The sequence below is a fragment of the Zea mays genome, chromosome 1 (assembly GCF_902167145.1).
Source record: "Zea mays cultivar B73 chromosome 1, Zm-B73-REFERENCE-NAM-5.0, whole genome shotgun sequence".
NCBI classification, from domain to species: Eukaryota; Viridiplantae; Streptophyta; class Magnoliopsida; order Poales; family Poaceae; genus Zea; species Zea mays.
The window spans coordinates 278,090,663-278,162,751 of record NC_050096.1 but is presented as its reverse complement, the minus strand read 5'-3'; the positions used below and the strand labels follow the sequence as shown (position 1 = coordinate 278,162,751).

The 72,089-nt window shown below is 45.8% G+C and overlaps 1 protein-coding gene across 1 annotated transcript; it reads left to right on the top strand.

Moving 5' to 3' along the window:
* Window positions 1-28,581: 28,581 nt before the first annotated feature.
* Window positions 28,582-50,554, top strand: LOC100283504 (KNOX1 domain containing protein). Its single transcript, NM_001156404.2, has 5 exons — window positions 28,582-29,142; window positions 29,273-29,398; window positions 29,561-29,717; window positions 49,697-49,953; window positions 50,058-50,554. The coding sequence occupies exons 1-5, from the start codon at window positions 28,852-28,854 to the stop codon at window positions 50,307-50,309; spliced, it is 1,083 nt and encodes a 360-aa protein (NP_001149876.2). The 5' UTR covers window positions 28,582-28,851; the 3' UTR covers window positions 50,310-50,554.
* The last annotated feature ends 21,535 nt before the right edge of the window (window positions 50,555-72,089 follow it).

Sequence of the window (72,089 nt, the reverse complement as noted above, 5' to 3'; positions counted from 1 at the left end):
ATGGGCTTGTGAATTGGGATCTCATGACATCGAGTTCCGACCTCGCACTGCCATCAAAACTCAAGCACTGGTTGATTTCGTATCAGAGTGGACTGAACAGCAAGTACCAGATAACCCAGAGACTGCAGAAGTGTGGCGAATGTATTTTGATGGCTCGCTGAGGTTGCAGGGAGCAGGAGCAGGAATTCTCTTCACTGCACCTGGAGGCGAGCACCTCAAATATGCCCTCCAGCTGCTATTTCCGGCCTCCAATAATGCAGCCGAGTATGAAGCTTTGATCCATGGATTGAACATCGCCATATAATTGGGCATCAAGAGATTGATGGTATACGGAGACTCTCTGGTAGTCATTAGCCAGATAAACAAAGAGTGGGATTATTCAAGCGATTCAATGGGAAAATACTGTACTGTCGTCCGAAAGTTGGAAGACAAATTTGAGGGTCTGGAATTTCATCATGTAGAAAGAGATCGGAACACAGCAGCTGATGTACTATCCAAGTTAGGATCCAGTCGAACTCAGGTCCCACCCGGAGTCTTTGTGCAAGAAATACTACAGCCGAGTATCTCAATGGATCAAACAGAAGAGTGCAACATTATAGATCAACCCGAGTCAGACTCTGATGACTGGAGAAGGTCGATCATTAAGTATATAAAGAATGAGGAAGAACCAGACGACAAGAACTCGGCAGAGCGCATTGCCAGACAGTCGGCTCACTATACACTCATTGGGGAGACCTTGTACAGAAGGGGTGCATCAGGCGTCCTCATGAAGTGCATTCTCCCATCCACTGGGAAGCAACTTCTGGAGGAGGTCCATGCTGGGCAATGTGGAATACATGCAGCTTCCAGAACACTAGTCGGGAAGGTCTTCAGATCAGGATTCTATTGGCCAACAGCAAAGAATGATGCAGCCGAGTTAGTTCAGAGGTGCGAAGCTTGCCAATACTTGTCAAAACAACAACATCTGCCAGCACAGCAACTGCAGACCATACGAGTAACTTGGCCTTTCGCATGCTGGGGACTGGATATGATTGGACCTTTCAAGAAAGCTCAAGGGGGATACACTCATGTATTGGTAGCAATCGACAAATTCACTAAATGGATAGAATTCAAGCCCATTGCTTCTTTAACCTCTGCTAAGGCCGTGGAGTTCATACAAGACATAATATTCAGATTCGGGATACCAAACAGCATCATAACTGACCTAGGATCCAACTTCACAAGTTCAGAGTTCTTCGACTTCTGCGAGCAAAAAAGCATTCAGATCAAGTATGCTTCTGTAGCACATCCAAGGGCCAACGGGCAGGTTGAGCGAGCCAACGGGATGATACTGGAGGCACTTAGGAAAAAGGTCTTTGACAAGATTGAAAAGTTCGCAGGAAAGTGGATAAGGGAATTGCCCTATGTCGTTTGGAGCCTAAGAACCCAGCCCAACCGAGCTCTGCATGGAAACACTCCTTTCTTCATGGTCTATGGGTCAGAGGCAGTATTACCAGCCGACCTCAAGTTCGGAGCGCCAAGGTTGATCTTCGAAAGCATAGCAGAAGTCGAAGCCACCAGGCTAGAGGACATTGATGTACTCGAGGAAGAACGGCTGAACGCAGTAATCCAATCAGCACGATACCAGCAGACTCTAAGGTGCTATCACGACAAGGCCGTGCGGCAACGATCCTTCTCAATAGGAGATATCGTCCTCCACCGAATTCTAACGGGGGAGGGACGGCACAAATTATCGCCCTTATGGGAAGGACCTTTCATGGTAGCAGAAGTCACTCGGCCCGGATCGTATCGTCTCACTCAGATGGATAGCACAGAAGTCGGGAACTCATGGAACATAGAACACCTCAGGAAGTTTTATCCCTAGTTGTATTTCAAAAACTGTTGGGACGACGATGTACTCTGTAAAGTGGAAATATGTCGTCAATAAAAAAGAGGTTTCAAAGATACTCAGTTCGTTTACGAGTGACTTGCATTCTTACTTAACTCGGGGTGACCACTATGCCCTACTAACGGAGCAATCGACTTAAGTCGTCAGCGACTTAAGGCGGTGCAACATGCTCATGCTTACTTAACTCGGGGTGACCACTATGCCCTACTAACGGAGCAATCGACTTAAGTCGGCAGCGACTTAAGGCGGTGCAACATGCTCATGCTTACTTAAACTTGGGATTACCACTATGCCCTACTAACGGAGCAATCGACTTAAGTCAGCAGCGACTTAAGGTGGTGCAACATGCTCACGCTTACTTAACTCGGGGTGACCACTATGCCCTACTAACGGAGCAATCGACTTAAGTCGGCAGCAACTTAAGGCGGTGCAACATGCTCACACTTACTTAACTCGGGGTGACAACTATGCCCTACTAACGGAGCAATCGACTTAAGTCGACAGCGACTTAAGGCGGTGCAACATGCTCATGCTTACTTAAACTCGGGATAACCACTATGCCCTACTAACGGAGCGATCGACTTAAGTTGGCAGCGACTTAAGGCGGTGCAACATGCTCACGCTTACTCAGCTCGGGGTGACCACTATGCCCTACTAATGGAGCAATCGGCTAAAGTCAGTGGCGACTTAAGCCGGTGCAACATGCTCATGCCTATGCAATTCAGGGGATGACTTCTATATCCCGCAAACAAATTTCATAATCATCGCGCGTCATTTCACCACTGCAAATCTACGAACTGATGAATTCTGAGACAATAAGAGAGTAATTATATCATTCGAATACTGAACTGATGTCCTCTAACAAATACTCAATCATGCTAACCGCGCGCTCAAAGCACGCAAAATGTTTCTCTATTTCGCAATGTCTTTCTCAGGAGCGACCGACGAAGAAGGGCGACTCGAGGAATCAGGGGCAGCATTCACATCAGCCCTTATGTCTTCAGGAACAACCACGCCGGGTCTCCTCATCAAGATTTGTCCCGCCCGAATAGCCTTGTCCATGGCTCTGTCACGCTGAGCTTTGAGAGTAACAGAAGTTTCTTCAGCAACTTTAGCAGCCAGTCGAGCAGTTTTTAACTCCTGGACAATGGATTTTTTGGAAGCTCGGAGTTCTTTGATGGTAGCATCCTTTGCTGATATCAACTGCTTGAGGCGGGTCACTTCGTCCGCAGATTCCTGCAGCTTACAGCGTTGATTGTCCAATTCCTCCATTGTAAAGCAGTGACTCCTCTCCAAGATGGTCAGCGAGTTGCTAGAATCACGATACAATCTGTCAAGACTGTCACGAGAGGCAGCGAGGATACGTTTTTCTTCCCGCGAGCAAAAATCAACTCCTTCAAAAACCAAGCAAGTAATAGGAACACAGCAAGGCAAAGCACAGTTTTGTAAATTACCTTTTCAGAATCGAGCTGAGCATGAAGAGAAGAACTCAGTGCATTGGCGTCATCCAAAGCAGCAGAGACTTGACCCAGTTCAGTTTGGCTCTGAGAGTACTTCTCCTCGAAGTCAGCACACCGCTGGACCAATTCAGCCTGATCTCGGGAATGTTTTTCCTCAAGAGTTGAAATCCGCCGAGTCATTCCTAGCAAGAGATAATCAAACAAAACGGGGTCAGAAGGTAAAGTAGTCCACAATGAAGGCAAAGAGAAGCAAAAAGGCACTAACCAGCGTTGGTTGCCTCCAATTCAGAGACACGATGTTGAAGTGACATTGGATTCCAACATGCAAGAGATGAAGCTACTTCTGGGACGGAAGCACCCTGTAGCCTCAGCTGGCTAGGCATCCCGTCCACCAAAGCCTGATGAGGAAAACAGATGAGTGTAATGACAGCAGTTCATACAATGTGAAAATCAAGCTAAAATACATCACAGTACCTGGAGGTTGGAAAAGAACGAAGGGATCCCCAAATCAGGAGAGATCAGTTGATAATCAGGCGTGAGGCCACCACCCGAAGCAGCTTGCAACGAACCAGTAGGAATCAGCTCGGTGCCTTCAACAGAGCCAAACACTCGATCAGCGGGGATGCTGCCCTCTAAAGCGACTCCCTGGTCCACGGTTTGGGCTACCACCATACAGCCAGAGTGTGGAGGAGATCCCGCATGAACATCCATGGAAGTACAGGAAGGAGACCCTGCCCGGGCACCCTCGGGGGCTGGGTCATAGTTTGCACTGCCCACTTGAGCCGGATCATCCCCGGTAGCGCCCTCGGGGGCTGGGCAGTGGCTTACACTCTTCACCTGAGCCAAGTCATCCCCGGCGACATCCTCGGGGGCTGGGCATGTGTCAGCACCATTCTTGAGGTCCAAGCTCCCTGCAGTAACCACCTCTAAGGTTGACGGGCCCTCAGTTACTTCCATAGGACCAGGACGATCCAAGTCAGTCTCCCGACCCTCGAGATCGCGCTCTAAGGTCGACGAGGCACGGGATAACCTCAACCCAGCATCAGGCACGTCAGCGCAGGCTTCCATTGCACCATCATCTACTGGCTCCGATAACAAATCCTCTGGGACCATATCCTCAAGAGTCTGATCAAAGTTGGCCAGTGACAGTTCTTGCAGACCAATGAGGGCAGACAAAGCAGGAGAGGGAACTCCACTACTTTCACCGCTGGCAATGAACTGCCGACTGTTTTTCCGAGTCAAAGGAATCTCATTTTCTTCCTCCTCGTCATCCACATTGGCAACACAAGCAGCACCCCCATTGGGGTCAGCAACAGATGGGGCACACCCATTGGGATCAGCAGCGGATTGGGCACACCCATTGGGGTCAGCATCGGTAAGTCCAGTCGCGGGCACTTCTTCAGTAGCAGGAACCGAGGTACCAGCGTCTTGATCAAAACTGGATACTCGCCGGAGGCGTCTTCTTTTCTTCTTCTGCTCATCAGCAGAAGGATCAGGCTGATTGGCTCGGCAAGGGCGCCTCGGGCGAGTACTGACAGGCTTCTGAACATCCAAAGTCGTATCAGCCTCTGGGAGGGGCACCACTACCAACGCCCCAGCAGGGACAGCGTTGGATGAATCCTCAGCTAGCAAATCAAGCATAGCGCTTATTTCTGCATCACTAGGGTTCAGGGGCACCTCAAAATGGACCTGCCGTTCGTCATCAGAAATCTCCTCAAGCGAGGCAACCAAAGCACTAACTTCTTCAGCAGAGGGTCGCACTCTAAGGCCCAAACTGCCATCAGTAATAGGTGGATTCGACACAAAAAGGGTGAAGGCTTTGGGAGGAGGTAGGTTCCAGGTCGAGTACGCCACTGGAGCACCAACATTTGACACTTTATCCCTAAGGATCATCTCTAGTCGACTCACCAAGTCTGCAGAAGGAATTCTTCTGTTAGTAACCCGAGTTGAGTCGGCTAGCCCTCGATACAGATAAGCTGGGTAGGCCCTGTCTTTCAATGGCTGAATATTCTTGAAAACAAAATCAGTAACCACAGCTTCAGCAATTAGACCCCTCTCTTTCAGCAGTCCAACTTCAGCTAGCAACACACCTGCCTCAGCTACCTCCTGATCTGTGGGAGACTCGGTCCAGCTTGGGGTGCGAACGTCCGGCTGTCTTCCCGACCGGGAGGGGAGAGAATTCCCATAATTCTCAACTATGAACCACTCCAAGTGCCATCCCTTAATACTGTCCTTGAGAGGGATCTCGAGATATTCAGTTTTCCTCCCGCGGCGCATCTCCAAGCTGGCACCCCCGACCAACTGATGTTGTCCCCCGGCCATCACAGGGCGACAATGGTACAAGTATTTCCACAGACCGAAATGCGGCAGCACGCCAAGAAAGGCCTCACATAAATGAACGAAAATGGAGATTTGCATAATTGAATTGGGATTCAAATGGGTCAAGTTAATATGGTAGAAATCAAGGAGGCCGCGGAAAAAAGGGAGATATGGGAAGGCCAAGGCCGCGGAGAAGGAAAGGGGCGTAAACAACGGACTCATGGGTATCCTCTGTCGGAACAGTAAACCCATGGCAAATCCGCCAAGAACAGAGTTCTCGCGGAGGAAGAACCCCGATGGATACGAGGTGGAGAAGTTCAGTTTCAGAAATGACGGACATGTGGTTACCTGCGAAAGGCAACTGGCTGTTGGGGTCGATTGGAGGAATCACTGCAGCAGACGAGCTCGAGGTCTTCCTCTTGGGTGCCATCTCGATTCTACCAGCGAGCAAGGTGGGAGGCGAATGGCAGAGAGGATTTGGAAGCGGGAAAGCAAGAACTAGGGCACGGAAAGCAAAGGCGGCTAAAAGCGCAGCACTTATGGGATATTCTCGAGCCAGATACCGTTTCAAAAAGTGCCCAGTCATCACCCGGCGGTTATTTCCAAAACCCCAGCGTGCCACGTGGTCACCCGGCGGTTATCTCCAGAACACCGGCGCGCCACCTCATCACTCGGCCATCATCCTCGAAGTGGCTCGCGCGGCCTGCTATCACTCGGTGTTGCCTCCAAAACGCCGACTTCGTGTTCAGTCGCTCAGCATTGCCTCTAAAATGCCGACGTCGCCCCCCAGTCACTCGGCGTTGCCTCTAAAACGCTGATATAGTGTTCAAGTCGCTCGGCATTACCTCTAAAATGCCGACGTTGCCCTCCAATCAGTCGGCGCTGCCTCCAAAACGTCGATTTCGTGTTCAGTCGCTCGGCATTACCTCTAAAACACCGACATCACCCTCCAGTCACTCGGCGTTACCTCTAAAACGCTGCTATCGTATTCAATCACTCGGCGTTGCCTCTAAAAAGCTGATATTGTATTCAGTCGCTCGACAGTTATCTCTAAAACTTCGATATTGTGTTCAATCACTCAGCAGTTACTCTAAAAAGCGCCGACACCATCTACAAAGTTACTCGGCGGCTATTCCTAAAAGCATCAGTTTGATGCCCGAGTTATTCATTTACTGTCTCAAAGGAATCAGCTTCACAAACGAGCAAGACAAGTCATAAAGGAGAAGCCAACATCATTCTTTCATTAGAAGGGAAGATAACGCACTTACAAATCAACTCTTTACGAGCTGATACTTCCCTACTACTACTACATTACATTACTACTACTACTGCTACACTACGCTATACTATTCTACATTACTACTACATTATTCTAACTATACTATACTAATATCTAAAAAACCAGTGGCATCTAGCCACTGGCCCTGTTGCTGCCGCCGCCGCTGCCACCCCTGGTGCTGCCCCTGCTGCTGCCGCCCCGGTTGCTGCCCCTGCTGCCGCCGCCATCACCGTCCTTGCTGCCGCCGCCGCTGCCCCTGCCGCTGCCACTGCCGCCACCGTCACCGTCGCCATCGTCGTCGTCGTCGTCGTCGTCGTCGTCCTCGCCGCCGCCGTCCGAGTCCTCCTCATCCGAGGAGTACTCCGACTCATCCGAGCCCTCGAGCCCGGAGTGCTCGACGGCCCGGATGTACGTCCAGACCTCCGCCGCGAGCCCCTGGGAGTCGTCTGAGTCATCAGACGACTCACGCAGGGGGACGGGAGCCGAAGACCCCTCCGACTCAGAGGAGAACTCCTCCTCTGAGTACTCCGAGTCACCAAACTCCTTCGATGGAGGAGTTGGCTCACGCTTGCGCTTGTTGTTCTTGCCCATGGTGGAAGCAGAAGGGAGAGAAGAGAGGGAAGCAGCAGAGAACAGCGAAGAGATGTGAAAAAGCCAGAGAGACAACGGCGTTATTTATAGAAGGAGAAGGCAACCGCTCACCTCCAACCACGGTCACTGAACAGTCGCAAAGCATTCAATAAGCACTTCAACCCGTCTGAAGACACGTCAGGCGGCTGACGCCGTTTCACGCAACACAACACCCATTAGGACTCCAGTCAACAGCGCGGAAGATATGATTACACCCGCCGTCACATCACATTACTACTCAGAAGCAGCCGGCTAAAACACTCAGCGTACCAAGCCGTCCCTTGCCCACACCCATTGGGGGGACGCCCAGGAATTATCAGTATATTTTTCAAAACGGTCACATCTGTGCAGGGCACGCAGTGAATACCTCAAGACAAAAATGAGTTATCAGTAAGGATCAGAGGAAAGCCAAATATAGCCAGTGAAGTACAAAATATGGCCGACAGAAGCGATGTGAAGACTAGACAGAGAACGTCCATCAAACGTCCAATCAGTCGCAGAGCAAATAAATTGCACTACCTAGCAAGATATGGATGGATTGCGAACTCGGCTGCTAAAGACAAAATATATGCTGACCTCTGAAGCAAAATATTGATGACATAATGCTGACCTCCAAAGCATAATGCGAATAGCTTCATGCCAATTTCTACAAACAGAAAGGATAATTTCTAGCAAAGAGACACAAAAAGAAGACCTTCGAATGGATTATCCTCAAAAATCCATTTGAAGGTCGGGGGCTACACCCATTGGGTGCACCTCCGGTGCACCCCATGGATTATCATTCCAAGCCAAGATAGTGCTGACTTCTAAGGCGTGGGACAAGATTAAAAGGCCAGCCCTCAACCAAAACGCAGGAGCACAAATGGAAATAATTTCTGGGGAAGACCTTCGAGTAGATTATTTTCTAAAATCTACTCGAAGCTCAGGGGCTACACCCATTGGGTGCACCTCCGGTGCACCCAATGAAGTTTAGAATCCCACGAATTGAAATGCCGACCTCTAAGGCACAAGCACGAAACTAGGCCTTGGTCTACGAGTGATCAAAGCAGGAGAAGACAACAGGAAGTCATTTTCTTCAAATCACCTACAAGCTGGACCTGGGATCTTTGGGCTGATTACCTCTAAATTAACCCAAAGATCGGGGGCTTGTGGGGGATAGATATCCCCCGGGTCCACTAAAAGAGTAAAAGACCTCACAAAAGGCCCAAGGGCCCAATAAATCGCAAGGTCATTCTTTCGTGGGCCTGGGGAGAAACAACCAGCAAAGCAGAGCGACATGAGGCCGGATTGGAGCAAACCCGGACGGCCCACAACGTCGAGCGAGTGACCGCAACAGAGATCCGACTTTCCCGCGCTGGAGCCCCCATGCATCGGAGCCGTGCGGGGATAAGTCGGCGGGGTTACGTGGAGATAAACTCAAGCAGTTCACTATCTTTTAGCTACTCGTTGTTATCATATCCACATGTATTGCCCCACGGTCGAGTATATAAGGCCTAGGGGGCACCCCTTCAGAACGATCGACACTATTACTTAGCCACCCACATCAACTCTCTGCACTCTCAATTCAGGGAGCTCTCTTGTAATATTGTCCACCAAGCATACTCACCAGGACGTAGGGTGTTACGCATCTCTAAGCGGCCCGAACCTGTAAATCTTGTCCACTGTCCCTCGTGCAATCGGCACGAACCATTTTGCTACAGTTGTCGACACCGTCCTACTCCTAAAAACACCTTGAGGGGCAACCCCGGGTGTGCGGTCGGACCCAAAACACCGACACCTCCCATCGCAGGGACTTGACACTCCTGCGGGAAACGAGCTCCCAGCTCCCGCCGTACATGACATACAGCTTCTTGCGGCGCTTGTCGTCGTTGCCGGAGTCGGTTTCTTCGGTGAAAATGTCCTCAAGGTTCCTCTCGGGCGACTGGTAGCCGAGATCCTGTCCCCCCATAGCCGCAGTCCTTTCGTTGACCCCTTCCTTGTCAAGCCGGCGACGAGGCGGTGAGCCATCCCTAGAGGACTGCCCGTGCCGCTCGCTGACGCGCTTTACGAGTATGATAATCTCCCGGCAGTCGGTGTGTCGGCTATTGGGGTGCACTGGGCATGTGTTGTCGTTGCCTTCCTGGGGCCGTGAGCGCTTGCTGCGCTTACCCCGGCCCCCAGTCGCGGAAGTGACGGCTGGAGCAGCAACCTGCTGCTTTTCGTGGCCGTGACCCTTGTTTCTCCTTTTCTTCTTGCCATCGCCCTGGGCGGTGGCACCCGAACCACCCACTAGGGTGACCCCATCTTGTGGCGCCAAGTGCCAAGCACGGCCCTCGGTGGCCCTGGCATATTTTTCAGCCAGAGCGAAGAGCGTGGTGACGTTGTCCACGTCACGCGTGGCCAGTTTCTCCAGCATCTTTTTGTCACGCACCCCCAGGTGGAAAGCAGTGATGATGGAAGCATCTGAGATACGAGGGATTGTCCCACGTACCTTGGTGAAGCGAGAAATGAACGCTTGGAGGGTTTCCCCAGGTTCCTGCCTTACTGCATGGAGGTGTGCTTCTACACCATGCTGCTAGTAGGCGCTGGCGAAGTTCGCCATGAACTGCGCGCAGAGTTCTTCCCAAGAGCGTATGGACCCTGGGGCTTGGTTCATGAGCCAAGTCCGGGCTGGCCCAGACAGTGCTACATGGAAGTAGGTCGCCATTACGGCGGTGTCTTCACCTGTCGCTGCAATGGCGGTGACATAGACCTGCAGGAATTCTGATGGGTTTGTCGTACCGTCATACTTTTCTGGCAGATGTGGACGAAACTTGGTTGGCCACGTCGCCGCGCGGAGGTGGCCCATTAGGGCGGCGCAGCCTACTCCAGCCAATGGGATGCTCGTCTGGAATCGGGCATCTCCCGGGCCTTGCGGCGCGACCGTAGCGAAATCTTGCTCGAGGCTGTGACCCTCGAGGCTCCGGCGGCACTCACGTGTCCCTTCTAAAGAGAGGCGGGCATTCTTGCCCGCACGCCTACGGTCGAGCTCGTCCCGTAGGTCTTCTGGCCTCTCCAGGGGGACTTGCGTATCTTCTGCCGCACGTCTACGATTGAGCTCTGCTCGTAGATCTTTGGTCGGCATAGCCCTCACCGAGGGCGAGCGCACCAAGGCCGACGCTTCGAACTGGCGTCGGGGCAATTGAGGCCTGGGCCTGACCGAGCTAATGTGTGCTATGCCAAGGAGGCGATCCACGTTGTCGCGCCATTGGCCCATAACCCCTGGCGAGGCTGTGGAACTTGGTGGGTGAAGCAGCAATTCCCTGGCCGCGCAAAGCGCTCCGGCGGGAGCGACCCCCGATGGAGTCCGGGATGCCTGCGCTGGTGCGTGCTGCCGCGTGGAGCGCGCAGCTGCGGTGCCGGGCGCCGGGCAGTCGGAACCCTGCGGCGTAGCAGATGCAGCCCCCTCCTCCAAGAGGAAATCTTCGGAGGTCTCATCTTGGTGCTCAGCGATATGGACCATGGTGTCGATCGGGTAACAAGCAAAAATTTAAAAGCCTAGCCCCCTACCTGGCGCGCCAAATTTCGGAGAGGAAATCTCTCCGGCCGGTTGGCGGATTGCACCCGCCCTAAATCCTAAGAAGAGGAGGGGCCTAAGTGTTTCGCTTGTTACGAGACTGGCGAATGAACATACGAGAGCACACGAGGGTTTAGAGTGGTTCGGACCGCCAGAGCGTAATACCCTATTCCACTGTGTGATGTATTGCTTGAGAGCTTGTAGTGTCTGAGTGAGACTAGGGTTGGATCTGTCCAGCAACGCCGCATGCCTCCCCTTTTATAGCTGAATGGGGGCATGCACAAAGATACTGGGCCCCGACATGCAGGCTCAGGGACATAATGAATATAGCACTTGGAGCCACAAACGTTTGCTGCTGTGGCGATCTCCTAGTGCCCTGACACCCGAGATCTGCGTATCCTCGGTGTGCAGGGGAAGCTTCACGCGGAAGGGATAATAAGTACAGTGCGCCGTATGGCTCGGGCACACTATTTGATGATAGATTGGACAGGCGCACCGTCTGACGCCGCCTGCCAGCGGAGTGGACTGGACACATTAAATGCCGAGAGGGCACATCATTCGCTGGCTTGGTGACAGGCGCCGCGTCCTCTCTGCAATAAATACAGAGACTGTGGCTTCAGTGGCCCAACGTCAGACTCCACCCGTTGGCTTACATCATGAGTCACAAACCACGCGGCAGCGGTGGGTCTCTGCCTGAGCGGGGAGCGTAGTGCAAGCCCCGGACACGTGCCAGCATTGGACCCCTTCCAGGGCAGGGTTCGAGTATTCCCTGCTCCAGAATCCCGGGACCCGGTGGTGATCTGTCCGGACCCCACTCAGAAGGGTCTGGGATCTTTCTTCGGAGGTCCGCCCGTCATGCACAGGGTCCGGTGCTTCCCACGTAGCAGGTCCAGACCCGCTGCGTGTATCTAGGGCATGTCCTTCCCTTGGTCACGTGGCGAACCCAAGGTGGTTGAGGTTGCGCGATGGTGAGTCGCTTACCGCGCAACCAGAGACTTCACTACCGGCACAACGTCTTTACCTTGTAACAAGGGGTACCCCTGATCCAAGGTACCAACAGATGTTCTCCTCATATGAGAAAAATGAAGATCCCTAAAAAACAATTATATTCAGGGATGGAAATCAAGGTTTGGTCAAAGGATTGGGTAAAAGTGCTATATCTTCTGACCATACATTTCCAATATTTTTCTTGTAGATTCTTTAGATTACAACTTGTTTTCTGTTTATCAATTATGCAAAATGGGCTACACTTGTCTCTTTACTGATATAGGTGTTACTGTCTTTAGAAGAAGTGATGATTCACTAACTTTAAGGGAGTGTTAGATGGTCAGCTTTATTTGGTTGATTCTAATGATAACAATGCTGAACTAGACACTTGCTTTATTGCTAAGACCAATATGGACTGGCTCTGGCATCGCCGACTTGCCCATGTTGGAATGAAGAATCTTCACAAACTTCTAAAGGGAGAGCACATTTTAGGACTAACAAATGTTCATTTTGAGAAAGACATGATTTGTAGCGATTGTCAAGCAGGGAAGCAAGTTGGAGCTCATCATCCACACAAGAACATCATGACGATCGATAGGCCGCTTGAGCTACTCCACATGGATCTATTCGGCCCGATCGCTTATATAAGCATCGGTGGGAGTAAGTGTTGTCTTATTATTGTGGATGATTATTCTCGCTTCACTTGGGTATTCTTTTTGCAGGACAAATCTCAAACCCAAGAGACCTTAAAGAGATTCTTAAGACGAGCTCAAAATGAGTTGGGATTGAGAATCAAGAACATTAGAAGCGATAATGGAACGGAGTTCAATAACTCTCAAATTGAAGGATTTCTTGAGGAGGAGGAGGAGGGCATCAAGCATGAGTTCTCTTTTCCCTACACTCCTCAACAAAATGGTGTAGTGGAGAGGAAGAATAGAACTCTTTTGGATATGGCAAGTACCATGCTTGATGAGTACAAGACTCCGAATCGGTTTTGGGCGGAGGCGATTAACACCGCCTGCTACTCCATCAACCGGCTCTACCTTCACCGAATCCTCAAGAAAACATCATATAGACTCCTCACCGGTAAAAAGCCCAATGTTTCTTATTTTAGAGTTTTTGGGAGAAAATGCTTTATTATTATTAAGAGAGGTAGAAATTCTAAATTTGCTCCTAAAGTAGTAGAAGGCTTTTTACTTGGCTATGACTCAAACACAATGGCATATAGAGTCTTCAACAAGTCCACTGGATTAGTTAAAGTTTCTTGTGACATTGTATTTGACGAAACTAATGGCTCTCAAGTGGAGCAAGTTGATCTTGATGAATTAGATGATGAAGAGGCTCCACGTGTCGCACTAAAAAACATGTCCATTAGGGATGTGTGTCCAAAAGAGTCCGAAGAGTCCGCACAAACACAAGATCTACATCATCTTCCATACAAGCATCTCCACCAACTCAAGTTGAGGATAAGGCTCAAGAAGAAGAAGATGAAGATCAAGACGATGAGCCACCTCAAGAGGAGGACATTGATCAAGGGGGAGATGAAGATAATGTAGACAAGGAAGATGATCAAGAGATCCAGGATCAAAGACTGCCACACCCAAGAGTCCACCAAGCAATTCAAAGAGATCACCCCGTCAACTCCATTCTTTGTGACATCCACAAGGGGGTAACCACTAGATCTCGAGTTGCTCATTTTTATGAACATTACTCTTTTGTGTCTTCTATTGAGCCATACAGGATAGAGGATGCACTAAGAGATCCGGACTCGGTGGTGGCAATGCAAGAGGAGCCCAACAACTTCACGAGGAATGAGGTATGACATTTGGTTCCACGTCCTAACCAAAATGTTGTATGTACCAAGTGGGTATTCCGCAACAAACAAGACGAGCATGTGTGGTGACAAGGAACAAAGTACGACTTGTTGCTAAAGGTTATTCACAAGTCGAAGGTTTGAATTTTGATGAAACATATGCACTCGTAGCTAGGCTTGAGTCAATTCGTATATTACTTGCCTATGCTACTTACCATGGTTTTAAGTTGTATCAAATGGACGTGAAGAGTGCCTTCCTCAATGGCCCTATCAAGGAAGAGGTCTATGTTGAGCAACCTTCCGGCTTTGAAGATAGTGAGTATCCTAACCATGTTTATAAGCTCTCAAAGGCGCTTTATGGGATCAAGCTAGCCCCAAGAGCATGGTATGAATGCCTGAGAGACTTTCTTATCACTAATGGCTTCAAAGTTGATAAAGCTGACCCTACTCTCTTCACTAAAACAATTGCTAAGGAGTTGTTTATATGCCAAATTTATGTTGATGATATCATCTTTGGGTCTACTAACAAGTCATCTTGTGAAGAGTTTAGTAGGATTATGATATAGGAATTTGAGATGTCAATGATGGGGGAGTTGAGGTATTTTCTTGGATTTCAAATCAAGCAACTCTAAGAGGGCACTTCATCAGCCAAACTAAGTACATACAAGATATTCTCAAGAAGTTTGGAATGAAGAATGACAAACCCATCAAAACACCCATGGGAACCAATGGACATCTCGACCTCAGCATGGGAGGTAAATCAGTAGATCAAAAAGGTATACCGGTCGATGATAGAGTCTTTACTCTATTTATGTGTTTCACGACCGGATATAATTGAAAGTCGCCTAGAGGGGGTGAATAGGTGGAATCTTAAAATTATAAACTTAAGCACACACTACAAGCCAGGGTTAGCGTTAGAATTAAAATCGAGTCCGAAAGAGAGAGTGAAAACAAATCACAAACAAATGAAGCGGATGACATGGTGATTTGTTTTACCGAGGTTCGGTTCTTGCAAACCTACTCCCCGTTGAGGTGGTCACAAAGACCGGGTCTCTTTCAACCCTTTCCCTCTCTCAAACGGTCACCTAGACCGAGTGAGCTTTTCTCCTTAATCAAACGAGTCACTTAGACCCCTACAAGGACCACCACAACTTGGTGTCTCTTGCTTTGATTATAAGTGTCTTGAGAACAAGAAAGAGGAAGAAGAAAAGCGATCCAAGCGCAAGAGCTCAAAGAACACGATCAAAACTCTCTCTTCTAGTCACTAATTGCTTTGGGTGGAATTGGGACTTGGAGAGGCTTTGGTTCAATCTAATTGTGTCTTGTATTGAATGCACTAGCTCTTGTATTGAGTGAGATGTCTGAAAAACTTGGATGCATTGAAGTGTGGTGGTTGGGGGGTATTTATAGCCCCAACCACCAAAACAACCGTTGGGGAAGTCTGCTGTCGAAGGGCGCACCGGACAGTCCGGTGCGCCAGCCACGTCACCCAACCGTTAGGGTTCTGACGGTTTCGACCGTTGGAGCTCTGTCTTCATGGGGCACCGGACAGTCCGGTGCCGCACCGGACAGGTACTGTTCACTGTCCGGTGCGCCTTCTGGAGCTGCTCTGACTCTGCGCGTGCAGTCCGCGCACTGTTCACTGTTGCTTTTGCAGACGACCATTGGCGCAGTAGCCATTGCTCCGCATGGCACACCGGACAGTCCGGTGAATTATAGCGGAGTGGCATTTCCAAAAAACCGAAGGTGGCAAGTTTGAGTTGATCCACCCTGGTGCACCGGACTGTCCGGTGCGCCAGACCAGGGCACACTTCGGTTTTCTTTGCTTCCTTTGTTTTGAACCCTAACTTGTTCTTTTTATTGGTTTGTGTTGAACCTATGGCACCTGTAGAACATATAATCTAGAGCAAACTAGTTAGTCCAATTATTTGTGTTGGGTAATTCAACCACCAAAATCATTTAGGAAAAGGTTTGACCGTATTTCCCTTTCAATCTCCCCCTTTTTGGTGATTGATGCCAACACAAACCAAAGCAAATATATAAGTGCAGAATTGAACTAGTTTGCATAATGTAAGTGCATAGGTTGCTTGGAATGAAACCAATATAATTATTTCAATAGATATGCATGGATTGCTTTCTTCTTATTTAACATTTTGGACCACGCTTGCACCACTAGTTTTGTTTTTGCAAATTCTTTGGTAAATTCTTTTCAAAATCCTTTTGCAAATAGTCAAAGGTATATGAATAAGATTGAAAGAAGCATTTTCAAGATTTGAGATTTTCTTCCCCTGTTTCAAATGCTTTTCCTTTGATTTAAACAAAACTCCCCCTAAATTTTAATTGTGTTTTGAAAAATTTTATTGGTATTAGTATCTTTCAAATTGATACTCCTCTAAAGAAAGTAATTTAGGTGGTGGTGCAGTCCTTTTGCTTTGGGCTAATATTCTCTCCCCTTTGGCATGAATCGCCAAAAACAGAGACTTTGTGAGCCCTTAGTAAATTCTCCCCCCTTTGGCAAACAATACATGAGTGAAAGATTATACCAATGTGGAGAGATGGCGGAATACCGGCAAAGAGTAGATAATACCGATGGAGTTGAGTGGAAGCATCGTCTTTGCCGAATACTCCATTTCCCTTTCAATTCTATGACTAAGCATGAGAATACACTTGAAAACACATTAGTCATAGACATAAAAGAGGTATGATCAAAGGTATATAAATGAGCTATGTGTGCAAAGTATCAATCAAAATTCCGAGAATCAAGAATGTTTAGCTCATTCCTAAGTTTGTTAAAGGTTTTCTCATCTAGTGGTTTGGTAAAGATATCGGCTAGTTGTTCTTTGGTGTTAATATAGGCTATCTCGATATCCCCCTTTATTGGTGATCTCTCAAAAAGTGATACCGAGTGACTATGTGCTTAGTGCGGCTGTGTTCAACGGGATTATCCGCCATGCGGATTGCACTCTCATTATCACATAGGAGAGGGACTTTGCTAAATTTGTAGCCATAGTCCCTGAGGGTTTGCCTCATCCAAAGCAATTGCGCGCAACAATAGCCTGCGGCAATATACTCGGCTTCGACGGTAGAAAGAGCTACTGAGTTTTGTTTCTTTGAAGCCCAAGACACCAGGGATCTCCCCAGAAACTGACAAGTCCCTGATGTTCTCTTCCTATCAATTTTACACCCTGCCCAATGAGCATCTGAATATCCTAATAAATCAAAAGGGGATCGCTTAGGGTACCAAAGACCAAACTTAGGAGTATAAACTAAATATCTCAAGATTCTTTTCACGGCCCTAAGGTGAACTTCCTTAGGACCGGGATACCTTTTGATCTACGGATTTGCCTCCCGTGTCGAGGTCGAGATGCCATTGGTTCCCATGGGTGTCTTGATGGGCTTGGCATCCTTCATTCCAAACTTGGTGAGTATGTCTTGAATGTACTTTGTTTGGCTGATGAAGGTGCCCTCTTGGAGTTGCTTGACTTGAAATCCTAGAAAATACTTCAATTCCCCCATCATAGACATCTCGAATTTTTGGACCATGATCCTACTAAACTCTTCACAAGTAGATTTGTTAGTAGACCCAAATATGATATCATCAACATAAATTTGGCATACAAACAAATCTTTTGCAATAGTTTTAGTAAAGAGAGTAGGATCGGCTTTACCGACTTTGAAGCCATTAGTGATAAGAAAATCTCTTAGGCATTCATACCATGCTCTTGGGGCTTGCTTGAGCCCATGAAGCGCCTTTGAGAGTTTATAAGCATGGTTAGGTACTCACTATCTTTAAAGCCGGGAGGTTGCTCAACATAGACCTCTTCCTTGATTGGTCCATTGAGGAAGGCACTCTTCACGTCCATTTGATAGAGCTTAAAGCCATGGTAAGTAGCATAGGCAAGTAATATGCGAATTAACTCAAGCCTAGCTACGGGTGCAAAAGTTTCTCCAAAATCCAAACCTTCGACTTGTGAATAACCCTTGGCCACAAGTCATGCTTTGTTCCTTGTCACCACACCATGCTCATCTTGCTTGTTGCGGAACACCCACTTGGTACCTACAACATTTTGATTAGGACATGGAACCAAATGCCATACCTCATTCCTCGTGAAGTTGTTGAGCTCCTCTTGCATTGCCAGCACCCAATCCGAATCTCTTAGTGCATCCTCTACCCTGTGTGGCTCAATAGAGGAGACAAAAGAGTAATGCTCACAAAAATGTGCGACTCGAGATCGAGTGGTTACCCCCTTTTGAATATCGCCGATGATGGTGTTCACGGGGTGATCTCTTTGAATCGCTTGGTGGACTCTTGGGGTGTGGCGGTCTTTGACCCTGTTCATCTTCCTTGTCTTGATCATTGTCATCTCCCCCTTGATCATTGCCCTCCTCTTGAGGTGGCTCAACTTCTTGATCTTCTTCTTCACCATCTTGAGCCTATTCCTCATCTTGAGTTGGTGGAGATGCTTGTATGGAAGATGATGGTTGATCTCGTGCTTGTGGAGGCTCTTCGGATTCTTTAGGACACACATCCCTAATGGACATGTTCCTTAGTGCGACGCACAGAGCCTCTTCATCATCTAGCTCATCAAGATCAACTTGCTCTACTTGAGAGCCGTTAGTCTCATCAAACACAATGTCACAAGAAACTTCAACTAGTCCAGTGGACTTGTTAAAGACTCTATATGCCCTTGTGTTTGAATCATAACCAAGTAAAAAGCCTTCTACAGCCTTAGAAGCAAATTTAGATTTTCTACCTCTTTTAACAAGAATAAAACATTTGCTACCAAAGACTCTAAAATATGAAACATTTGGCTTTTTACTGGTGAGGAGTTCATATGATGTCTTCTTGAGGATTCAGTGTAGATATAACCGGTTGATGGAGTAGCAAGCGGTGTTAATCGCCTCGGCCCAAAACCGGTCCGGTGTCTTATATTCATCAAGCATGGTCCTTGCCATGTCAAGTAGAGTTCTATTCTTCCTCTCCACTACACCATTTTGTTGAGGTGTGTAGGGAGAAGAGAACTCATGCTTGATGCCCTCCTCCTCAAAGAAACCTTCGATTTGTGAGTTCTTGAACTCCGTCCCATTATCGCTTCTTATTTTCTTGATCCTCAATCCGAACTCATTTTGAGCTCGTCTCAAGAATCCCTTTAAGGTCTCTTGGGTTTGAGATTTTTCCTGCAAAAAGAATATCCAAGTGAAGCGAGAATAATCATCCATAATTACAAGACAATACTTACTCCCACCGATGCTTATGTAAGCTATCGGGCCGAATAAATCCATGTGGAGTAGCTCAAGCGGCCTGTCGGTCGTCATGATGTTCTTGTGTGGATGGTGGGTACCAACTTGCTTTCCTGCTTGACATGCGCTACAAATCCTGTCTTTCTCAAAATGAACATTGGTTAGTCCCAAAATGTGCTCTCCCTTTAGAAGCTTGTGAAGATTCTTCATCCCAACATGGGCTAGTCGGCGATGCCAGAGCCAACCCATATTAGTCTTAGCAATTAAGTAAGTGTCGAGTTTAGCTCTATTGAAATCAACTAAGTATAGCTGACCCTCTAACACTCCCTTAAATGCTACTGAATCATCACTTCTTCTAAAGATAGTAACACCTAAATCTGAAAAAAGACAGTTGTAACCCATTTTGCATAATTGAGAAACTGAAAGCAAATTTTAATCTAATGAATCTACAAGAAAAACATTGGAAATAGAATGGTCAGGTAATATAGCAATTTTACCATGTCCTTTGACCAAACCTTGATTTCCATCCCCGAATGTGATATCTCTTTGGGAATCTTGGTTTTTCTCATAGGAGGAGAACATCCTTTTCTCCCCAGTCATGTGGTTTGTGCACCCGCTATCAATGATCCAACTTGAGCCCCCGGATGCATAAACCTGCAAAACAAGTTTAGGCCTTGTTCTTAGGTACCCAAACGGTTTTGGGTCCTTTGACATTAGAAACAAGCACCTTGGGTATCCAAACACAAGTCTTTGAGCCCTTGTGCTTGGCCCCAACATATTTAGAAACTACTTTGCTTGATTTGTTAGTTAAAACATAAGAAGCATCAAAAGTCTTAAATGAAATAATATGCTCATTTGATGCAGTAGGAGTTTTCTTTTTAGGCAATTTAACATGAGTGGATTACCTAGAGCTAGATGCCTCACTCTTATACATAAAAGCATGATGAGAGCCAGAGTGAGACTTCCTAGAATGAATTCTCCTAATTTTGTGTTCGGGATAACCAGCATGATATAAAATGTAACCCTCGTTATCCTGAACCATGGGAGCTTTGCCCTTAACAAAGTTAGATAATTTCTTAGGGGCATTAAGCTTGACATTGCCTCCCTGTTGGAAGCCAATGCCATCCTTAATGCCAGGGCGTCTCCCATTATAGAGCATGCTTCTAGAAAATTTAAATTTTTCATTTTCTAAGTCATGCTCATTAATTTTAGCACTAAGTTGAGCTATGTGATCATTTTTTTGTTTAATTAAAGCTAGGTGATCATGGATAGCGTCAACATTAATGTCTCTACATCTAGTACATATAGAAACATGATCAACAGTAGATGTAGAGGGTTTGCAAACATTTAATTCATCAATCTTAGCATGTAACATGGCATTTTCATTTCTAAGATTGGAAATAGCATCATTGCAAACATTTAAATCTTTAGCCTTAGCAATTAATTTTTCATTCTCAATCTTAAGGCTAGCAATTGATTCATTCAACTTGTCAATTTTAGCAATTAAACTAGCATTATCATTTTTAAGGTTGACAAGAGAATCATCACAAACATTTAATTTCTCAACCTTAGCAAATAAATTGGCATTCTCAGTTTTAAGGTTGGAAATCAAATCATGGCAACTCCTAAGCCCATTAGACAAATTTTCACATTTTTCTACTTTTTGAGCATAGGCATTTTTCACTTTAACATGCCTTTTGTTTTCCTTAATTAGGAATTCCTCTTGGCTATCCAAGAGTTCATCCTTCTCATGAATAGCTCCTATCAATTCATTCAAATTTTCCTTTTGTTGCATGTTTAAGTATGCAAAAAGAGCAAGCAAGTTATCTTCATCATCACTAGAGCTACTCTCATCACTAGATGTTGCATATTTAGTGGAGCCTCTAGATTTTACCTTCTTCTTCTTGCTGTCTTTTGCCATGAGGCACTTGTGGTCGACGTTGGGGAAGAGGAGGCCCTTGTTGACGGCGATGTTGGCGGCGTCCTCATCGGAGGAGGAGTCGGTGGAGCTCTCATCGGAGTCCCACTCCTGGCATACATGGGCATCGCCGCCCTTCTTCTTGTAGTATTTCTTCTTTTCCTTCCTATTTCCCTTCTTGTCGTCACCCCTGTCACTGTCACTAGAAATAGGACATTTTGCTATAAAGTGACCGGGCTTACCACACTTGTAGCAAACCTTCTTGGAACGGGGTTTGTAATCTCTCCCCTTCCTTTGCTTGAGGATTTGACGGAAGCTCTTGATGATGAGCGCCATCTCCTCGTTGTCGAGCTTGGAGGCGTCGATGGGAAGCCTACTTGATGTAGACTCTTCTTTCTTCTCCTCCGTTGCTTTGAAGGCAACGGGTTGCACCTCGGGTGTTGAGGTGGCGCCTCGCTCGATGATTTTTTGGAGCCTTTGATCATCAATTCAAAGCTCACAAACTTTCCTATAACCTCCTCGGGAGACATTAGCTTGTATCTAGGATCACCACGAATTAATTGAACTTGTGTAGGATTAAGAAAAACAAGTGATCTTAGAATAACCTTGACCATTTCATGGTCATCCCATTTTTTGCTCCCGAGGTTGGCACTTGATTCACCAAGGTCTTGAGCCGATTGTACATGGCTTGTGGTTCCTATCCTTGGTTAAGCATGAATCGACCGAGCTCCCCCTCAATCGTCTCCCTCTTGGTGATCTTTGTCACCTCATCTCCTTCGTGCGCAGTTTTGAGCACGTCCCAAATCTCTTTAGCACTTTTCAACCCTTGCACCTTATTATACTCCTCTCGACTTAGAGAGGCGAGGAGTATAGTAGTGGCTTGGGAGTTGAAGTGCCAGATTTGGGCGACTTCGTTCGAGTCATAGCCTTCGTCCCCCGGCGATGGTACCTACGATCCAAACTCAACAATGTCCCAAATACTAGCGTGGAGTGAGGTTAGGTGATGCCTCATTTTATCATTCCACATGTTATAATCTTCACCCTCAAAAATGGGTGGTTTGCCTAGTGGGACAGAAAGTAAAGGAGTGCGTCTAGAAATACGGGGATAACGAAGTGGCATCTTACTATACTTCTTGCGCTCATGGCGCTTAGAAGTGACGGACAACGCGTCGGAGCCGGAGGTAGATGGCGACGAAGAATCGGTCTCGTAGTAGACCACCTTCTTCATCTTCTTTTTTTTGTCACCGCTTCGATGCGAGTTGGCGTGTGAAGGGGATCCCTTCACCTTATTGCCGGACTCTCCCGATGGAGCCTTCCCGTGGCTTGTGGCGGGCTTCTCGCCGGTCACGACCTCCTTCTTGGCGTGATCTCCCGACATCACTTCGAGCGGTTAGGCTCTAATGAAGAACCGGGCTTCGATACCAATTGAAAGTCGCCTAGAGGGGGGTGAATAAGCGGAATCTGAAAATTATAAACTTAAGCACACACTACAAGCCGGGTTAGCGTTAGAATTAAAATCGAGTTCGAAAGAGAGGGTGAAAACAAATCATAAGCAAATGAAGCGGATGACACAGTGATTTGTTTTACCGAGGTTCGGTTCTTGCAAACCTACTCCCCGTTGAGGTGGTCACAAGGACCGGGTCTCTTTCAACCCTTTCCCTCTCTCAAACGGTCACCTAGACCGAGTGAGCTTTTCTCCTTAATCAAATGGGTCACTTAGACACCTACAAGGACCACCACAACTTGGTGTCTCTTGCTTTGATTACAAGTGTCTTGAGAACAAGAAAGAGGAAGAAGAAAATCGATCCAAGCGCAAGAGCTCAAAGAACACGAGCAAAACTCTCTCTTCTAGTCACTAATTGCTTTGAGTGGAATTGGGACTTGGTGAGGCTTTGGTTCAATCTAATTGTGTCTTGTATTGAATGCACTAGCTCTTGTATTGAGTGAGATATCTGAAAAACTTGGATGCATTGAAGTGTGGTGGTTGGGGGGTATTTATAGCCCCAACCACCAAAACAGCCGTTGGGGAAGTCTGCTGTCGAAGGGCGCGCCAGCCACATCACCCAACCGTTAGGGTTCTGACGGTTTCGACCGTTGGAGCTCTGTCTTCATGGGGCACCGGATAGTCCGGTGCCACACCGGACAGGTACTGTTCACTGTTTGGTGCGCCTTCTGGCGCTGCTCTAACTCTGCGCGCGCTGTCCGCGCACTGTTCACTGTTCACTGTTGCTTTAGAGGCGACCATTAGCACAGTAGTCGTTGCTCTGCATGGCACACCAGACAGTCCGGTGCTACACCGGACAGTTCGGTGAATTATAGCGGAGTGGCATTTCCAAAAACCCGAAGGTGGCAAGTTTGAGTTGATCCACCCTAGTGCACCGGACACTGTCCGGTGGCACACCGGACTGTCCGGTGCGCCAGACCAGGGCACACTTCGATTTTCTTTGCTTCCTTTGTTTTGAACTCTAACTTGTTCTTTTTATTGGTTTGTGTTGAACCTATGGCACCTGTAGAACATATAATCTAGAGCAAACTAGTTAGTCCAATTGTTTGTGTTGGGTAATTCAACCACCAAAATCATTTAGGAAAAGGTTTGACCATATTTCCCTTTCAAGAATCATGAGATATTTAGTTTACACTCCTAAGTTTGGGCTATGATACCCCCAAGGGATCTACCTTTGATCTAATTGGGTATTCTGATGCTGATTATGTCGGATGTAAAATTGATAGAAATTGCACATCAGGGACTTGTCAGTTTCTGGGAAGATCCCTGGTGTCTTGAGCTTCAAAGAAACAAAACTCAGTAGCTCTATCCACCGCCGAAGCCGAGTATATTTGCCACAGGACATTGTTGTGTGCAATTACTTTGGATGAGCCAAACACTTAGGGACTATGGCTACAAATTGAGCAAAGTCCCTCTCCTATGTGAGAATGAGAATGCAATCCGCATGGCGGATAATCCCGTTGAACACAACCACACTAAGCACATAGACATTCGGTATCACTTTTTGAGAGATCACCAACAAAAGGGGGATATAGAAATTGCTTATGTCAACACTCACAACCAATTAGCTGATATCTTTACCAAGCCACTAGATGAAAAGACCTTTAGCAAGCTTAGGAATGAGCTAAATATACTTGATTCTCAGAACTTTGATTGAAACATTGCACACTTTGCTCATTTATATACCTATGATCATGTCTCTTTCATTTGGTACACATGCACATTTCTTAATTTTCTTGTGCCAAGGCTAAGACTAATATACTTCCATGAGTATCTCTATGGTTAGTCTTAGATTGAAAGGGAAATGGAGTAATTCGGCAAAGGCAAGGCTTCCACTCCAACTCTGTCGGTATCATTTATCCTTTGCCTTACTCATAAACTTCCATTTGGTATAAACTTTCACTCATACCCTTTATTTTCCAAAGGGGGAGAAAATAGGCCACAAGGGGGAAAATTAAAAGGCCTCTTAAGTTCTTCGTATTTGGCAATTAATGCCAAAGGGGGAGAATTAAAGGCCCAAAGCAAAAGGACTGCACCACCACCTATTTTCAATTTTTTCAAAAACTACTACACAAAGGGAATTAAAAAAACCTTTTGACAGCTAATGGGAGAACTTTTTCAGGGGAAGCTTTTATTTAGCCAAATAAAAAGCATTTGAAACAGGGGGAGAACTTTCAAATCTTGATAAATGCTTTTGAAATCATATTCTTATATCACTGGCTATTTGCAAAAGAATTTGAAAAGACATTTCCAAAAGATTTGAAAAAACAAACTAAGTGGTGCAAATGTGGTCCACAATGTTATAATAGAAGAAAGCAATCACATTTACTTAGACATATGTAGAAATCGTCTCAATTGGTTTAAATCTAAGCAACTTATGCACATCTGTCATAATTGCAAACTAGTTATATTTTTACACTCTATATTTGCTTTGGTTTGTGTTGGCATCAATCACCAAAAAGGGGGAGATTGAAAGGGAAATGGGCTTAAAACATTTCCTATAATCGATTTTGGTGTTTGATGTATATCACAAACCACGTGGACTAACTAGTTTGCCTAGTTGTCATTTATCTCAGGTGCATAAGGCTCAACATAAACCAAGAAAGAAATTAAGGTAGTGACTCAACCAAGTTTGGAGCAAAGACTAGCAATGGTACTGCCAGTGGCGCACCGGACTCTGTCCGGTGTGCACCAGACACTATCCGGTGCCTAGGCCGAGCACCTCATCAACTGACCGTTCTCGAGTTTTCCCTGGAGTTGCTTCGCTATAATTCACCGGACTGTCCGGTGAGCCAATGGAGCAACGATCAACTGAGCTCAACGGTCGACTACGATGAACAGTAAAAGTGAACAGTGCGCAGTCAGAAGTTAGAACAGCGAGGTCAGATCGCACCGGACATGTTCGGTCTGCCACCGGACTGTCCGGTGCAGCTAGAAGACAAAGGACTTCAACGGTCAACCGCTCCAAACCCCAACGGTCTGCTGACATGGCAGGCACCAGACAGTGAACAGTATCCTGTCCGGTGCACCATCGGACTGTCCGGTGTGCCATCGACAACAACGACTTGAATAGTGGTTGGGGCTATAAATACCCTCCAACCACCTCCATTCAAGTCATCTAAGTTTTTTGAACTTCACATTCATTGCAAGTGCAAAGGCAAACACTCCAAATACACAATCAAAGCATTCAATCCACTCCAGGCTCCAAAATCGACTCTATTGCTTAGAGACTTGTAAGAGGATCATTTGTGTTCTTTTGTTGCTCTTGTTGCTTGGATTGCTTTCTCCTTCTCATTCTTATTCTCTAAATGCTTTGTAAAGCTAGAAAGATACACCTAAGTGTGTGGTGATCCTTGCGGGTCTCAGTGACCCAAGTGATTAAGGAGAAGCCTCGACCGGTCTGTGTGACCGATTAAGAGAGGGAAAGGGTTAGAATAGACCCGGTCTTTGCGGCCTCCTCAACGAGGACTAGGTTCTTTAGAACCGAACCTCGGTAAACAAATCACCGTGCTCACTTGTTGATTTTCACTTGATTTGTTTCCCCTCTTTCCTCTCTCTAAAAGTTCCCTTGCTCACATTGATTTGAGTTGGCTCCCAAAGTTACCCACATTGATTGAGCAACTCTAAGCAAGGAGAACTATCTTCCGCACTCCAATTTAATTCTAACGCTAACCCCGAACATAGTGCGTGTTCAAAGTTTATAATTTTCAGATTTCACTAATCACCCCCTTCTTGGCGACTATCAAGTCCAACTTTCGATTACGCATGATTTCTAACCATCTCGTTAGTTTTCTCGCAGTCGATGGTACAAGGTTGCCAGCCTTGCTCCACTTTCTCGGCATATGCAATGGCCCACAAGGGCAAGGCGACATCCGACGTCACCTACAACCCGAAGGATGGGCTCGAGGCGTACAACAACCCCGCCATCCACAATCACCTCATTGAGTACACTGCCATGGCAAAGGAGGTCCGTGGGCCAGATTATGATCCGAGGACCGAGGACATCGATGGAGATATCCTGAAGAGGGTCGGAGGAGGAAAGATGCATGGGTGGTATTGGATTGCGGACGAGGCGATCGACTCGTCCTCCACTCCCACTCTGTCTCAGGTGCGAGCAAGGAGGATGAGCGTGAGCCTAGCCATACGACCTCGATAGGATAGCTCACACCATCGCATCCAGGAACTCCATGTTAGTGCTTCTATGCCTCGTCATTCATTGAGTTATATATACCTTCTCTTTGCATTATTATAACATTAGGGTGAAATATTACATGTCTGGCTAGAAGAAGGGAGTAGGAAACATATGGAGATTGAGGCGAGGATGAGGGCAGAGCGGGAGACTCACTTGCGGATCAGTAGAGGATTGCGAAGATGTTACAGTACATGCAGAGCCTTGGCGCCGCACAGGGTCTTGCTCTACCACCTCCGTTGTTCCCTACAACTGACCTTGCTCAGTTCCATACTCCTGTGAGTATCAAAATTTTAGTCCCGCGTGATATATATTCATCTGGTCTCACACATGCAATCTCTTCTTTGGGCAGAGACAATCGGTGGCATTGGACAACCCTCACGCTTCACCCAACACTTCGTCGAACCAGTCCAGCCGACCACCTCGTTGATGATCTCTTAGTGATGATTGAGACTTATGTTTGTTAGTGTTGGTGATATGTGTGTTCGTTAAACTTGTTGATGTTGTAATACTTGATGTTGTGAGACACTTGGTGAGACGTATGTTTGTGAAACTTGTTTGATGTGGTGATATTTATGAGATATATGGTGTTGTTGATACATGTATTGATTCTGTGATATATGTGATGTCAATGATACATATCTTTTGTTTGTTTGGATGGAATAATAAAAATAAATAAAAAAGAGGTTTTCTGGTCACTTTGCCGAGTGGTACGCTCGGCAAAGAGTTTTTTTTTTGTTGAGTGTCATGACCATAACACTCGACAAAGAAGGCACACCTAGAAACCAGTAAAACTTCTCTGCTAAGTGCTATATTGTTGACACTCAGCAAAGAAGCTCTCTTTACAGAGTGCCTCCACAAGCACTCGGCAAAGGGATTGAAAAAGAGACCTACTAGAGCCTTCTTTGCCGAGTGTCAGTCCAACAGACACTCGACAAAGGGGGCTTATTTGCCGAGTGCTTTTTGCAGCTCTCGACAAAGGGACTTGCAAAGAGGCCCACTGGAGCCTTCTTTACCAAGTGTCAGACCATCAAACACTCGATAAAGTCTCTGTCACGTCACTTGGCGCCACGACGACGACTTTTACATCCTTCAAAACAATAAAACATGTACTTTCTTGATTCCAAAATAATTATATTTCTACTTTTCTAAGGAGTTAAATTATTATTTTTAAATATATGTATACAATTTATAATACGTAATCCCTCTGGCCTTATTTAAATATCGGCATAGAATTCATCTTCTAATTTTGACTAAGTTTATTAAAAAAATTAGTAATATTTATTCTCCAAATAAATCATTATAAATATAGATTCATTGATCTATCTATTATATAATATAAATATAAAATGTTTTCTTTTACATACATTAAAGTTAAATGCATATGTCGGAAAATAAGAATGCTAGATAAAAAGAGAGGGGGGGAGTAAATCAATATTTTTATGCACTGTATTTCTTTAACAAATATACTAGGAGATATAAATAATGTTAATTATAGTTGCCTACTAGAGATGGAGTAGAAAAAGACCTGCGTCTGTGCGGCAAATAATCATTTTGAAGGTGCAAACTGGCCGTTGCGCTGTCAGCACGTCCAAAACGTAGCAATCACACCCACTGGTGCTCCAGGTCGACAGCACGCGCAAGGCAGTACACATTTCGCCATGGAAGCAGTGAAGCCTGAAGCACTAGCCGGTGAAACTCACGCTAGTCTCTCTCCGGCTTTTTGCCCGATTTGACGTCGGACATGACGGCCACCAGACCTCGCCTCTCCTTTCTTTTCCTACTTCACCCCCCTACCCTATACTTCTCTCTAGCTCTATGCGATCTCATCTCATCTCTGTGCCACAGCCAGTCGAATCTCACAGCCACGGTGTGGACCTCCTTTTCGTCTCCACTCTTCCTGTTCCTCTCCTTTTATTTATCCCGAAATTCCACTTTACTATACTGTACTGTAGTACTGCAAAAAGATCTCAAAGCCGAAGCAAACAAATCTCTCGTGCTTAGCCCTAGCTAGCTACTGGTCCTTTTCTTCTCCTCTCCCGTCTTCGTTACTCGGATCACGAAATCTATAGCTACTAATTACTGGCGATGGAGGATCTCTCGGATCTTGGAGGCCACGGCCACCCGGGTGCTGCTGCCTGGCGGCCCGCGGCGCCATCATTGGCGTCCTCTTCCAAGGTCTCGGTGCAAGTCTACACCGTCCCAAGCTCAGCTGCTACCGGCCGTGAAGCCCGAGGTCAAGGTGTTGCACCAATGATGCATGCGTCTAGCGTCGCTGGCCATGGCGGCCGCGCTGCTGATCTAGACCCCGTCAAGGCCAAGATCGTCTCCCACCCTAGCTACCACCGCCTGCTCGCCGCCTTCTTGGACTGCCACAAGGCACGCGCGCCGATCGACGACCCTTCAACTTTAGCGCGCGCGCGCGCGCACGTGTTCGTTCCTGTTGCTGCTATCCTTCCTAGATTACATGTGTTCATATATCCCTGTCGCATGTGCTCACCTTACTCAGGTCGGCTGCCCGCCGGAAGCGGCCGAGGAGATCGCGGCGGTGGCGCGGGAGCGCGAGGCGTGGCAGCGTGCAGCCGCGGGCGACGTCGCGCACACAAGGCCGGACCCGGAGCTCGACCAGTTCATGGTGGAGTACCGTACGAAACACATGCATGCTTGCACATGACACACCCTGCAGCCTCTCATCCCTGGGATGATCACGCATATATATGGCCTCATATCTATTGGTGTTATTCGGTTAAACACATGTTTGGCCTTTGTCATGTGTGAAAGTTTTTGTTGTGACCAGGAGTCCTACTGCGAGCTGCTTGTGACGTGGAAGGAGGAGCTGACCCGGCCGCTCCGGGAGGCGGAGGAGTTCCTGACGACAGTGGAGGCGCAGCTCAACTCCATTACCAACACCGGGCCAACCATGGGAGCTTTCATCTCTTCAGCTGCAGCTGCAGGTGACTAACCTTCAGCTTACTCATTAACGGTCTATAATCCATCAACCATTCACCGGTTAAGTCTATATCAGTTTTACTACCTCATCATATCGGTGAAGTAGTCGCCAGTCGCCACAGTAGCGGATAGCATAGATTAACAGAATTTTCTTTTCTTTCCATGGAAGCGAATACACTGTCAGTGTCGTTGCCTAGCTAGGCAGCAACAAGCACAAAATGTTCTTTTTTCATATTGCTAACAAAGCAATGCTCCTAGCACGAAGTATATACTAACATAAGCAACGTTATACGTTTCTCAAGTCATGACGCTCCCGTCGTAACGATCGGAATGGAGCACATGTTAATCTGCTGCCTAGGTCTATGTGACACCATCATGGAGTGCTACCTCAGTAAAAAAAACATTCTCGTTTTTAGAGTCCATAAATCTTAAATTTAGCCAAAATAGATGGTTTTTGTGAATAATGAAATATATTTTTATTATAAATTTATTTAAAGATATAAGATGATATAGTAGTCCCAAAGCTGAATAATGGTATTCTTCTCAGGTCGGAAGTAGTATTTTCTATTTACTCCTACCAATCTGTTACTGTGCAGTACTATTATTTCTACTCAGAATGAAAATCTCGTTTTTTTAAAAGGTAAGTAATCTTATGGTTCATTATATATAAAAAATAATATTTATGATGTATAGTAAGTACTGTTATACTAACAGTAAAACATATTTTTTAAATATAATTTTCTAAAAATACTTAAATTATATATATATTACTCCTTCAGAAATGATATTTTTTTGGACGGAGGAACAGGGAAAAACTAGTCTACATGCTAGCTATATATGGGCTATGTATAGTCTTGCGCACATGTCCGGTCTCATATACTGGTCCTGACGTTAAATAAAGTATTTCTGTACTGATTTTGAATGTGAAGAATCTGGCTGCCCTTTGGGGCAAATCCTATGCTTGTATTATTACTGGGACTTAGCAGTAGACAGCAGTGCTACTTCAACTTGAGTGTCCAAATAACTGTTCTTCTCTCTTAAAACAAGTCAAAGCAGTTGTTCTTCCCGTTGGATTTTTATCTTCGCTAGCTAGCATAAAATCATCTAATTTGATGAGCTACGTCATCAGGACAGAAAAGTTAGTGAAACAAGTGCATCAGAAACTAAAGAGATGTGCACGATTATTTTCTTAATGCACTACCGGAAACAGTTGTTTTGCCAAGTGCTTCATACACTCGGCAAAGTCCAGAAAACTTTCGACAAAGTCTTTGCCGAGTGTGACTCTCGATAAAGAGGTCCCGATGAATTGTACATTCGCAACGGATTCCTTGCCGAGTACTTTTTATCGGACACTCGGTAAAGACTTTGTCGAGTGTCACCTGTGTTGGGCAAAGAAAAGTCACCGTCATGGCGCTAAGTGACGGTGACGGAGCCTTTGCCAAGTGTTCTCTCTGACAATCGACAAATAGAGCTCCAGTAGACCCCTTTATCGAGAGCTCCGGGAGGTACACGACAAAGAAGGCTCTAGAGGCCCCGTTGCCCCTTTCATTTTTTAATTTGTTTCACCAAACTTTTTCATGTTTTCTGATTTTGTTTGTGTTTTATACAATTTTAAAATAACTGGATCGCAAGTTCACGATCATGTTTCGTGAGCATCGTGCTCGAAAATTCCGGTCCGTTTCTGAAATATATAGGTCGTAACTTATGTTAAATAACATGAATATCATTTTTGCATTCAAATCTGAATTATCCGAAGGAATTCAATTAAACGAACTAAACTTAATAGTTATAGCAAGCACTTTGATAATTGTGTCAAAATGGAACATGTAGGTCTAAGTGTAGGAACATAGTATAAAAAAGTTTGGTGAAAAAAGAAAAAATATGTTTTGTCGAGTGTCAAAGAAAGAGCGAATAATTAATTTGTTGAGTTTGAGTATCTTACAGAAGATATTCGACAAAAAAGTTATTTTGGCAAGTGTCTTACAGAGGATATTTGGCAAAGAAGTTATTTTGTCGAGTGTTAACTCCTGATACTCGGCATAGTTAATGACTGCCAACTATAGATGGCTGCTAACGCCCCTTTGTCGAGGGTCACATTTCGCTAAGAGCTTGACTCTGGGCAAAGACTCCTTTGCCGATTGTTTGCCGCTCGACAAATGGGGTCTGTGCCAATTGTCATTTTTCGCTGAGAGTGGCACTCGGCAACGCGTGTTGTGCTAAGTGCCCGATAAATTGTCCTTGGCAAAGATCTCGACACTTGGCAAAGAGCTAGATTCCGGTAGTGGTGGCTGTGATGACCATCTGCTCACCTACCTCTAGCAAATAATATTGTATATATATTATTGCCAATATAAGTGTTTGACGCAGTTTAGGGCATGTTTGGTTTTCTTAGATTCGTCGCCCTAAACGATTTCTAGTTGGATTGGTTTTCTTCTAATTTATTTAAGATTTGATTGGCTAGAACAATTGTTGGTGATCCTAATTCGATCCGATCCTTAAATTTTATAGTGTAAAATTTAGAGCCCTACCACCCTGCGTGGTTTAAGAGGGATATTGGACGCACGAGGCACTCGCACGATCGCATATGCTAAGGTCGAACTTTCCTGGTTATCATCTGCCTGGTTATGGGTATAGATGGTCAAATGGGTCGCACGACACGATATTGGCATCAACACTATAAAGCACGACACTATTGGACATTGTTAGTAACTGTGTGAGTGTCGTACCAGCACTAGTGTCTAGCCATTGTTCAAGACAATATTTCACTTTAAGAGTCCAAAAGATTTAGAACATTTAAGGTTACATATATAATTTATATATAATTTTAAAACACGAACATTTATATATGTATAGAGCGAACTTATTATATTTTAAACAATGACAATTCATAATCAGATGCACATATCACAATCGTATCTATAGACCACCAGTTGCTCTAAGGTCCTATAAACCGTGTCTAATCGTGTCGACCACTTAATCATGTCATGTATATAATTTTAAAACATGAACATTTAAATATGTTGAAAGTAGCCTAGAGGGGGGGGGGGTGAATAGGCTACACCTGAAAATTTTCACTAAAAACTTCGAAATAGGTTAAATTAAAGTTGCACAGGTGCAAACCGGTTCAGTCGATTTTAATCACAACTGAACAAGTTTGAACCCGCTCAACTTAAATTTGATAATCTATTGAACAAATGCGAAGTAGTAAAGAATATAGCTACAGATTTTCCCTACACAAGAACTACTTAAATGAATAATATGAACCAACCACCGAATATAAAGCGCTTGACAAGAACACACAAGAACACGCGATATAACCCGAGGTTCGGCAACCACCACAAAGGTGTCCTACTCCTCGTTGAGGAACCCACAAAGGGCCGGGTCTTTTCCAACCCTAATCCTCCACAAGCCGACCACAAAGGTCAAGGCAATCTCTTCTCAAATCTGCTCAAGGAGCGGGTGATACAAACTTCTTGGGGTCGTCCACAAATTTGGAGACTCCCAAGCAACCTCTAACCGTCAAGGAACACGAGGTTCCAAGAGTAACAAATCCGCACACGATTAAGTTTGCAACGAGCTCAAGAACAAGAGAATGGAAGAATCGAGAAGAAATTGACAGCGAGTTCGATCGAGTTCACCTCACACCAAGGGTCCTTCAAATGATTGAAGGAGATGCGATTGCGGGTGTGAAAGGTGAAGTGAATGCTCTTGTTTGAAGGTTGGTCAGCCAAAGATTCGTGTGAGAGACAGGAATTAATGAGAGAGAGAGTGTGAGGGGGTATATAAAGGATCCCCAAAAGCTGACAGCCGTTGGGAGAAAATGGGTAAAAGCCGGTTGAACCAGTTTTCAAACCGGTTGAACCGGTTTTCAAACCGGTTGAACCGGTTTCTACCAGGGGGATCCCGGTCCACTGGGCTACTCAGCCGGACACTGGACTGGTTTCAAAACCGGCTGAGTAGGGACAAAATTCGGCTCAACCGGTTTTTGAAAAATATCTGCTGCGACTTTTCTGACAGCTCTGACTGTCAGACAGGTCAGAGCAGAGGTGGCAGGGTGAACAGTACCGAAACCGGTTGAACCGGTTTCAGGACCGGTTGAACCGGTTTCAGGACCGGTTGAACCGGTTTTGGAGGCTGAAACCAAACTTTGAGAATTTTGAAGAGAACAAAAGAGGAGACTTTGTGGGAAGTAAAATTTGTTTTTCTCAAGGGCATTCATGATCTGGGAAAATGATCTCCAAGGAGTTTTCAAAAGATTTTGAACTTGGCTCGTTTCACAACTTACTTAACTGTCGCGGATCCCTCTTAATTGTACGGCGATTCCTATGACTCAAAAATTATAAACTTAGCACCGCTGTTGTTTCATAGCACTTGGAGCACGTCATTTGATGTGGAATTTTAAATCCGCTGTGCTTTATACTTTTATGCTCGTAAGATCTGTGCTTCTCCCGTCTGTAGAAATACTGTGTACATACTAGGAGCAAACTTGTTAGAATCTTAGTTTGTTTTGTCATTAATCACCAAAACCCTCAATTAGGGTTGATTGCACTTACAATCTCCCCTTTTTTGGTGATTGATGCCAAAACAAACTAGAATAGAAATAAGAATTAAAAGTTACAAGTACTTGTGATATAAAATCTTTTGTGTATGTGTAGCTCCCCCTAAATATGTGCATGAGTTTTGTGATATTAACATTGACTTGATATGTCAATTTGCAACATATTTAGAGAGAACAATCAACACCATACACAAGAAATGATGAGGAATGAAACATAGTTGAATAGAAAGAGTAAAAGCACATTCAAGCTCATTATAAAAGTGTTTATGGCATTCAAGCCATGCATGCATCAAAGTAAGATTCTAACAGCTATTACAATAATGAGAGCTCGTCTCATCCCGAGCTCGTCTCATCCCATCATAAAAGTGTTTATGGCATTCAAGCCATGCATGCATCAAATAGTTATTACAGACCAAGTGTTCATTACAAAAATTAAGGGGTACTGAATAATAAACTTTCTCCCCCTTTTTGGCAACAAGAACCAAAAAGAGAGAGAGAGAAGCGCCAATCCAATGATCACCAGTGAGGAGGAGGATGATGAGGAGCGAAGAAGTGTTGCGCCAGGTCGGAGGCAAAGTGTTCCTCGCCAGACTGGGCCGGAGGAGGAGCACTGCCAGACGGGTCCTGGGGCGGAGGATAAGAGGACGATTGGCCCGGATCCCCGTGATATGGGGGCGAGACAAACTGCTCCGGATCATCAAAATAAGTTTCTTCTTCTTCGACGTCATCGGTTGTTGAAAAAGGTACCCCATATGCCTGCTGGTACCACTCGTTGACATCTGGAGGAGGAGGGTGGAGAGGTACATCAGGAGAGCGAGGGGCGAAGGGAGTACCCAAAGCGGAAGCTTGACGACGTAGGTTGTCGTCGGTCTCCCGCTGACGTCGAGCCACCTCATGGACATCTGCAGCAATATTTCGGCACATGGAGAAGAAAGCCGCAAACCCGTGGGCCAGGCGGGCACCCATCCCACGGCCACGGCCTCGACCACGACCACGACCACGTGGTGTGGGAGATCCGCGGCCAGGGGAAGGGCGCGAGGCACCAGCAGCAGCAGCACCAGCACCAGCAGACGGACCCGCAGATGTATGACCACGAGAACTGGAGGGGGCTTTCCTGAGGCGCCCAGCTGGATTGTTGGGATCAATCCAGAAAGGGGTGTATGACTGATGTCGGGTACCTTTGTCAAATCTGAACTGGGTCACGACCTCAATCATCTTCATAATGAATGGAGCATGAAGACACCCCTTCAAAGGAAAGCAGGCTGCATGAATAATTTTCTGCCATATCATGTCAAAGACATTAATCCTTTCTGAGCTGTTGGGTTTCATAAAAGAGAGCAAGACCTTGCTCTCTCCAAGGATGTTCATCTGATTTCCCCCTTTTGGAATGAGGGTCATCCTGCAGAGGGAGTTGATATAACGATAATACTTATGAATGTTGGTCGACTCCCAATACTTTCCAGACTCAGACAGATGAAGATCCTTGGCTTCATCTCTTGTGGGCTGCCGGAAATCATGAATCTTGATCTTGTCTCCAGATATATCATCGTCAGAAAAGCCAAGAATGTGAGCAAATCGACGATAGCTCACCTTGTACCAACTACCTTCAATGAAGAAGTTCAGATAGGGGTAGTTGTAATGACTCTCCTCGTCAGCAAGCTTTATCCAGAGAGTGGAGTAGAATTGAGCAATCACTTCATCATTCCAATCATATTGGAATGTCATGATATTCTTCATTTGTTTCCTTTCACAGGCCCTCAGTGCCTGTGACATTTCTGGGTCCCCAATCGCTTCACAACCTTCCCAGTTAATATATCGTTGATGCAGGATGGGTTGATGCTTCTTGGGTAGAATGACGGAATTATAGAAATCCACGTGGTGAAGAGTCCAAAAGCGATTTCCATCGATCCTGGCATCGCGAATACGCAATACAGGATTTTGGAAACGAAGATCCTGGAGAAGAGCAGAGCCTCCACTGGCAGTAAAGTCAGTGACTGGCTCATTGCCAGCACGCCGAGCCTCTGCCCGGTGGAGGACCAAGCCGCGAATCACAGGAGCGTGGGCCGGGGGAAGATCGACTTCATCGTCCTTCCCGCCATCATCATCACTTGTAGGCTCCCACGCCTGCAGATTCGTCGCAGGTCGAGACCGTCCGGAAGGATTCCGGGATGTTCGACCGCGAGCACTTTGAGACCCGGAGGCCTCAGCACCCGGCATGACATTGCCGCTTCCGCGCCCTCGCTTGGATCGAGAGCGAGGTGGGGTATCTCCGTGGATTTCCTGGTCATCCGAGGAGTCGGATTCGACCACCGACGGGTTCATTCGACGCACCATTCTAAGAAATAAGAAATAAGAAATAGAACCTATGATGAGCAAGGATCAAACACGTTTGAGAAGAAACGCATAAGATATTGAGCATGCACTTCAACCGTTCATATGAGCGGTTCAACTACAACGAACAATATCAAATCGCTAATCCCTAACAATGTTTGTGACAAAATGAAGATAATCTAAGTGTTGCAATCACTTAAACTAAAATGTACCCAATGAATGATACATATGATAATCAAGAACGCGTAGGATCGAGTACAAGGAAATAATATAGAGCAATACCTCGATCCGAAGATTTGGTCAAGATCTCCCAATGAGATGGAGGAAGATGGTGGAAACACGCCGGGAAGAACGGATCTCCAACCACTCTTCCAAAAGAGTGAGGGCTCGAGAAAGTTTTTGACGAGGAGTGTGAAGGTGAGAGAGAGGAGAACAAGAGGGTGGCGGCGGCTGGAAAATGAGTCTGAGAAGGGAAGAGGAGAGAGGGAGAGACATAAAAAGGGAAGGAGTCGGCCACGAGAAAACCGAAAACCGGTTCAACCGGTTTCAAAACCGGTTCAACCGGTTTCGGGTCAAACGGCGCAGTAAAAGCGCGCAGAAAACGGTGTTGACTGCGCGAAAATCCTGGCAGTCTGACAGCACAGACTGCAAAACTGACAGCGCAGACTGCGCAGCTGTCAGCGCAGACTGCGCGCTGACTGACGGCGCGACGGCCAAAACCGGTTCAACCGGTTTTTATACCGGTTCAACCGGTTTCCACCAGGGAGAAACCGGTTGAGTGGCCTACTCAGCCGGTTTACTCAACCAGATTTCAAATATTGCCCGGAAGGGCTGTAATAGCACTTAGCAAATATGACATGAGATATTTTAAAGATAAAAAAGATATTTCTCATTTCATATTGCTCAAACAATCAATTTTCAACCATCAAATTTGATCCAAATTTTAGTTATTAAGTCACGTTTCGAGAATCCAAGATATTTAGCTCACTCCTAAGAAAACAAAACCTAGTCTCATCAAGGGGTTTTGTGAAGATATCGGCTAGTTGATTTTCGGTGCTCACATGAAATAGTTCGATATCTCCTTTGGCTTCATGGTCTCTCAAGAAATGGTGTCTGATGTCAATATGTTTAGTTCTAGAGTGTTGCACCGGATTGTTTGCAAGTTTTATGGCACTCTCATTGTCACACAAAAGTGGAATTTTGTGAAACTCACAACCAAAATCTCTAAGGGTTTGCTTCATCCATAACAACTGTGCACAACATGCCCCAGCTGCTATGTATTCAGCTTCTGCAGTGGAAAGTGCAACACAATTTTGTTTCTTGGAACTCCATGACACTAAGGACCGTCCAAGGAATTGGCAAGTCCCAGTAGTGCTTTTTCGATCTACTTTGCAACCGGCATAATCTGAGTCAGAGTAGCCAAGCAAATCGAAAAGGGAGCCTTTAGGATACCATAATCCTAGGTTTTGGGTGTGGACTAAGTATCTTAGAATTCTCTTAACGGCTACAAGATGACAGTCTTTAGGATTTGCTTGAAAACGTGCACACATGCAAACACTCAACATTATATCAGGCCTAGATGCACATAAGTAAAGCAGTGATCCTATCATTGATCTATATAATTTTTGATCTACAGGTTTACCTTCCTCATTTATATCGAGATGTCCATTTGATGACATTGGAGTCTTGGCGTGCTTTGCTTTTTCCATGCCAAACTTCTTGAGCATATCTTGAGTATATTTAGTTTGGCATAGAAAGGTACCTTCCTTGAGTTGTTTGACTTGAAATCCCAGGAAGTATTTAAGCTCGCCCATCATAGACATCTCAAACCTGTTCGTCATTACTTTGCTAAACTCTCCACAAAATTTTTCATTAGTACTACCAAATATAATGTCATCAACATATATTTGGCACACAAATAATTCATTATCAACTTTTCGAGTAAATAAAGTAGAGTCAGCTTTTCCTATTGTAAACCCATTTTTAATTAAAAAATCTTTAAGACAGTCATACCAAGCTCTAGGGGCTTGTTTAAGCCCGTAGAGTGCCTTGTGAAGAAGATAAACATGATTTGGCTTCTTTGGGTCTTCAAAGCCCGGTGGTTGCTCCACATATACTCTTTCTTGTAGTGGTCCATTTAGAAAAGCGCTCTTGACATCCATTTGATATAGCTTGAAATCATGGTTAGTAGCATAGACAATTAATATTCTAATTGATTCTAACCTTGCTACCGGCGCATATGTTTCACCAAAATCAAGTCCTTCCACTTGAGTATAGCCTTGGGCAACCAACCGTGCCTTGTTTCTTGTAACAACGCCATTTTCATCTTGCTTGTTCCTAAAGACCCATTTAGTCCCAATCACATTTTGTTTGGGTCTTTGGACTAAGGACCAGACTTCATTCCTAGTGAAGTTGTTCAACTCCTCTTGCATGGCAATTATCCAATCCGGATCACCCAATGCTTCTTCAACCTTAAGTGGCTCAAGAGAGGAAACAAACGAGTAAAATTCACAAAAATTAGCTAAACGAGATCGAGTTGTTACCCCTCTCCTGATGCTACCCAGGATGTTGTCCACTGGATGATCCCTTTGAATTGTTTGATGGACTCTAGGATGAGGCACTGATGGATGTCTTTGAATTTGCTCCTCCTCATCAATTACTTGATCAAGAGGCACTTCACCATCAATACTTTCTTGTTCATCTTCTACCACTGCTGGCATCCTTTGATGATTTTCTTCGTGGCTTGGATGACTTGAGGTTGATGGGTTTGCTTGGGTGGAGACTTTGTCACTCACCACCCTTGCACCCACATCAACTACCTCATTGGTCATCCATAAGGTTCCTTCTTCATCATCCCTTTCTTGAGGTCTCACCTCACCTATTGCAAGTTTCTTTATGGCCTCACAAGGTAGTTCTTCATTTCCTGCAGTGTCATTAGAAACATGCCCTTGCGAGCCATTAGACTCATCAAATGTCACGTCTATCGCTATTTCAACAAGACCGGTGGTATTGTTGAAAACACGATATCCATGCGCATTTGATGCATAACCAAGCAAGAAGCCCTCGTCCACTCTAGGAGCAAACTTTGAGCTCTTGACTTTCTTGTTAAGAATAAAACATTTACAACCAAATACTCTAAAATAATCAACTTTAGGTTTGTTACCAGTGAGAAGCTCATAAGCAGTCTTTTTGTAGATCTTATGAAGATGGAGACGGTTGATTGCATGACAGGCGGTGTTGACCGCCTCTGCCCAGAAGTTGTTAGGTGTCTTGTATTCATCCAACATGGTTCTTGCTGCTTCAATTAGAGTTCGGTTCTTTCTTTCCACAACACCATTTTGTTGTGGAGTGTACGGCACCGAGAACTCATGTTTGATTCCCTCTTCTCCTAAGAATTCTTCGACACCTGTGTTCTTAAATTCCGTCCCATTATCGCTTCTCACTTTCTTGATTTTGAGCTCAAATTCATTTTGAGCTCTCCTCATGAATTTCTTTAAAATTTCTTGAGTTTTACCTTTGTCACTCAAAAAGAAAACCCAGGTGAACCGAGAAAAATCATCAACAATAACTAGACCATACTTACTACCACCAATGCTAATGTAGGCCACAGGTCCGAAGAGGTCCATGTGAAGAAGCTCCAATGGCCTCTTTGTTGTGACCACATTCTTTGATTGATGTGGGACTCCATGTTGCTTTCCTGCTTGGCATGCGCCACAAACCATGGGCTAGCCGGCGATGCCATAGCCACCCCTTGTCGGATTTTGCCACTAAACAGTCTCAGGCGTCACTTTACTTGTTGTGAAATCAACAAGATAAAGCTTGCCCTTCAAGCGACCGGTAAAGGCAACTGAGGAGTCCTCCCTTCTAAGGATCAATACCAATCACCTTACTCTTGCCACTATCTCCAAACACAATTTCTTGTGCTTCTTGAGTTAGTTGCAATGTATGAAACATGTCTTTCTCCCCGGTCATGTGATTTGTGCATCCACTGTCAAGCACCCAACTTGACCCACCAGAGGAGTAGACCTGCAAAACAAGTTTAGGCTATGCTTTTAGGTACCCAAATTGAATTGGGTCCTACAGTGTTAGTTATAGCCTTGGGTACCCACACACTTCTTTTCATGACTTTTCGTTTAGTGTAGGCACCCACATATTTCACAACCAATTTCCCTGAATCCCAAGTCAACATATAATCACAAAGATATGAGTGGGAAATGGGAGCATTAGATTTTTGTCCACTTGAGGAACCCACTTCCTTCATCTTACTCTTTGTGGAACTCAAGTTAACCTTTACCTGAGATAACTTGTCATTTGAGGAGTGGATCCTCCCCAAGGCATCATATAGAGTGGTTCCCTCTATGAATTTGGGGAATCTCCACCCCTTATGCACTGTGCTAGGGTTTTCTTTGGATGAGTTGAACCCAAGCCCCCTTCTTCCATTGTTGGGCTTAAGGGACTTGTACTTGGGTTCAACTTTCTTTAACCCATCATTGCTAGAGCATCTTTTCAAAATTTCTTTGACCTTCACCTGTGGGCTATGCTTCCTTGCATGGTTAGTTAGACAACAAGAAGCATGATATTTGGCACAATGCTTGCAAGAATCATCATTAGAGCTAGACTTAGAGTCAAATACTAAAGAGGGGGCATTGATGTTCTTGCAATTTTCAAGTTGCACTTGAAGTTCTTGATTTTGAACATTCAAGCTTAACATGCTTGATTCAAGTGCATTCTTTTCATTTGCATGATTATCAATAGAGGTTTTCATGTTAATTACTTCTTTATCTTTATTGTGAATAAACTCTTGAAGCTCTAGGTTTCTTTCCTTTTCAAGGATAAGCAAGTCTTCTTGAGCATCAAGAGTTGCTTTTCTTTTATCTAGCTTTTCCATTAATTTTGTGATAACATTGTATCCATTTAAGCCAAATTCTTTAATCATTTTATTTTTCATGGCAATTTGATCATCATCATCATCATTTGAAAAATCATTACTAAATAAAGTTACCTTATCTCCCTTTGCCATGAGGCAAGTTGGAGTGTAGGAGTCGTCTTGAAGGTTGGTGAAGAGTTGCGCGCTTGATGTAGATTGGATGGCCACATTTGCCACCACTTCCTCTTCCTCGGAGCTAGAACTCTCTTCATCGGAGTTCCATTCTTTACCAATATGAGCTTGTCCATACTTCTTCTTCTTGAAGTATCCCTTGGTCTTGCCTCCCTTTTTAAACTTATCCTTCTTGTATTCCTTCTTGGCTTCTTGTTCCTTCTTGTTAGGACAATCCGCTATGAAATGACCGGTTTGGCCACATTCATAGCATGCCCTCTTCTTTCCTTTCCTTTGGAACTTGTCATTCTTCCTTACAAATTTCTTGAAAGTTTTGATGAACATAGCTGTGTCTTCATCACTTGAGCTATCTTCATCACTTGAGGTCTCGACCACTTTCTTTGCTTTGTGGTCTTTGCTCTTCTTGAGATTGTCTTGTTCATTTGTGATCAAGGCATGAGAGTCTCTTGTCTTGATGGGGGCTTCTTCGGACTCGTGTTGTTGAATTTTTGCAAATAATTGATGAGGCGTCATGTCCTCATAATCATCACGATCCCTTATCATCCTTGCAAGACTTTTATCCTCCTCTTTATAAGCTCTCATGAACAATCTTGTGACCTTGGAGTCACTCCAATCTTCACTCCCAAGAACTCTTATTTTGTTGACGAAAACCATCAATCGATCAAAGAGTGATTGGAGCGACTCACCCTTTGTCCAATCATATCTTGCAAGCTCACTTTCCAAAGCTTCAACTCTATGTCTTTTAGCTTTGGGATCTCCTTCATGTGACATTTTAAGAATATTCCAAATGTCACGGGCATCTTCTCTTCCTTGAACTTTCCGGTATTCTTCCGGACAAAGACTTCCTTTAATTATGCTCACTGCTTGAGCATTTCGATGAACCTCTTGCATCATTTCCGGAGTCATCTCTTCTCCTTGGGCGGGCTTATACATACCTACATTAACAATCTCCCAAAGACTAGGATGCACACCGATTAAATGCGACTTCATCTTGTCGGCCCACTCATCATAGTTCAACTCACTAAGAGTTGGCAACTTTCCAAGTGGGGCGGAAGAGAAGTTGGGAATATAATTTCTAGAGTAATCGAATTGAACTTTGCTAAAGTCATTACCTTTGCTTTTGGTAGATGATCCTTCGGTGTTGAGACTTACCTTGCTCAATACCTTAGACACCAAAAGATCCACTAGATCGTCATTATAATCAAATGTTCCCTTACCTTTATCTTCTTCGGCCTTTCTTCTTGATTCTTCTTCTTCGGCCTTTTTCCTAGCATCTTCCTCTTTCATTTTGAGGAACATTCTCTCGGCAATCTTCATGGCGAGGTCGAGGACCTTGGGGTCCACTTCCTCACCGGAAGATGTGACGGGGATTTCCTTGAGGAGAGGATCCACATGGTCCCGTTGTGTAGACATGATCGTTTCCTCACGTGGTTAAGCGTAAAACGAGGCACGTAGCTTTGATACCAATTGAAAGTAGCCTAGAGGGGGGGTGAATAGGCTACACCTGAAAATTTTCACTAAAAACTTCGAAATAGGTTAAATTAAAGTTGCACAGGTGCAAACCAGTTCAGTCGATTTTAATCACAACTGAACAAGTTTGAACCCGCTCAACTTAAATTTGATAATCTATTGAACAAATGCGAAGTAGTAAAGAATATAGCTACAAATTTTCCCTACACAAGAACTACTTAAATGAATAATATGAACCAACCACCGAATATAAAGCGCTTGACAAGAACACACAAGAACACGCGATATAACCCGAGGTTCGGCAACCACCACAAAGGTGTCCTACTCCTCGTTGAGGAACCCACAAAGGGCCGGGTCTTTTCCAACCCTAATCCTCCACAAGCCGACCACAAAGGTCAAGGCAATCTCTTCTCAAATCTGCTCAAGGAGCGAGTGATACAAACTTCTTGGGGTCGTCCACAAATTTGGAGACTCCCAAGCAACCTCTAACCGTCAAGGAACACGAGGTTCCAAGAGTAACAAATCCGCACACAGTTAAGTTTGCAACGAGCTCAAGAACAAGAGAATGGAAGAATCGAGAAGAAATTGACAACGAGTTCGATCGAGTTCACCTCACACCAAGGGTCCTTCAAATGATTGAAGGAGATGCGATTGCGGGTGTGAAAGGTGAAGTGAATGCTCTTGTTTGAAGGTTGGTCAGCCAAAGATTCGTGTGAGAGACAGGAGTTAATGAGAGAGAGAGTGTGAGGGGGTATATAAAGGATCCCCAAAAGCTGGCAGCCGTTGGGAGAAAATGGGTAAAAACCGGTTGAACCGGTTTTCAAACCGGTTGAACCGGTTTCTACCAGGGGGATCCCGGTCCACTGGGCTACTCAGCCGGACACTGGACCGGTTTCAAAACCGGCTGAGTAGGGACAAAATTTGGCTCAACCGGTTTCTGAAAAGTATCTGCTGCGACTTTTCTGACAGCTATGACTGTCAGACAGGTCAGAGCAGAGGTGGCAGGGTGAACAGTACCGAATCCGGTTGAACCGGTTTCAGGACCGGTTGAACCGGTTTTGGGGGCTGAAACCAAACTTTGAGAATTTTGAAGAGAACAAAAGAGGAGACTTTGTGGGAAGTAAAATTTGTTTTTCTCAAGGGCATTCATGATCTGGGAAAATGATCTCCAAGGAGTTTTCAAAAGATTTTGAACTTGGCTCGTTTCACAACTTACTTAACCGTCGCGGATCCCTCTTAATTGTACGGCGATTCCTATGACTCAAGAATTATAAACTTAGCACCGCCGTTGTTTCATAGCACTTGGAGCACGCCATTTGATGTGGAATTTTAAATCTGCTGTGCTTTATACTTTTATGCTCGTAAGATCTGTGCTTCTCCTGTCTGTAGAAATACTGTGTACATACTAGGAGCAAACTTGTTAGAATCTTAGTTTGTTTTGTCATTAATCACCAAAACCCTCAATTAGGGTTGATTGCACTTACATATGTATAGAGTGAACTTATTATATTTGAAACAATAACAATTTACAATCACATGAACATATCACAATCGTATCTATAGGCCACCAGTTGCCCTAAGGTCCTATAAACTGTGTCTAATCGTGTCGACCACTTAATCATGGCGTGCTTGTGCGAGTCAATTGTGATGGAGTGACGGCCCATGCATGACACTTATCTCGTGTCATACCAGCACTGACACTATTTACATAGTGCTTGTGTCATGCCAAAGCACTACGTGTCGTGATGTGCCTAGTACCAATCCATATTCCATTCCCAGTTGGGCATCTATAGTTATGAGTGTGTTGGAATGACGAGGACATCGTGCCCTTTGAGGGGTTATATCTGGATATCTGACGTAATTTAGATTTGCTGATTTGGTATATATTGATCCGTGTGTAGGTTGGTTTGAGATTGTAGGGTTTCATCTCACCTTAGTTGTTAAGTTGGATTAGAACAACATATAAGGTTTCTAGTTCATACACCCAACCTTGGCTTAATCCTGTTACGAGAAATGAGGATAAATTAAAAAGCGTAAGTACGTTGATGGTAGTGTGTGGTTGACTCAGTGCATAGAGTGGATTTGACCCATTTGGACCCTGGGGGTCTTTGGAACATATATAGGATAGGATTCATGATGCAACCTTATAAAATTGTAAACTATTGGAATTTTTTCCTATGGACCCTTTTGAACAAAGGATTGGCCATTCTGAAATTCTATAAAACCGGAAAAATTCCATTCTATAATAATTATAATTTAGACAAAACTAATTAGATTAATATATTTGTATAGTATATGTAATATATTTGTATATTATCCTAAATCATATGAGAGAGATAGATATACACTACATTTCTGCTATAGAAAAGTAAGTAAAAGAGTGTGCTATAAGTTGTACATTAAAAAGTAGCATGTAAATCTATAGCATCAATTTTCATCTCTCACCTATGAATTTGAGATATGCTTATATATAAACTTTGAAAAGTTGTTGAATGTCACATTCTAAAAAAATAACTTACTCCATTATAGTTAGATTTCAATTCCACAAAATGAAGGGAAACAAACGGGGTCTTATGGAAATGCTCAGTCTATTGAATTTTGGAATAAATCTAACAGAAGGTCCAACACCTTGGGAAACTTAATTCCTTTATGTGTATGCTTCTCTTTTGATTTTGCATGTTTTTCATGTTCTATATTCAAATGCTTTTTTAGAGACTTTTATGCATTTGCAATTCCTAACCAAATGTCTATAAGATTATAAGTGGCATGTAACTCTCAAATTCTATAATTTTTCTTATTCCTATACTTCGGATATCTAATTATAAGGAGACCCTAACTTTTCTTTGTTTTACAAGTAAGTGTTTATCGGGCATTAAGGCTCGACATTTAAGATCTAGTGTCTCTTATTCCACTGTTACTTGATCTGGTCACAAATTCATAGTCATGTAGGACAATTATTAGGTGCATAATAACAATTTTGAAATATGAATGGGAAACAACAAAGCACTAACATATTTATATAAGTAACAAATGACCTTCTTTCCACTTTCATTTTTCTTATCAAGTATAGTTATATTATATACATATCCAAAAAACAAAAAGTCCTAAAATTTGGTATTGAGAGAGTATTAAATAACTTATTTGTATTGATTGCCTTGTTTTGTGTATAAAATAAGCTTGGGTACATAGCAATTTATGTAGGTGGATTGTTGGGACCTCTTGTTGGAACCTATATCTATAGGGCCTGTTTGGTTCAGTTTTTTTCTGACCAGCTTTTCCGAGAATCTAGATGTGGGGAGAATCTGACTGTGTAGAGAATCTGAGTATCATTAGAATTAAATACGGAGAAAGATAAAGTTCTCCATGGGGCTCATGATTTATAAAGTGACGGATTACTACTATTGCGACGACTCAACCGATTATATGTTTATGTTGATTTTGAATGATTTTTACCCAAACGAATTTTATAGAAGCTGGCTGAAAAGCTGAGTGTTTGGTAGTCCGCAGCAGCTTTTGGTGTCCAAAAGCTGCGAAAAGCCGAAACAAACAGGGGCATGTCATATGAAAGCAAACCCACTTTTCTATCTTATTAAGTATCACAACATCCACTACTAAGTACACTTATTATTCCCATATGGAAGAAGTTCACGTCATTTGTGACTAAGTATTGTATCAACCCTCTAAATATAGGTACTATTCTCAATCTGACAACATATCAGGCATTCACATCATACTATTTGTTTGGCCATCCCATCCTCTTAATAGTTTGTTATAATATCTATTAGGGTCCGTTTGTATCCCTTCATTTCGAAGGAATTTGATTTACTTAATAGAGTAAGTTATCTGGTTTGGAATTTGGTATTACACCACTTTCCAAAGTTTAGATATAAGCCTACCCAAATTCATAGGATGAGGGGTGTAAATTGATTTTATGTACCACTAGTCTATGTTTCTATTCTGTAACTTATAATACTCTTTTCGGATCGCTCCTTTATAGTAGAAATGTAGCACATAAATCTCTTCCTCATATGGTTAATAGTAGTATACAACTATATTCGTTATAAAACCATATTAGTTTAATTGATATGTGTCTAAATTACGATTATTAGAATGAAATTCAATTCTAAGGATACAAACGGTCCTTTAGTTTTTTTTCTATTAGCTTGCCCAATTTTGACCAATCCGATGCAATAACACATGGAACAGCTTATTTAAAGGTTGCAACACGCAGGGTGTCGTAGTATTATTAAAAACATGAGCATATAAACTGATCTTCCAAGTTAGAATATCTCATAAACAAGAAAAATAGTATATTAAAATTAATTAATGAATACGTGCTCAGGATTCTTGCAAGTCTAACTAGGAGCATATTACTTCTAACATACTCTCTCCTTTCTTTTTTATTTGTGCGTTTTAGTTCAAAAAGCGGATGGTCAATATATTAGGTAGTATTATTTTCCAAAAAAAAATTTGAGTTCAATATAACAACTTTATATACACGCACACACACTTCCATTTTAAGTCGGCACCTAAGAACAAAGCAAGCTAAACGTTTATGGTGAACTTATCGGGAGGGGCTTTGTGTGCATAGTGAATAATGATATTCTAAACTTGACTAAACTTGGACATACAATAAGATTTTTTAAATAATTTTTAAATACTGAGACATACCGTACAACTCAATTATTAAAAATGTCATAGCTCAATCTATGTCAAACCATTATGAATTTTATATCTTAATTGTGAAATGTCATTTGTATTTTGATGCAACCGGATTAGGTTCCTACAGTAATTACTTTACAAATACTTAGTCTAAAAATTAATGAATAAGAAGGTCAAGACTGTCATTACAAGAAATAGCATGAATCATGACGGTCAAACCTGTTGGAAGTTAGCCAATATTATCGTAAGTTAACTAACTTTTGATGACAAACACTAACTTTTAACAATAGACATGTATCGAAAAAATGGACGGAAGTTATCTAACTTTCCGACTGTTGTCGTCAGAAGTTAAGTAAATATTGATGGCTTTCTAGTGCCATCGGAAGTTAACGCGGTCAAAAACCACTAGTACAGATAAGCTCTATAATGGCGGTCGTAAACCTATTTACAGTGACGTTTTTCGTAACCGCCAGTGCTAGGGCCAGTAGAAATCATCATTTTCACAGGCGGGTAACTAAGAACCGCCAGTGGAAATCGATTTTCACTGACGGTCGCTGTAATAAAACCGCCAGTGGAAATCGATTTTCACTGGCGGTCGGCATAATAAAACCGCCAGTGAAAATTGTTTCCAGGAAACATAAAACGGATTTTAAAAATAACAAAAAAATATATTTTTATTATGGAGGCCTCGCGGCCCACCACCCCACCACCCCCACCTGTCCGTCTCAGTCGAAGGTCGCGGAATTTTTTGTGTACTACGCGGTTGCTGGAAATCAAACCCCTGACCTCACCCTCATGCGTACCCTACTCTATCGCTCCGGCTATGACATGCTTTGTGTTTAGTTTGTAGTTTTGTTGCCCACATATTATAACCAACTGAATGTAAATTGCTTGTTTGAGACCGTAAACGAATTCAAATAAAACAGTTGTCAACTACAAAGTTGAATAATTTTTTATGTTCTAAAACTTTCATTTTGACACTTTTTTCATCCGAGGTCGTTTGCAAAATTTGAATTTTAAATTTGACAAATTTAGAACAATTTTTGAGAGCCAAAATGATTTCAAATAAAAAAGTTGTCAACTACAAAGTTTTATAACTTTTAGAGATTTACAACTTTTATTTTGATGGTTTTATCATACGAGGTCGTTTGAAAAACTCGAAAAATTAAGGATAAAAATGATTTCTAGTGGCGGTTCCTTAAGAAAACCGCCACTAGAAATCGATTTCTACAAACGGTTTCTTAAGAAAACCGCCACTAGAAATCATGGATTTCTACATACGGTTTTCATAAGGAACCGTCTCTAGACATACAATTTCTAGTGGCGGTTTTCTTAATAAACCGCCACTAAAAATAGCACAGGCGATTGATAACCGAATCTGCCTATAAAAATATACCGCACCGCAGGCTTTGAGCCTTTTTCTACTAGTGAACTTTATTTACATATAGATCCATATTAGATAACATGTCCAATGACCTAAGTATATGTAGCTAGTTCTCCTAATTTCTTATGGGTCCAAGTCATAAAGCTTTATTTACATCCATGTTGACAGATATGAGTACGTAGTGTATCTACTAATTAACTAGTGCTAGGGAGTCAACTTGTATCTCTATTATGTCCTCAATAGTTGTGTGAGCCATGCATGCATATTTAGGCAAAAAAAAGAGAGAGAGAGACTGATGTAAGGATTGTTGCTAGCTTCATAATTGCACCATCTTTCCAAAGTGATGGACGAGTACTGTTGAATTACCTCTCATGCGGTTCTTAAACCATTTGTGCCACTGTTAGTTAAAGTTTGTGTTAATTCGCTCATTGATGCCACTATGACCGTTCGTCTAGTGCTGTTAATTATATATTGTGCGTGTCCTAAGTCAGTGCTATTTAACTTGCATTGGCTGTACTAGATAAAACTGGAGTCGTCGATATGTCCGACGATGAACAAGAAGAAGGCAGCGGCATGGAGGCAGAAGTAGCCCTGGGCATCGATCCTTGCTCCGATGACAAGGAGCTCAAGAAGCAGCTCCTCAGGAAATACAGCGGGTGTTTGGGCAACCTGAGAAAGGAGCTGTGCAAGAAGAGGAAGAAAGACAAGCTCCCCAAGGAGGCCCGGCAGAAGCTGCTCAGTTGGTGGGAGCTGCACTACCGATGGCCCTACCCCTCGGTACGCATGCATGGAAATTCATTCCGAGACACCCTTATATATATGGATGAGATGGATGATGGAGCGACGGTGGTGCCGCGCGCCATTGTTGCATGCATGTGCAGGAGATGGAGAAGATCGCACTGGCGGAGTCGACGGGGCTGGAGCAGAAGCAGATCAACAACTGGTTCATCAACCAGCGGAAGCGGCACTGGAAGCCGTCGGAGGAGATGCAGTTCGCGGTGATGGATGGGTTCCACCCGGCCCCGCCCAACGCCGCCGCGTTCTACGTCGACGCACGCCTCGTGGGAGCAACGCCGGCGATGTTCTACGCCCGGCCGGATCATGGGGCTCATCATGGCCTCTGGCACAATTGATTCAGCCCACGCACGCTACCATGAAGTATTGAAGTGTGCGCCTGAAAACCTGCATGCATGCCGTAGCTTAATTAGCCTATAAATATGAATGATCTGCACAATGAACTGGAGATCGAGAAAGAACCCTACTGCATTACTGTACCCCCGTTGTTGCACCAAGAAACTTTACATGTCATGAACAGCAAAGACTGTGCCTCCTTAATGCTACAGGTTTGCGGCATTTTGCATATATGATGCTCGTTAAGTGAATTTCTGATGGATTATGATAAGTATTAATCCCATTCCCATAGCAAATGTAGGTAGTTCCATCCATATGAAAACCATGTTAGGATTTATGGGCTAGGCCCAGTTGAGAATTTCAAATAAATCCCAGAAAAAATCTCAAAAGCCCATATAAATGTATGGCTAGGGAATAGGTGGAACCAATAGCACCATATTGCCAATTCTAATGGAGTAGAGCTAGCTTAAATATAGAAGCCACACTCACTCACCAAGTCATGTATGAGAGGAGAGAGTGTGGAGAGCCACACGCACGCGCTCGCTCGCCGGGGCGACGGGCGCGGGCGCATGACATGCGCGTGAATGGTCCGCCGAAATCTGCCCCCTCGTCTTGCGGGGGCGCGGCAGGAGCCCCGCAGGCATCATCTGATTTGGCTTTTTTTACTTCAGTTCTTTTGATTTGGTTATGATTTATATTCGGAATTTAATCAGGATTTTGTCTAATTATTCAACAATTATTGTTAGGATTTATGGGCTAGGCCCAGTTGAGAAATTCAAATAAATCCCAGAAAAATCTCAAAAGCCCATATAAGTGTAAGGCTAGGGAATAGGTGGAACCAATAGCACCATATTGCTAGTTCTAGTGGAGTAGAGCTAGCTTAAATATGGAAGTCACACTCACTCACCAAGTCATGGATGAGAGGAGAGAGTGTGGAGAGCCACACGCGCGCCTGCGCTCGCCTCGCCTCGCCTCGCCTGGCCGGGGCGGGGCGAAGGGCGCGGGCGCACGACATGCGCGTGAATGGTCCGCCGAAATCCGGCCCCTCGCCTTGCGGGGGCGCGTCTTCCTTTTACCGTTTGATTTTTTGGTTACTTGGCTGTTACGTTTATCCTAACCGATCGCTATAAAATCTCAACTGAACGCGAGATTTTCGTGGACGGATAAGATCGGAGGTCGCGGACTCGGTCCTATAAAAGGAGCCCGGCAGCCAGCATCCAGATCATCCCTAGTTTCGCTTTCGCCTCTCTCTTCATAGCTGAGCCGCCTTTTCAGTTCCCTTCATCCCGACTGCAGATGTGCATCTGCGATCAGGAGAGCAGGTCTCCGGAACCCTTCGTCTTCTAGATCCTGCACCGGGAGAGGGCGAATAAGGTTTTTGGGAAGCGTCTTCACGCGACTGCTCGTGATCTTCTGACCTCGTCGACCCTGCTGATTTCGCTGCTTCGACGTCGTCAACCCTACTGACTCCGGCGCGCGCCATCTATCAGTATGTCTAATCAGTACGCATCATCTGATTTGGCTTTTTACTTCAGTTCTTCTGATTTGGTCATGATTTATATTTGGAATTTAATCTGGAATTTGTCTAAATATTCAACAATTATTGTTAGGATTTATGGGCTAGGCCCAGTTTAGAAATTCAAATAAATCCCAGTAAAATCTCAAAAGCCCATATAAGTGTATGGCTAGGGAATAGGTGGAATCAATAGCACCATATTGCTAGTTCTAGTAGAGTAGAGCTAGCTTAAATATGGAAGCCACACTCACTCACCAAGTCATGGATGAGAGTAGAGAGTGTGGAGAGCCACACGCGCGCCCGCGCTCGCTCGCCTGGACGGGCCGGGCCGGGGCAAAGGGCGCGGGCGCACGACATGCGCGTGAATGGTCCGCCGAAATCCGGCCCCTCGCCTTGCGGGGGCGCGGCTTCCTTTTGCCGTTTGATTTTTTGGTTACTTGGCTGTTACGTTCATCCTAACCGATCGCTTTAAAATCTCAACTGAACGCGCGATTTTCATGGGCGGATAAGATCGGAGGTCGCGGACTCAGCCCTATAAAAGGAGCCCGGCAGCCAGCATCCAGATTATCCCCAGTTTCGCTTTCGCCTCTCTTCATAGTTGAGTCGCCTTTCCAGTTCCCTTCATCCCGACCGCAGACGTGCATCTGCGATCAGGAGAGCAGGTCTCTGGAACCCTTCGTCTTCTAGATCCTGCACCGGGAGAGGGCGAATAAGGTTTTTGGGAAGCGTCTTCACGCGACTGCTCGTGATCTTCTAACCTCGTCGACCCTGCTGATTTCGCTGCTTCGACGTCGTCAACCCTGCTGACTCCGGCGCGCGCCATCTATCAGTATGTCTAATCAGTGCGCATCATCTGATTTGGCTTTTTACTTCAGTTCTTCTGATTTGGTCATGATTTATATTCGGAATTTAATCTGGAATTTGTCTAATTATTCAACAATCCAAAAACCTTATTGTAGACAATTTCCTAGTTTTTCTATGGCTGCTTTTGCCGACGCGCTGAAGCCAGAAAAGTTCAATGGTATGCACTTTAAGAGATGGCAAGTCAAGGCCACGCTCTGGCTGACTGTTATGAATGTCTTCCATGTTAGTAAAGGCAAACCTGAGGGTCCACTGACTCCTGAACAGGAGAAAGAGTACGACCATGCCAATACTATCTTTACGGGAGCAGTTCTTGGCGCCCTTGTTGACCGTCTGGTTGATGCGAATATTCAACACACAGACGAGAAAGAGGTATGGGATGCACTTACTACCAAGTATGGTGCATCGGATGCTGGCAGTGACCTATATATCATGGAGAGCTTTCATGATTATAAGATGGTTGATAATCGCTCTATTCTAGAGCAAGCTCATGAAATACAGTGTATAGCCAAGGAGCTCGACCACCTTAAGATAGTCCTTCCCGACCGATTTGTGGCTGGGTGCATTATTGCAAAGTTGCCTTCTACTTGGAGGAACTTCGCCACATCTCTGAAACATAAGAGACAGGAGATATCAGTTGAAAATCTGATAGCGTCTCTAGATGTTGAGGAGAAAGCTCGGGCTAAGGACACGGGATCTAAAGGAGGCGAGGGCCACTCCAGCGCCAACATGGTTCAGAAGAACCACAACAAGAGCAAAGGAAAGCCAAAATCTAACAAGCCCAACAAAACTACCAACTTCAAGAAGAAGAAGAACAAGGCTGAACTGACATGTTTCGCATGTGGCGAGACGGTTCATTTTGCCAAGGATTGTCCTGATCGAGCGGATCGCCATGGCAAAAAGGGCAATGTCAACACAGTGATCGCTAGCAATGAGGAAGACAAAGGGTATGGTAATTTACCTTTCATCTTCTCAGTATTTCAATCACCTAGTTGGTGGCTTGATACTGGTGCTAATGTTCATGTGTGTTCTGACATTAACTTGTTCTCTTCTTATCAGGGTGCCCGGGATTCTTCCGTCCTAATGGGGAATGGGTCGCATGCTTCTGTTCATGGCACTGACACGGTGGATCTGAAGTTTACTTCGGGAAAGATCGTGCAGCTGAAGAATGTGCATCATGTCCCTTCTATACACAAGAATCTCGTTAGCGGAACCCTTCTGTGTAGAGATGGGTTCAAGGTAGTTTTGGAGTCCAATAAATTAGTTGTGTCTAAGTCTGGACAATTTATTGGTAAAGGCTATGATTGCGGAGGCTTGTTCCGCTTTTCTCTGTTAGATTTCAATAATAAGTCTGTGAACCATATTTGCGCTAATGTTGATGATCTTGCGAGTATTTGGCATTCTCGTTTGTGTCATATTAATTTTGGCTCTATGTCTCGGCTTGCAACCATGAGTTTAATTCCGAATATCACCATAGTCAAAGGTTCTAAGTGCCATAGTATTGTGCAGTCGAAGCAACCTCGAAAGCCTCACAAGGCTGCTGAGGAGAGACACCTGACACATCTATAACTCATACATTCTGATCTTTGTGAGATGAATGGTGTGTTGACAAAGGGTGGTAAGAGATACTTCATGACATTGATTGATGATGCGTCTAGATTTTGCTATGTATACTTGCTAAAAACTAAAGATGAGGCTTTAGACTACTTTAAAATCTATAAGGCTGAAGTTGAAAACTAACTAGAGAGAAAGATCAAACGTCTTAGATCAGATCGTGGTGGCGAATTCTTTCCCAAAGTCTTTGATGATTTCTGTGCAGAACATGGCATTATTCATGAGAGGACTCCTCCCTATTCACCCGAGTCAAACGGGATTGCTGAAAGGAAAAACCGTACGTTTACTGACCTGGTGAATGCCATGTTAGACACTTGTGGTTTATCTAAGGCATGGTGGGGGATGCAGTCTTGACTTCATGTCATGTTCTGAATAGAATTCCTATGGGCAAAGAAGAGAAAACCCCTTATGAGAAGTGGGTTGGGAGAAAATCATCACTTTCATACTTGCACACTTGGGGGTGCATGGCGAAAGTCAATGTACCAATTAATAAAAATCGCAAGCTTGGTCCAAGGACAGTGGATTGTGTCTTTCTTGGATATGCTTCGTGTAGCATAGCATATAGATTTTTAGTAGTTAAATCTGAAGTTCTTGATGTGTATGTTGATACTATTATGGAATCATGTGATGCTACTTTCTTTGAACATATATTTCCAATGAAAGACATTCATAGCAATTCTAGATACTCTTCTGAGATAACTCCTGAACATAGTACACCTATTGAGAGTTTTGAACAGCCACATGAAATTGTCCTAGAGGAGGATGACAATGATGCTCCTAAAAGGAGTAAGAGACAAAGGGTTGAAAAATCCTTTGGTGATGACTTCATTGTGTACCTTGTGGACGATACTCCTACTACCATTGCAGAAGCATTTGCATCTCCAGATGCAGATGATTGGAAAGAAGCAGTTCATAATGAGATGGACTCCATTCTTTCAAATGGTACGTGGGAAGTCACTGATCGACCCTATGGATGCAAACCTGTGGGTTGTAAGTGGGTGTTTAAAAAGAAGCTCAAGCCTGATGGTACAATCGAAAAGTACAAGGCTAGGCTTGTGGCTAAAGGCTATACTCAGAGCGGCCTTATCCCCACGCAGCTCAATCCCAATGAGTGGGGAGGGCAGCCGCTCGTGTTCTGGGGCCGCGATACCTCAAAGCCTCTCCTTGCCCTTAATGATGAGTTGGAGGAAAAGTTGCAGGATAATTTCTGTGAATATAGCGAGGCGGCGATGAGGTCGCTTCGAATGGCCACGGAAATCCTTTCTAAAGATGTTCCCAGGGTCTTCTAGGTAAGGATTTAGACGTACACCTCGTGTGATCAGGGCATTCTTCATGATATTCTATTTTGCTTTTCAGGAGCTCGCGGACATGAGCACCGCTAAGTCGCTATTCCTCCATCACGAGAGCAGCGTTTGGGAATCGCTGCGGTCCCAGTGGGCTGCGCTTACCGAGGCCAATGAGTGTCGCGCCCAACAGAGCGCCAAGGCGGCGGACCTTCGGCTGCTTTGTGAGGAGCTGAAGTCGGTGGCAGCGGCGGCGCGGACAGAGGCGGCGTCGGCACCGATGGAGGCTTCGTCGGCTCGGGAGCAGGTGGCTTCCCTGGCCAAGGAGATGCAGCAGCGGCAGCTGGAGCTTGGCCAGGTCACCAGCGAGCGGGACCAACTCCAGAGCCAAGCTGCCGAGGCCGTGAGCCGGGCTGAGGCCCTTAGGGGACAGCTGGCTGAGGTTACGGAGCGGCTAGCCGAGGCGACCGCTCGGGCCGGGACCCTTTCAGAGGGCCTGGCCGTGGCCGTCGGGTCTGCCTGGTCCGCTCAAGCCATGGCTCACAGCAGCGTGCCCGGGCCAAAGGTATGTTTTGCCTGCTTTGTGATTTTGCTTTAGCTTAACTCTTCTCCTCGTGTCTGAAGAATATTGTCTGGTTGTCTTCAGGGTTCGAGACGGCTCTTAACGAGTCCGTCAAGAACTGCAAGGCGCTTGCCCAGGCGGCCGAGCAGAAGGAGGCTGACCGCACGGCCATGTCCGAGGCCATCTTGGCCTTCTTCCGGACCTTTGGCCACGACGACGTCCCCTCGGGCAGCTCCCCCCTGAGCCGCCTGCGGGCCTTGGGTGGCCACGTGCGCAGCAGACTCCACGGGGCGCTGCACCATGGTGTTAGGCGGGCCTTCGCCGTCCTCGCTTCCCACTACGACGTGGATTTGGAGCGGGTCAGCGAGGGCTACTGCTTACCCGATGAAGAGGAGGTCGCCCTGGCCGAGGCCCAAAGGCTTGATGTGGCTACCGAGGGTCCAGGCACGGCGCTGGCTTCCTTTTTTGAGGTGGAGATCCTTCCGCCCGTGTAACCGTCCGAGGCCGGGCCACATTCCACAGCGGGTGGAAACGACACCGAGGGTGCTGCTCCTCCCCCTACCGACACTTGAGCCTGTGGGGAACAGTTATTTTAAGTATGTGTATGTTTTCTGCGGCCGCTGAGGCCTAAACATTTTGGGTGTCAGAGTATAAAGCTGCGTTTCTTTCCTCTCGTTTCGAGCTTTAGGACTTGTTCGGTAGCAGAATCACTTATCCGAGCGCGAGTTACTTTTCGCGGAAGGTGATGAGTGAGGTATCCGTATCCCGGAGGCGTAGGAGTCCCTTGGCTCGGTCGGCCTTGCCGTTCGAGGTCTCTCTCGCTCGTTTTTAGAATTCCGTTATCGATATAGTCGAAAGGCACAAAAGTCATTTTGGTAGACAACTTTTCTGAGGAACATTTTGACGCAGAGGGGGTTCCCCCCTTCTAGCCCCCGAGGGAGGGTCGGTTTTTGCTGAGGCAAGGCCGATCCTCCCTTGACGGTTAGACTTTTTATTTGTACATGTAAAGGGACCGAGATACATGAACGACTTGAAACATTTTAAGGGTAAAAGTGACGTAGTTGTTCGATGTTCCAAGCGTTGTTGTAGACCTCGCCTTGATCGTTGGCTAGCTTGTATGTCCCGGGCTTCAATATTTTGGCGATGATGAACGGCCCTTCCCAGGGGGGGAGTAAGCTTGTGGCGCCCTCGTGCATCTTGTCGTAGCCGAAGCACCAAGTCTCCCACTTGGAAGCCTCGGGGCCAAATCCTTCGGGCGTGATAGTGTCGCAGAGACTGCTGATACCGCGCTGAGTGTAGTAAGGCTATGTCCCGAGCCTCTTCCAGCTGGTCCAATGAATCCTCTCGGCTGGTCTGGTTGTTTTGGTCGTCGTATGCCTTTGTCCTCGGGGAACCGTATTCTAAGTCCGTGGGTAGGATGGCCTCGGCCCCATAGACTAGGAAAAACGGCGAGAAACCCGTGGCTCGGCTCGGTGTTGTCCTCATACTCCAAACCACCGAGGGTAGCTCTTTTATCCACCGCTTGCCAAACTTGTTGAGGTCGTTGTAGATCCTCGGTTTTAGTCCCTGCAAAATCATGCCATTGGCGCGCTCCACCTGCCCATTTGTCATTGGGTGAGCTACGGTGGCCCAGTCCACACAGATGTGGTGGCGTTCGCAGAAGTCTAGGAACTTTTTCCCAGTGAATTGCGTGCCATTGTCGATGATGATGGAGTTTGGGATCCCAAAGCGGTGGATGATATTTGTAAAGAACGCCACTGCATGCTCGGACCCGATGCTGGTTAAGGGTCGAACTTCGATCCACTTGGAGAATTTGTCGATGGCGACCAGCAGGTGCGTGAAGCCCCCGGGTGCCTTCTGCAAGGGACCGACGAGGTCCAGACCCCACACAGCAAACGTCCAAGTGATAGGTATTGTCTGTAGGGCCTGAGCAGGCAGGTGTGTCCGTCTCGCGTAGAATTGACACCCTCGGCAGGAGCGTACAATCCTAGTGGCGTCGGCCACCGCGGTCGGCCAGTAGAGACCTTGTCGGAAAGCGTTTCCTACGAGGGTTCGAGGTGCTGCATGGTGACTGCAAGCCCCCGAGTTTCCTATAACAGCTCTTGTCCTTAGGTGATGGATATGCATCGTTGGAGAACGCCTGAGGGGCTGCGGTGGTACAACTCTATTTCATCACCCAGTAAAACGAACGATTTGGCGCGCCGAGCCAGTCGCCGAGCTTCGGCCTTGTCGAGAAGCAGCTCTCCTCGGAGGAGATATTCCAGGTAAGGGGTCTGCCAGTTTAGGTTTGGTGTGACCTCATTCCGCTCTATCTCGACACGCAGGGCCTCACCCTCGGCGGCCGAGGGTACCTCGAGCTGGGCCGAGGTCCCTTCGGGTTCGGGTGCGTAGTTGAGATTGGTGGATGGTTGATATATGTCCCTAGAGAAGACATTCGGGGGAACCGTCGTCCGTCCCGAGGCTATTTTAGCCAGCTCATCTGCAGTCTCGTTGTACCGTCGAGCAACATGGTTGAGTTCCAACCCATAGAGCTTATCTTCCAAGCGCCAAACTTCGTCACAGTAGGCCTCCATTTTTTGATCGCGGCAGTGAGAGTTCTTCATGACTTGGTCAATAACGAGCTGTGAGTCGCCACGAGCGTCGAGGCGCTGAACCCCTAGCTCGATGGCGATGCGCAACCCATTCACCAAAGCCTCGTATTCGGCCATGTTGTTTGACGCCGGAAAATGGAGGCGTATTACATAGCGCACATGTTTTCTGAGGGGTGAGATGAAGAGCAAGCCAGCACCTACTCTGGTTTTCATAAGCAGCCCATCGAAGTACATGGTCCAAAGTTCGGCCTGGATTGGAGCTGTTGGCAATTGGGTGTCGGTCCATTCAGCCAGGAAGTCTGCCAAGACTTGGGATTTTATGGCCTTCCGAGGGGCAAATGAAAGTGTTTCCCCCATGAGTTCCACTGCCCATTTTGCTATCCTACCCGAGGCCTCTCGGCACTAGATGATCTCTCCCAGGGGGAAGGATGACACCACAGTCACAAGATGAGACTCAAAGTAGTGTCGCAGCTTTCGCCGTGTTAGAATCACTGCGTACAGTAGCTTCTATATTTGCGGGTAGCGGATTTTGGTCTCGGATAGCACCTCGCTGATGAAGTAGACTGGCCTCTGGATGAGCAGCGCATGCCCTTCTTCTCGTCTCTCGACTACGATCGCAGCGCTGACCACCTGAGTGGTTGCGGCTACGTAAATCAAGAGGGCTTCTCCCGCAGCGGGGGGCACCAAGATGGGCGCATTAGTAAGGAGTGCTTTAAGGTTTCTGAGGGCTTCTTCGGCCTCGGGAGTCCAAGTGAAGCGTCTGGTCTTCCTTAAGAGGCGGTACAAGGGTAATCATTTCTCCCCAAGGCGCGAGATGAAGCGGCTTAGAGCCGCAAGGCATCCCATGACCCTCTGTACTCCTTTTAAATCTTTGATGGGTCCATGTTGTTGATGGCTGCGATTTTCTCCGGGTTGGCCTCGATGCCTCGTTCGGAGATGATGAATCCTAGGAGCATGCCTCGGGGGACTCCGAAGACACACTTCTCGGGATTGAGTTTTACGCCCATTGTTCTTAGGCACCTGAATGTTACTTCAAGGTCGGAGAGGAGGTCGGGGGGCTTTCCTTGTTTTGACAACGATGTCATCGACATAAGCCTCAACCGTATGCCGATGTGCTCTCCGAACACATGGTTCATGCACCTTTGGTATGTTGCACCTGCATTCCTCAAGCCAAATGGCATAGTTGTATAACAATACATGACGAAAGGTGTGATAAAAGAAGTCACGAGCTGGTCGGATTCTTTCATCTTGATTTGGTGATAGCCTGAATAGGCATCAAGGAAAGACAGGATTTCGCACCCAGCAGTGGAGTCCACAATTTGATCGATGCAAGGTAGAGGGTAGGGAACTTTTAGACATGCTTTATTCAACCGAGTGTAGTCTACACACATCCTCCATTTCCCACCTTTTTTCTTTTCAAGTACAGGGTTAGCTAACCATTCTGGATGGAATACTTCTTTGATGAACCCTGCTGCCATTAGCTTGTGGACCTCCTCGCCTATGGCCCTGCACTTTTCTTCATCAAAACAACGCAGGTGCTGTTTCACGGGTCGGGCACCAGCTCGGATGTCCAGTGAGTGCTCGGCGACATCCCTCGGTATGCCTGGCATGTCCGAGGGACTCCACGCAAAAAATCTCGGCGTTTGCGCGGAGAAAGTCGACGAGCACTGCTTCCTATTTGGGGTCGAGCTCGAAGCCGATTCTGACTTTCTTGCCGGCGTCGTTGCTAGGGTTGAGAAAGACAGACTTAACTGCCTCGGTCGGCTCGAAGTTGCTGGCATGCCTCTTCGGGTCGGGCGCCTCTTTGGAGAGGCAATCCAGGTCAACGATGAGGGCTTCAGACTCGGCGATGGCTTCAGCGTACTCCACGCATTCCACGTCGCACTCGTAAGTGTGGCGGTATGTGGATCCGGCGGTGATGATTCCCTTGGGGCCTGGCATCTTGAGTTTGAGGTACGTGTAGTTGGGGACGACCATGAACTTGGCGTAGCACGGTCTTCCCAACACCGTGTGATAGGTTCCTCGGAACCCGACTACCTCGAAAGTGAGGGTTTCCTTTCAGAAGTTGGAGGGAGTTCCGAAGCAGACGGGAAAATCAAGTTGCAAAAGGGGCAGGACACGCTTGCCGGGGGCAATCCCGTGAAAAGGTGCTGCATCGGCCCGGATCGTGGACCGATCGACCCCCAAGAGCCCTAGGGTCTTGGCGTAGATGATGTTGAGGCTGCTGCCTCCATCCATGAGGACCTTGGAATGACAGGGTCGACGACGAGCGGGTACCTTCCTGGGTTTGGTACGTAGTCAGGGTGGTCGTCTTGGTTGAAGGTAATGGGCTTGTTGGACCAGTCTAGGTAGACTGGCATTGCTACCTTCGCCGAGTAGACCTCCCGGCGTTCTTGCTTGCGGTGTCGAGCCGAGGCATTCTCCACTTGCCCACCGTAGATCATGAAGCAGTTGTGGACCTCCGGGAACTCTTCTTCCTTATCGCCCTCCTTATTGTTGTTGCCTTGGTCCTTGCCATCTTCCGCCGAGGGCCCAGCCTTATTGAAGTAACGCTGGAGCATGTCGCACTCTTCAAGGGTGTGCTTGACTGGACCCCTATGATAGGGACACGACTGCTTGAGCATCTTGTCGAACACGTTGGCCCCTCCGGGAGGTCTCCGAGGATTCCTGCGCTCGGCAGCAGCAACGAGATCTACGTCAACGGCGTTGCGTTTTGCTTGCGCCTTCTTCTTGGTCTTCTTCTTCGTGCCACGCTGGACGGACGCCTCGGGGACGTCTTCCTTCTACCTTCCCTAAGGCTGCTTGTCTTTCCGGAAGATGGCTTCGACCGCCTCCTGACCAGAGGCGAACTTGGTGGCTATGTCCATCAATTCGCTTGCCTTGGTGGGAGTCTTGCGTCCTAGTTTGCTTACCAGGTCCCGGCAAGTGGTGCCGGTGAGGAATGCTCCGATGACGTCCGAGTCGGTGATGTTAGGCAACTCGGTGCACTGCTTTGAAAACCGTCGGATGTACTCTCGCAGGGATTCCCCTGGCTGCTGGCGGCAGCTCCGGAGATCCCACGAGTTCCCAGGGCGCACGTACGTACCTTGGAAATTTCCAGTGAAGGCCTTGACTAGGTCGTCCCAGTAGAAGATCTACGCATGAGGCAGATGCTCCAGCCAGGCTCTGGCAGCGTCGGAGAGGAAGAGGGGGAGGTTGCGAATGATGAGGTTGTCGTCGTCCGTCCCTCCCAACTGGCACGCCAGCCGGTAATCCGCGAGCCATAACTCTGGCCTTGTCTCCCCTGAGTACTTGGTGATGGTAGTCGGGGCTCAGAACCGGGCCGGGAACGGCGCCCGTCGTATGGTCCGGCTGAAGACTCGCGGGCCTGGTGGTTCGGGTGAGGGGCTCCGATCCTCCTCACTGTTGTAGCGTCCTCCACATCTGGGGTGGTAGCCTCGGCGCACCCTTACCTCGAGGCGGGCTCGACGGTCGCGGCGGTGTTGCTCGTTGCCGAGGCGGTCCAGGGCTGCAGAGGTCCTGTCTCCTGTGTGCTCAGTATGGACCGAGGCTTTCCGCATGTGTCGGGAGGACGAGGCGTGATGCTCCGAGGGGCATCCCCGCCTTCGAGAGGCAGAGCTCTCGGCTTGTCGGACTGCGGCATTTTCCAGGAGGTCCTTGAGTTCGCCCTGGACACGTCGCCCCTCGGTGGTGGATGGCTCCAGCATTATTCGAAGTAATATCGCTGCTGCAGCTAGGTTCTGGCTGGCCCTATTGAAGGTCAGGGGCAGCCCTGCCCTGGCGTCGTCAATAATACAGCGCTGGACGTCCCGGGCTCGATGACGCGCTCCTTCGGCGAGTGCTCGGCCTGCCCATTCTTGCTTGAGGTTTTGTCGGAGCTGCATAAGTCGCCCCATTTCTTCATCAAGCTTGGCCTGCATCTCGCGGAGTTGCTCAAGCTGCGTGCCCTGACCCCCTGCAGGGCCCGGGCCTCAGCTAGCTCCCGCGGGATCTCAACGCAAGACGTAGGTGCAGGGGCGTCGTTGTTTCTTGGCATGCCGAGGAGGTTGTCTTCATCGTGATCCTCCTGATCGATGTGGAAGCACTCGCGAGTTGGGTCGTAACCCTCGTCGTTAAGGTTGTGGCCATCGTCAGAGTCGTCGGAGAGGCAATGGTCACATGCGGACACAAAGTCTCGCATGGCTCTAGGATCATGGAGTTCGGAGAAATCCCAACTGAAGTCGGGGTCGTCCTCTTCCTCGGAACCCGTGGGTCCGGAGGTAGAGGCGACCGTCAGTAGGTCCTAAGTTGACCACATATGGTACCCCGGAAGGTCAGGATATGCCCTTGCGAAAGCGCTTGCCGAAGTGGGGTTGCTTGGCAGATCGAAGCTGAATCTAAAGGGAACAGGATGGAAAACTGATGGTACATCCTGGTTGGTGGATGGTGGTGAAGTTGCATCGAAGATGGAACGTGTCGCTATCTCAGGCGTGAGACTAATGCCCGGCAAGTCCCTCGCAAGGGTGCTGGCATCATCAGTACGCCTGGGGTTGGCACGTTGCTGGGAAGCGACACCCGTCGTTGTCCCAGGTGTGAGGATAACACCCGACATGTCCCCCGCAGGGGTGCCGGCGCCGTCGACTCGCTCTGGTCCGACAGCCGACGAGGTGCTGCCTCTTGCCTGGCCATGGTTGCTCCGTCTCCCCCTCCTCCGGCGAGCAGGGTGGCGGGGCAAACTGTAACACCCTAAATCTCATTTTGAGAATATAGTAAAAAAAATCAAAGAACTTGAATTAGATTTTTTTTCTTCTTTCCTTCTCCCTTGGAATTCCCATAACATTTGAATTCACATCTCCTTAGATAAAAGTTCTATAACAAAAATGCAATAAAATGATTCTTATATGAACTAGCCTTTATTGAAGTTCATAAGTATTAATGTGAGAACATTTTTTTTTTGAGATAATACAATATAAACTATTTCTCTTTAAATAATTGCATGTGTGCTACATATTCAAAAGCAATTATTTATGTAGAATAATGAATGAATAAATAAAAAATGAATATTGCATCATGCTGGATTTTGATTGTGCACTTTTGTTTGAAATAGAAAATTCAAACTCAGATTCAAAAGTGAATTCAATTGGAAATAGAAAACAGAAAATAAAACAAAAAAAAGAGAAAATCCTCCACTTCCTGGGCCGGATCGCCACCATTTCGGCCCAATTGAGCATCTCACTCCCCGCGCGGCCCAACAACCTTGCGCACCAGCCCACCCTATTCTCCTGTTTCGTTTTTTTTTTCTTTTCTCTTAGTATGGATGACATGTGGGTCCCTCGCGTCGGTCGCCTAGCTTGTCACCTTGGGCCGCTGTCGGGTGGTCTCCACTTGTCGGACCCATTCTTCTTCCTCCCGCCGATCGGAACATCGTTTCCTGGCGGTGGGCAGTGCACGACCACCTCCAACGGAACCCCGTGATCCGCGCTTGGTGGGGTCATCACGTCGGATCCTCGCTCGTTCTCCTGCAACGGAACGCGATCTCCTCGCCGGTAAACTCGCGCCAACCGCGGTCGCCCTGACCAGCTCGGACTTGCCCTCCCCCATAAAATCCACAGCTCGTAGGTGCTTTCCCCCTCGACTCAACCCATCGGGCGCTGCCCAGGTCATCAAGTGAGGCACGATTGAGAGAGAAGGGGGGTGATCCACGCCACAGCGGGCGGAATCTGTGCCGCCGCCACCAAGAGAGAGAGCAGAGCGCAGTGAGAGAGAGGAATTAGCGCCGTCGCCGGCCCTGTGAGTCTCGTCGTGCGTCAGGGATTGATCCAGGGACCTCCCTGCCGTGAATTGGTGGCTTGAGCCCTCGGGATTCATCGCCGTGGCGCGAACACCGCCGCGCGTCCGCCAAACTCCGTGGGGCGGTTCGTCCATTGCCGGAAGCTAGGTAAGAATCCCTCCGTTGTGTTCGCTATCATCTCGGCAACGCATAGGAGCTTTCGGATCGGAGAATTTGTACGTATGTGCGCGATTGGGGTTCACCGGAGGGGCCTCCGCCGTCGGACCTGTGGCGCCGCCGTTCTTGGCCGTCGGGAGGAAGAAGGGCGCAGGACCGTTAGATCTCCGTGAAGGGCTGAGATTAGATCCTTGGTGGGACGCGTTTTAGCCATTGGATAGAGTCTATGCGGTGGAGATTGGCTGGCCGTAACGTTTCGGCCGGGGCTAGGTTAGCCGTTGATCTTGGATCGATCGGTTGAGACTCGTATAGGCGCTGGATCCATTTGGACCGTAGGATCGGAATCTGACCGTGCTAGTCTCGCATCAGTTATCCGCGGGATGAATCTAATCTGGGCCATCCTTTCTTCATCGGTCGGCTCCGATGGGCCGATACCCTTTCGGCTGTTGGTTTTGCGTATGAGTCCCTGTAAATAGTTGAAACCAACCCGCAGTCCATCGACAGGTAGTGTTGAGTCTTAGATACTTTTGCGCCGTTGCCCCTGATTTCTCTGGAATTTGTGGCCCAGTCCAGAGAATTATAAAATCTAGAAAAAGGAATTAGAAAATGATTTTTATGCAAAAATAAATGCTAGAATTTGTTTAATTCATAGAAAATGTATATTTAGCCCAAATTAATCCGTTCCAATTCCTATAATTGTGTAATATTATTGTCTATCATCTAGTACCGCTGTCTTGACATGAAAGTCACAATAAAATTTATATCCTATTTAATTTTGTGCAAAACACATAGAATCTTCAGAAAATCATAACTCCTCCGTTTTAACTCCGATTTGATCCGTTCAAGTTGCGTTAGTCTCGTAGCTTCGCGTAGATTATTTTTATGTAGTGTATTCTTATGTTTGGTGTAATGTTAATTTTGCCTATACACTGTTTGTTTGTAATGCTACGACTAGCGTGAGGACACGTGTCACCTAAAGATCATCCTGGTACCTGGAATCTCAAGTCCCAGGCAAGTTGTGCCCTTGATCACTTCTTTTTACCCACTCATGTTCTAATTAATCATAATGATCTGCATAGGTTAATTTTGATGGGACCTAATAGGTTACCCTAGTTTTGACTATCTTTATACCTTGTTTACCACTGAACTTTTTGGGTAGTACTTGCTAGTGCTTTATGTGGTTTTGGGTATGAAGATACATTAATTATGATTACACTTTTATTATCTGTTTATTATTACTGTTCATGATAAGATCATTATGTTAATTGGAACATGGAGAACCACCCGGGAAAACAGTGCTACCACAAGGGTTTAATGGGACGCCCTTGGCTGACTAATTAGGAAAGCTAGTGGAGGACTACCTTACCCGAAAGGGGCAAGGGCAGTAGGGGAGTGGTCAGTGTAGGGAGGCCCTCGGGAGGATTTTGCTGTGATGGCGGTCCTGCAAGGGATTCCTGGGAAGGCCCTCGGGAGGATTTTGCTGTGATGGCGGTCCTGCAAGGGATTCCTGGGGAGGCCCTCGGGAGGATTTTGCTGTGATGGCGGTCCTGCAAGGGATTCCTGCATTGGAGCTTCCTATAAACTGTAGCGGGTTTTCTGAAGCTAGTGGAACTTTGTAAAGGCCTCGTAGTGTTACCCTGCCTCGCCTCCTCGGTAGAGGTGTATGGGAAGTCGCGATCCCTTGGCAGATGGGTAACATGACTTGTGGGTAAAGATGCGCAACCTCTGCAGAGTGTAAAACTGGTATACTAGCCGTGCTCACGGTCATGAGCAGCTCGGACACTCACATGATTAAATTATGGAATTAAACTCAATTTGTCATATGCATTGCATCGCAGGTGATGTTGTACAGGTGATGTTGTTACTTTTGTTCTACTATTTAATTGGGTTGGTATTTACTTATACTTAGTAATTGCTAATAAAATTTTGACCAACTTTAAAAGCAATGCTCAGCTCTAACCATCCTCTTTGGTAAGCCTTACACTTCACATGAGCTCCCACCTTTGGCGAGTTCCTACACATTATTCCCCACAACTTGTTGAGCGATGAACGTATGTGAGCTCACTCTTGCTGTCTCACACCCCCCCACAGGTCAAGAGCAGGTACTTCAGGATGAGGCGCTTGGAGGATGCTGTGATGAGTTCGTGAGTGGTCTAGGCCGTCGTCTCCCAGTCAACTTTGGGTTGCTGGACCGATGTCTCCTTATAATGTAATCATTTACTTATTTTGTATAGAACTCCTGTTATGTAGTAAAGATGTGACATTCGATCCTGTGCCATGATTCATCATATGTGTGAGACTTGGTCCCAGCACACCTGGTGATTATGTTTACGCCCGGGCTTTGGACCCCTAAAACCCGGGTGTTACAGAAGTGGTATCAGAGGAATGTTGACTGTAGGACGAAACCTAGATAGCACTGGACAACCAATACTTACTTACCTTTGCTACTCTGATTCTTTTCTAAACTTCTCTTAATCTTTCTCATCTATTTCCGCTTTACTCTGATTATTCTTACCTTTTCTTTTCTAAAGACAAAAATGGATTTCACACTTTGAAACCCTGTGCCTAAAGTGACTTTAGGAATAGGAGACCTAATCCTAGGAACAAAAAAACAAAACTATTTTTTTTATAAGTGTTTATATATTTGAATGTTTGTTCTTATGATACCTGTCTGATTTGGATCTTTGATTGAGTGTGATGGGTTGTGGAGTAATGTCCACAATTGCATCTGTATATACACATAGGTATAAAAATATATTTATAAAGTAACTAGACAACCTAGACTGCCCCATTGGAACATATCTAGCTTAAGAGATTTATCCTATCCTAAAAGATCTCATCTTATCTTAAAAGATTATTCCTTATCTTAATAGATCCATCTCATCTTAAAAGATACTCTCTTGCCTTAATAAATTCATCTTATCTTGAAAAGATTTTGTTATCCTAATAGATCTAATTTACCTCAAAAGATTATACCTTATCCTTATGAATTCATCCTACCCTAATTAGCATATTTATCCTAGTCTAAAATATCAACCATGATCTAATTCAAAGTAATTAGATATTGTCTAGACTAACCTGGTGATACCAATCTAGATCTCATCTAATCTAATAGGATCCAATCTAAAGTAAGTCATTTAATAGATTAGTTAGTACTAGTGAAATGGATTAGACCTCACTCCTATAAAAAAATGATTTAATTGGTGCCCTGAATTAACTTGACCATATACATATGCAACTACCTTACCCATGAGATAGTTGCATAACCCCTTTGTTTTAACCTAACAACAAAAATAGAGATTATGATCTACCTTCACCATATAATTCATCCCATCTCAAAAGATTCTAACATATCTTAATAATATATACCCTACCTTGGTAGACCTATCTGACTTAAGCTAGTCTAATCTAGTTATATCCAACCTAATCTAGATTATATTTAATCTAATATGGTCTAATCTAATGTGATCTATTTAAAAAAAAATAGTGATACTGGTATAAGAGATTAGACACTACTGGCCAGGTATTGACTTAACTTCGCACAATAGATCAACTCAACCATGGGCATAAGATCTAACCTAGCTAATAAAGTCACGATGAGTTACATAATATGTCTATCCCCACCTAACATCAAACAAACCTTTGACCTACATCATGTAGTCTATCTCATCCATAACTATCTTAACCATATGTCCTTAATGCGGATGGCAACACCAAGGATGAAGGCCAAAGAAGACCAACCATGTCAAAGAAGGATAAGCATCAACTCAAGACTTCAAAGATCAAGTTGAATCGCGAGCGGAATCAAGATCCATAGTTTAGGATGAAGTCTTTCCTTATTATACCCTTGCTATAATCGTGCCTTATAGGACATAATAGATGGCTAGACGTACAATATCCATATGTTCCAAATCGTCTACTAACTGTTATGTAAAAAAAAAAACCTTGAACAAAACTTTGATTTCCAAAACCCAATGAGAAACTAAAAATTCTAAACCATACCCATTGTATCCCTTTTCTTACAAATCTCGTGGACGAGATTTCTGTTAAGGGGGGTAGGATTTGTAACACCCTAAATCTCATTTTGAGAATATAGTAAAAAAAATCAAAGAACTTGAATTAGATTTTTTTTCTTCTTTCCTTCTCCCTTGGAATTCCCATAACATTTGAATTCACATCTCCTTAGATAAAAGTTCTATAACAAAAATGCAATAAAATGATTCTTATATGAACTAGCCTTTATTGAAGTTCATAAGTATTAATGTGAGAACATTTTTTTTTTGAGATAATACAATATAAACTATTTCTCTTTAAATAATTGCATGTGTGCTACATATTCAAAAGCAATTATTTATGTAGAATAATGAATGAATAAATAAAAAATGAATATTGCATCATGCTGGATTTTGATTGTGCACTTTTGTTTGAAATAGAAAATTCAAACTCAGATTCAAAAGTGAATTCAATTGGAAATAGAAAACAGAAAATAAAACAAAAAAAAGAGAAAATCCTCCACTTCCTGGGCCGGATCGCCACCATTTCGGCCCAATTGAGCATCTCACTCCCCGCGCGGCCCAACAACCTTGCGCACCAGCCCACCCTATTCTCCTGTTTCGTTTTTTTTTTCTTTTCTCTTAGTATGGATGACATGTGGGTCCCTCGCGTCGGTCGCCTAGCTTGTCACCTTGGGCCGCTGTCGGGTGGTCTCCACTTGTCGGACCCATTCTTCTTCCTCCCGCCGATCGGAACATCGTTTCCTGGCGGTGGGCAGTGCACGACCACCTCCAACGGAACCCCGTGATCCGCGCTTGGTGGGGTCATCACGTCGGATCCTCGCTCGTTCTCCTGCAACGGAACGCGATCTCCTCGCCGGTAAACTCGCGCCAACCGCGGTCGCCCTGACCAGCTCGGACTTGCCCTCCCCCATAAAATCCACAGCTCGTAGGTGCTTTCCCCCTCGACTCAACCCATCGGGCGCTGCCCAGGTCATCAAGTGAGGCACGATTGAGAGAGAAGGGGGGTGATCCACGCCACAGCGGGCGGAATCTGTGCCGCCGCCACCAAGAGAGAGAGCAGAGCGCAGTGAGAGAGAGGAATTAGCGCCGTCGCCGGCCCTGTGAGTCTCGTCGTGCGTCAGGGATTGATCCAGGGACCTCCCTGCCGTGAATTGGTGGCTTGAGCCCTCGGGATTCATCGCCGTGGCGCGAACACCGCCGCGCGTCCGCCAAACTCCGTGGGGCGGTTCGTCCATTGCCGGAAGCTAGGTAAGAATCCCTCCGTTGTGTTCGCTATCATCTCGGCAACGCATAGGAGCTTTCGGATCGGAGAATTTGTACGTATGTGCGCGATTGGGGTTCACCGGAGGGGCCTCCGCCGTCGGACCTGTGGCGCCGCCGTTCTTGGCCGTCGGGAGGAAGAAGGGCGCAGGACCGTTAGATCTCCGTGAAGGGCTGAGATTAGATCCTTGGTGGGACGCGTTTTAGCCATTGGATAGAGTCTATGCGGTGGAGATTGGCTGGCCGTAACGTTTCGGCCGGGGCTAGGTTAGCCGTTGATCTTGGATCGATCGGTTGAGACTCGTATAGGCGCTGGATCCATTTGGACCGTAGGATCGGAATCTGACCGTGCTAGTCTCGCATCAGTTATCCGCGGGATGAATCTAATCTGGGCCATCCTTTCTTCATCGGTCGGCTCCGATGGGCCGATACCCTTTCGGCTGTTGGTTTTGCGTATGAGTCCCTGTAAATAGTTGAAACCAACCCGCAGTCCATCGACAGGTAGTGTTGAGTCTTAGATACTTTTGCGCCGTTGCCCCTGATTTCTCTGGAATTTGTGGCCCAGTCCAGAGAATTATAAAATCTAGAAAAAGGAATTAGAAAATGATTTTTATGCAAAAATAAATGCTAGAATTTGTTTAATTCATAGAAAATGTATATTTAGCCCAAATTAATCCGTTCCAATTCCTATAATTGTGTAATATTATTGTCTATCATCTAGTACCGCTGTCTTGACATGAAAGTCACAATAAAATTTATATCCTATTTAATTTTGTGCAAAACACATAGAATCTTCAGAAAATCATAACTCCTCCGTTTTAACTCCGATTTGATCCGTTCAAGTTGCGTTAGTCTCGTAGCTTCGCGTAGATTATTTTTATGTAGTGTATTCTTATGTTTGGTGTAATGTTAATTTTGCCTATACACTGTTTGTTTGTAATGCTACGACTAGCGTGAGGACACGTGTCACCTAAAGATCATCCTGGTACCTGGAATCTCAAGTCCCAGGCAAGTTGTGCCCTTGATCACTTCTTTTTACCCACTCATGTTCTAATTAATCATAATGATCTGCATAGGTTAATTTTGATGGGACCTAATAGGTTACCCTAGTTTTGACTATCTTTATACCTTGTTTACCACTGAACTTTTTGGGTAGTACTTGCTAGTGCTTTATGTGGTTTTGGGTATGAAGATACATTAATTATGATTACACTTTTATTATCTGTTTATTATTACTGTTCATGATAAGATCATTATGTTAATTGGAACATGGAGAACCACCCGGGAAAACAGTGCTACCACAAGGGTTTAATGGGACGCCCTTGGCTGACTAATTAGGAAAGCTAGTGGAGGACTACCTTACCCGAAAGGGGCAAGGGCAGTAGGGGAGTGGTCAGTGTAGGGAGGCCCTCGGGAGGATTTTGCTGTGATGGCGGTCCTGCAAGGGATTCCTGGGAAGGCCCTCGGGAGGATTTTGCTGTGATGGCGGTCCTGCAAGGGATTCCTGGGGAGGCCCTCGGGAGGATTTTGCTGTGATGGCGGTCCTGCAAGGGATTCCTGCATTGGAGCTTCCTATAAACTGTAGCGGGTTTTCTGAAGCTAGTGGAACTTTGTAAAGGCCTCGTAGTGTTACCCTGCCTCGCCTCCTCGGTAGAGGTGTATGGGAAGTCGCGATCCCTTGGCAGATGGGTAACATGACTTGTGGGTAAAGATGCGCAACCTCTGCAGAGTGTAAAACTGGTATACTAGCCGTGCTCACGGTCATGAGCAGCTCGGACACTCACATGATTAAATTATGGAATTAAACTCAATTTGTCATATGCATTGCATCGCAGGTGATGTTGTACAGGTGATGTTGTTACTTTTGTTCTACTATTTAATTGGGTTGGTATTTACTTATACTTAGTAATTGCTAATAAAATTTTGACCAACTTTAAAAGCAATGCTCAGCTCTAACCATCCTCTTTGGTAAGCCTTACACTTCACATGAGCTCCCACCTTTGGCGAGTTCCTACACATTATTCCCCACAACTTGTTGAGCGATGAACGTATGTGAGCTCACTCTTGCTGTCTCACACCCCCCCACAGGTCAAGAGCAGGTACTTCAGGATGAGGCGCTTGGAGGATGCTGTGATGAGTTCGTGAGTGGTCTA

What these genes read in the sequence shown, in the direction of transcription:
- LOC100283504 (NM_001156404.2), top strand. Translation starts at nt 28,852, where the DNA reads ATGGAGGATCTCTCGGATCTTGGAGGCCACGGCCACCCGGGTGCTGCT. An exon ending in CTCTTCAGCTGCAGCTGCAG is followed by an intron (nt 29,718 to 49,696) that starts GTGACTAACCTT and finishes TGGCTGTACTAG; the next exon opens with ATAAAACTGGAGTCGTCGAT. An exon ending in ACCGATGGCCCTACCCCTCG is followed by an intron (nt 49,954 to 50,057) that starts GTACGCATGCAT and finishes ATGCATGTGCAG; the next exon opens with GAGATGGAGAAGATCGCACT.